Source organism: Scomber japonicus, chromosome 2, assembly GCF_027409825.1.
Source record: "Scomber japonicus isolate fScoJap1 chromosome 2, fScoJap1.pri, whole genome shotgun sequence".
In the NCBI taxonomy this organism is placed as follows: Eukaryota; Metazoa; Chordata; class Actinopteri; order Scombriformes; family Scombridae; genus Scomber; species Scomber japonicus.
Genome location: NC_070579.1, coordinates 27,036,689 through 27,095,254, shown reverse-complemented (window position 1 = coordinate 27,095,254; position 58,566 = coordinate 27,036,689). Strand labels below are relative to the sequence as shown.

General features: G+C 41.1%; 1 protein-coding gene across 2 annotated transcripts; it reads right to left on the bottom strand.

Annotated features, from left to right (window-relative positions):
* Positions 1 to 27,604: 27,604 nt before the first annotated feature.
* mxi1 (max interactor 1, dimerization protein) lies at positions 27,605 to 56,839 on the bottom strand. Of its 2 annotated transcripts, none has more exons than XM_053330752.1 (6): positions 56,439 to 56,839; positions 53,841 to 53,943; positions 49,183 to 49,212; positions 30,374 to 30,488; positions 28,594 to 28,792; positions 27,605 to 28,208 (listed from the first exon to the last, which is right to left on the bottom strand). In XM_053330752.1, the coding sequence occupies exons 1-6, from the start codon at positions 56,665 to 56,667 to the stop codon at positions 28,045 to 28,047; spliced, it is 840 nt and encodes a 279-aa protein (XP_053186727.1). In that variant the 5' UTR covers positions 56,668 to 56,839; the 3' UTR covers positions 27,605 to 28,044. The 2 variants fall into 2 exon arrangements, with proteins under 2 accessions (XP_053186727.1, XP_053186735.1); XM_053330760.1 differs by lacking the exon at positions 56,439 to 56,839 and adding an exon at positions 54,165 to 54,632.
* Positions 56,840 to 58,566: the final 1,727 nt, after the last annotated feature.

Below are 58,566 nucleotides of genomic sequence, written 5' to 3'. Positions count from 1 at the left end.
TATGTGGACATTTTGTTCCCATCAGTTGTTTTCTTGTTGGTGCATCTGTTTATGTATTCTTTTTATTTTTCCTGTTTGAGATGTCTCTAGGGATTTTTAGAAGTGTTATTTCACTGAACATACCACACACATCCAGTTCTCTCTTTGGGTTTTATGGAGTTTTTATGAAATGTTCTGGCCTGCTTTTGATTAACTCAAGTAAAGTCAGATGACCGTCAAGTCTTTTTATTCTGCATCACAAAATACATTTTAAAGGGGAACTCCAGCAATTTGATCATGATCCAGGATTGTCAAACTTGACGCAGAGGTAAAATCATTCTGACCATTTAACCCCAAAACACTGGATCATACATTTCCCATAATGCAACCCAACTGTGTCATTTAAAAAAAAAATCCTCCATTGTGATTTAGTAAGGATTTAGGGGTGGATTTAGTGATTTGGGGTCCCCAGGTAAATGCCATCTTGCTTTACTTTTCACTCTTTCTCTAACTGGGAATGTTGGCATTGGCAAAAGTTAAACTGTTAATACAGCACAGTTAAAGTTAAAGTCCTGCATTCAAGTTAAAGTAAAGTGAAGAGTGAAAGAGAGAAATTATTAGCAACTTTAAATTCCTTAAAAAGTATTTTAAATAATGCTGGATAGTTTAATGAATAATAATGCATCATATTTTGATTACTAGTTATACTTTGTGAGTAAAATTACCAATGAGTAATTAAGTAAGTAATTGAGTAATTAACATTTATCCAATGAGTAAATGTAATAGTACAATGTTTTCCTCTGAAGCAGAAGTATGCAGTTATATATTTTTGTAAGTGCTTTAGGGGCCTTTTGGAAATTATTACGGGGTACAATGAGTTTGAATAGTGACATGATTCAATTTTTTTCACTTCTATGCATCATACTAAAGCTAATTATAAATAAATATAGCTGTTGGGGGCCCTTTTAGTTGGGGGCCCCAGGCAGTTTCCTATCTTGCCTAATGGTAAAGTTGGCCCCTGGTCATGTCTTTGAAGTCTACACTCTCAATTTGTAACACAGGTTTTAAACCCCAATTGTAGATAATGCTTGACGACATCACTTTGACATAATCAGACAGCTGTTTCCCCTTTATTGTAGTTTAGAAATCACAACTGAATTATAATTGTATTGTGTATCATTTAAAGTACATACAACAGTATAGTTGTTACAATTAAACTGTGAAAGGACAAACTGCCTTCAAAGTATCTGGTTCAGAATCTTTAAAAAACCCAAACCAAAAGTGTTCAAACTTAAAACTAAATGCCTGTAACAATAAATTAATAAATAAACCCAATGAAAACACCAATGTATATTAATTATGTTTAAACCTTACCTTTAATTCATTAACATTACTTAGATAATTCCCACCATGACATGACGTAAAATTGACATTGCTCACTTTCTGTGTACTTAAACAATACAGTGCTTTCCTTGAATGGTAGTTCCTCTTTTTAGGGCGAATTCCCCTAAAGAGAAAAAAGATGCAACATGTATGTCACCTTTAAAAAACCTTTGACCTGAGAAAGATTTCTTAGAATTTCTGACTAGTGAATTATTGTAAATGACCTTCTGTGTGGCTTTTTTTAAAAGATACATAACACCTCACCTTGTTAGTATACTTGTAAAAAGCTGCAGCAGTGACAAAGCCCTGTAAAATTCCTGTGAAATAACAAAAGCGAAAACTGAAAAGACTCAGTGGAGGTTGCCTCTGGACATCTGTGACAAAAGGCTGAGCAGGTTGTAGTGTGGTCGTGCCTTTGTGGTCACAGATTGGCCGGAACATGTACCTCAAAGTTAAAAGCAACACATTAAATGCAAGCTGCAAAAATACACTTTTGGGAGAAAATAAAAAGATTTTGTTATGTCGGTTCATTTTTAAATTTTAGATCCCACCTTCCTGAGATACTCAGATACAACAGTGGTTGTAACAGTTTTGGAAAATACAAACAAATGATATCCTGATAATTACTGCTGATAGAAGTGCCTGATTAGAACATGGTCCTATGTATATAATGTATATAATCATAAAACATCCAGTCATCTGATAGTGGCTTCAGGATGACATTGTTATATGTGTTGTTTTAGATGGACAATGTATTTTTTAATTCAGTCATTCAAAAGTAATTTAATTTGAAGGAAATAAGCTTCCAAAGAAACATAGTTTACTTACTTCTTGGCATAAAGTGTGGATAAACCGTCCAGAAAGCTTAGAAACTTAGAAACTTGTTACATGATAATACAATTTTGTCTCTTATCTCTTTACACATTAGGTGGCTGTTTTCTTCAAGATTGTCTCCATACTAGCTTGAAACAGGATTGTTCCTAAAGTGTGTGAAACAAAACTGTAAATTCAGCACTAACGCCACTGATTAGAAAGGTCATCCAAACATTGCACTGGACAATGTTTGGCATGCCGAAGGAAACAGTTTCCTGTTGGCTCCTATGCTCTTCCTGTCCCCAGTTGGGCAAGTGACAAAGAATGAGCCATGTATTTCCTCTACAACAGGAAATGGACCCACTTTTGTCGGGACTTTAGAGGCTGGGTGGTGAACTTTGCAGATATGCAGCCAAATGCATGCATGACTGACATGTTGTAGAAAACATTCATTTATTTTAGGGAAAGTTTTGCTGTGTTTTTCAACTTCATATTACAAAAATACTCCCGCTGCAAAGAGCCTTCAGTTTCAACATGTGTAACTGGAGGTTAAAAGCTCAGTTGATGTTGAAGGATAACTCTTTAAATAGATCATCAGATGCACTTTATACATGAAAGTAGCTTAAAAGGAAAATCTGTATTCTTAAGTTAAGTCAAAGGTAAATAGTGTTTTGTTTTTTTTCAAGTAGGTTTTTTCTCAGAAATCAAGTCATACCAAGAGCAAGAAATACAGAAGCTGCTGCAAATGTGTTTGAGTGGATGTGGTCAGATGAATCTCACCACCACAGGGTGTATCTGAGTCATCATGTCAGGCTCAGAGACCTGTCAGACTGAATGGAGTTTCTAAAGGGGGAAACCTTTGTTCATAACACGACCGAAACTGAGTTTTTTTGTGGCAACAAAACTCAGTCCTGTCAAAAAGGGTGTGTTTGTGTGTGTGACAGAGGTTGGGGTGTGTACACAGGAAACTAGTCTGATTTGGTTGAGTGAGAAAGCCTATGCACATCACTGTATGTATTGCGTATATCAGTTTATTGCCTCATGTGTCCAGTACATGTGTCAATCTGTTCCTTTGTTGGTATTACACTCACGTTTACTTCTCTTCCGTGAAAGACAAACAGGTCATTGTCAATTTACAACCAGGAAGGACTGTAGTTTCCTGAGGCGCATCCTGTTTCATTGGAAGAAGTGTCCATAGGTGACACTTCTTCCAATGAACTGCACTCTTGCTCAGTCACAGTTAATGGTTAAAATCATTTTAATATGCAAATTCTAACAATGGAGAACCAGAAAGTCACGGGTAGTCTCACGGGTCTGAGTTTCTGAATGAGTGATGCAGCTTTGAGTTTTCCCCACAATTAAACCACCAGCATATGTAGTTTAGCGAAAGTTCAGTGCTTGGGGGAGTTTCAGTTGTCACCTGCTGATCAAATTTATCACAGTGACACACTTTCATTGTTAGCTTATCACCTGGTTACTGCCTTTATAAATATATCTCTCCCTCTCGGCTTTAGTCTGGCATGCAGCTGTTATAGCACCCAGTTCTCACAGCATCAGCAGTCCCATGTCTTCATCAGCTATAAGTCTCATTCGAAGTCATCAGCCACCACCACCACCACAAGTGTCTGGACTCCATGGGAGGGGGAGATATAGCTTGTGACTGCTCAGGGATGGCCCGGGTTAGGGTCCAAGCGCCACAGATTGTATGACATTAATTCCTATTCATATTATAAACATTATTCTTTTATTCATCCATATATATAAGTTATTATTAATATTCCAAACTCCAAATCATTATTTTCTGTTTCATGTTATGGTCTTGGTTGATGCTCTCTTAATGCATGTGCAGCAAAGTTAAAGCTTATCATATCATTATTGCCCAGCCCTAAACATTTCTAACGTGTGTAACCATGGAAACAAGCTGAAATTTCTTCTGCTTCATTTTTTCCCCCAAACTTGTGGAATTAACAGTAAGAAAAAAGCTTCACTGGTTCACCAGTCCATCAAATAATACATACCACACAGTAAATTGATTTGTATGGTGCTGGTCAATGTGGATGGTGGTTGTACAGAGCACAGGACAGGAGGCACAGGGGTTTGTGTCCCCTGACTTGCATGTGGTTAGGTTTTAGTTACAATAACACTTTAGCTGAGTTTGGACAGGATTGTGGTTTCAATTAAATAATAAAATTAAAAATGAAATCCTGCCTTCCTGTAGTATTAATTTAATAAAAGATAAACGTGTGAGGAAATTGCTGCCAAACTAACTACTGGCTCAATCTTATTCTATAGTTAAAACTTACTTTGCAGTTGTGTTACTGTAAAGTGTTCTGGAGAACAGTATCTGAAAAAAATAAAATAAAAGTTTGTCTGATTTCTTGCAGTTTCAGACTCGATTTACATTTCCCACCCTGTGGTGAACACTCCCTGTCAAACTGTCTGGATCCTGGAGGGAAGGAAACAGACGGGGTGGGGGGTATCTGGGCCTAACACTCTAGGCCCCTGATCCACCTTGTTTACCCAACAACATCCTGCACAAACAGCCCTGCCTCAGAGTTAGACAACAGTGAGTAATCTTGCCCAATCTGTTCCTCCACTTCTCTGGCTTCTGCTTCCTCCCAGCATGCCGCATCGCAGTGCCAAGAGCTCAACGCACGTCATGCAGAGCCGCCGAGCAGGAGGACGGTGATCTGTGTGTGCACGCAGCCAACCTGGCTGTTAGATCTGAGGTGTGATCTGAGAGGATGATGAGGATGATGATGATGATGATGATGATAATAATGATTAGTGTCAGTGAGGATGATGATGACGAGGCTGATTTACAGTAGCAAATGGGATCCCATCAGGGAAGAAATGCTGATTACAGTTAGAGCTGGCTGAATCTAAAGTGAAGCACCAGTTTTGCAGAGCAATTGTTTTTGCATTTGTGATTACAGTTGGAACATGAATGTGGACTGAAAAGTTGACAACAGAAACGGGATGTGGTTATTTTGCGGCAGAAAACAGGTGAAGGAGACAGTTTGAAGTCTGAAAAATGAAACAGTGAAGTGGAAAGCACCCTTCATTTCTTCATCTATTCTCTGCCAGTTTTTTGGGTTTGGTTAATTTACCATAACCACAAACTCTAACCCTAACCTTCTTTGTGTTTTCAATCTTTCTCACATTGTCATATTTGTATTTTTAGATTTCGTTTTCTTTCTGTGTGTAAATGAGCTGTTTTAAGTTGAATTAAAAAAAGAAATATAAACTATGTACATCCAAAAATTGTAAATGATTGTGTTATTTCACATTTTTTACGGATCATTTCATAAACAAAAAGGTGATTTCTTTTGGCATACAGTTCCACAAACATTCCGGCTAAATGAAGATTGATATGAGGCATTTACTTCCATATCCTGGAGACAGGAACGATGACACTTTCATTAATAACACAGGGAGTGCTGCTCAGAGGCAAGCCTGAGTTCTGACTCAGCCATGACAGCTCTGTGCTAACAGGACTCCCACTAATTACCTTGTTTCTACATGACTATCCCAGTGACCTTTTCATTTATTACTTATACATCAGTGACTTTTGGTTTCTATTTGTCATAGTTCTACCATTTACAGTAAATTATAATCCATGTTTCATAACATTCAGTCATTCATAGATGGATATTAGACAAAAAGATACACTCCCGATTTCTTTGTTTATGACTTTTCAGTCACAAGACTTCATCAAATCAAGTTTCACTACATGCACATGTAAAGGTGTTAAAGGTGTGTTTCTCTTTGATGGACACACCCCGTATTTGCATACTCACCTGAACACGTTCCTGGACTTGTATATGTGCATGCCTTCCTTGTGAATCACCTGTATCTGTGTTTTTTGTTGAACTAGATTTGTCATGTGAGCACAATACTTCCTGCACATGTTGTTATGCAAAAGATCATGAGACCCAGTGTCATCATTTAAGCCTCATTTGATGTTTTCAGGACTATGTGTGTGTTATTTGTGTTAGTGATTGTTAGTCACCTTCATCAGAAGAAGTGACTCAGTCAGAAATCTTACACCTTGTTTTGACTATCAACACACATATAGTATCATGTATGTTTTGTTATCATCAGGTTAACCTATGAATGCTATTTGTCATTGTCAGTCAGTGTTATAGTGAATTTATTTGTTGGGCAACAGCTCTGAATGTCCCAAATCTGGTTTAGATTGAGACAACTTTACACAAAAATCATGTGGGATGAATGAAAGGTAATTTGTTGAAGCATCCTACATAAACCCACGTCTATCATGTTTTTTGCTGCATGTTCCCTCTCTCTCTCTCTCTCTCTCTCTCTCTCACTCTCTCTCTCTCTCTCTCTCTCTCTCTCTCTCTCTCTCTCTCTCTCTCTCTCTCTCTCTCTCTCTCTCTCTCTTCTCTCTCTCCCTCTCTCTCTCTCTCTCTCTCTATCTCGCCTCATATTTTCTGTCTTTCCCTTGGCCATACACATATCAAAAAACCTCTTAAACATGGTGATCTATGGCATTTTCAAAACCTTTTACATAAATATTTCTTCTCTCTCATCTCTTCACAAAACCACATTAAACAAACATTTACCTACATCTGAGATGTCTAGAATAAATCATAATTATAACTGTGCTTAAACTAACAGAAAGCGCCTAGTAATTGTGTGTCAGATACACACCCTCAGATTCTGATGCAGTTCCTGTTCAGTGCCATCCTCGGCAACACTGACTTGTTGCCTTGACATCCTGAGGCACCAGTCTTCTCCCTCAGGCCTGTCGATGACTCAGACCCAGGAACCGTTGTCTCCAGCTGGGGACACAGTTTTGTTATGTTAGGCTCTCCTTGGAGCCGCTGGTTAAGGCCACAATCATTACCAGCACTGTTTGGGTGGTTGTTTGTGAGGGAAGCTACGTCACATTGTGGAAGATAAGGGCGTGGAGCTATTTTAAACTTCTTGCTTTGAGGTCTTTCTGCATTTAAGGCAGCTTTAAGTTGGCAGTGCTGTTTGGACAAAGAGAGCATAGAGAGGTTGTTTTCACACTCACATATGTATCGCTCTTTAGCACTGATGGCTAAGTCATGTACCATTACTCTCTGCCATATCTATGTTTAAGACTGCTACACATGGGGGTGTAGTGACAAGTGAATTCATGCCGAACCTGACAGAGAAAAATGTAGTTAAAAAAGTATGAAAGTAAAAGTAGTGACTGATATATTATTATGTATGACATCATTAGAATATTAATACTGAGGTATCATTTAATAAGAAGCATGTAACTGTTAGAACTACTTTATATACAGTTAGAGCATAAATCAGCTTAAAACAGCTATCAGCAGGTGTCCTGACTCCTTGCAGGAAACAGAAAGGTTGTTTTCCTTTTCCTCAGCTGTAACTGAAGTGTTTCAGTAACAGTTATAGCTAATGAGCTATTATTTGATGGGTTTTTGTTGTTGTTGTTGAGAAAAACAGAAAGACCAAAATGTTATTTTCAACCTTTCTATTTTTTCTACTTTACCAAAACTGTACCAAACCATGCCCCCTGAAACTAACGTACATGTAAAAACATCCCTATGCATATATGTGTGTGTATGTGTGAGGGAGAGAGTATGGGAGTGGGTGAGAGGATATGCCTGAATATGTGTGCAAGAAAATAGGTGTGAAGAAGATAGTGAGATGAGAGCAGGAGGGTGTGTGTTTCTGTGTGTCTGTGTGTGTGTGTGTGTGTGTGTGTGTGTGTGTTTCTGTGTGTGTGTGTGTGTGTGTGTGTGTGTGTGTGCGCGCACTCGTGTGCACATGTGGGTGTGATTCCTGCCTCTCTGTCAATACATGAACTGCGTGAGTCTTCAGAAGTTTCTTGGATGACGCACATCACAACAGGCACCTCTCGGTTCAGGAGGAGCCTCGGTTTCCTCTCCAGATATGGTAATTTACAAATAGTGAACCCAATACACTACATTATTTTCTTGTGCGTCATTTTTCTTTATAATTACGGAAGTTTTAAGAGCAAACACTGAAAAACTGCTTTATTTTGAGGTTGGACCTGACAAAAAGACAGAGATGAGAATTATAGCTGTTATTTAAAATGAGTTTATTGATTGCACAAGATATGTCTCACACACACACACACACACACACACAAACAACAACACACTGGTTGTGCAATTACATGCCATAGTAATTTTATTGGCTGGTAAAGTAATTTCATGGGAATGTGAAAGACAACAAAGAGAAATTAGTGTATCAAGATGTCTGGAAGGAAGTAAATATAAACATGCAATAACCAATCATAGCAACAATGATTATGTCAGTTTAAATGCTAAGAAACATTAACCTGTGCATCTGTGCTAATTACTTAGACACTTTTTGCCAACACTTTTCTGTTAGTTTTCATGCATGTAGCTGAGTATCTTAGCAGCTAACACGTTAAGTGGGTGCCAAAACATGAGAAACAGCTGTCAGTGAGCACAGCACCAGACCTGTTTGAACTGCCAAACAAGTTTGTGATGTGGGTAACAATTTAAAGGTCTTTAATTAGTTCCTCTAATTACTGTGATCCATTTCTAAAATGTGAAATAATCTCACTTCATTACCCGCAGATTTACAACTAGAATACTGGGCTATCAAACATTTTGTGAGATCCAGGACATTTACAGCGGACGGTGTGTCAGTAAAGCCTGCAGGATTATCAAAGACCCCAGATACCCCAACCACAGACTGTTCCAGCTGCTGCTGTCTGGCAAGCAGTACCATTGGACCACCAGGCTCCAGGACAGTTTTTCTCATCAAACAACCAGGCTTATGAATATAGACTCAAATGTCTTGTAGCTTGTCCATCTGTGGCACACACACACACACACACATGCACATGCACACAATTATATGCACTATATGCAGAACCTACACACACGGAGCATTTTACACACACCATACATAAAGACAGATATTCTATTCTATTTATTTTGAAGAGCTATTTCTATTTTCTTATATTATTTCTATTGTTGCTGCAATGTCCCAAAACCAAAGAATTTTATAGTTTCATTCTTGTATAGTGGGATGTAACAATAAAGGAATCCTGAATCTTCGTGGTACTTGGTATTTAAATCAAATGTTAAATGCTTGATGAAACTCAATGGTTGGATAACACAAACCACCAGCGGCTGAAGCCTCCCAGCCATTTATTGCCATCCAACCTCAGACAGCACAACCTCTCACTTTGTCTGCTTCACTTTGTCTGCCTGATGCAAAGTCACCAGTGACATCGCTGTAGGACACCTGCCCGCTGGCGTCACAGTATAACAAGTATAATGACAAGTCTAATAAGGCGGCAAAGCCCCGCCTCTTCATTTCACTCCAGAGGCATTTTGTCGGCAAATGGTCGCATCAAAATATGTCTTGGCTGATTATCGATGTCAGGCAGCATGATGATTGTGTGTGTGTGTGTGTGTGTGTGTGTGTGTGTGTGTGTGTGTGTGTGTGTGTGTGTGTGTGTGTGTGTTTGTGTATGTGTTTGGGTGTGTGTTGGAGGAAGGTGGACTGCAGAGCACACTGGAGACATACATTTTTCAACAGGTTATGACTCATAACTTATGAGTCAGGGATATAAATACATAAAAAAATAAAAATAAAAAGCAAATTTAAAGTTAAAATTAAAAAGAAACTGTTTCTGCCCAGAGCCAAATGAGTGCCATTCTAGAATAATACAATATACTAGTATTTTATCAGAATAAAGATTGTAAAACTTTATTACTACGTTTATGTCATGCCATTGTTGAAACAAGTCATTATGGGCTGTTCTCCATTCTCCATCTCACATTTGAGTCATGACACATGAAACATACATAAACCTGCACACACACGCACCCACACGCATGCAGAGAGAGAAAGAGACAGACAGGAGCCTATGGGCACAAAGAAGGAACAATACAAAGAACAAGAGAGTGACACAGAGGTAGAAAGAGACAGTCTGCAGGCACAAATGTAGAGCAAAGCAGGCAGAAGATGAGAGAGAAGTAGCACGCACTAAGAAGAAGCGTTAATATATAATCAAGTAATGACTCACACTCTAGCTTTATTTCCTCTGTGAAGCAGTTTGTGACGTCTCTGCTCTTGAAATGTGCTATGTAAATAAAGTTAGTTACTTACTTGTCAAAACACTCATATGCACACGTACACGGACTGAGATGGCACGGTGACCCACCACCCCAAATTGATTTGATGTAATATGATGTGATCCACTCAGCTAACCCTCCAAAATCACAACTTCCTTCCAAGCATCATCCACTGACCTACAAACAGCACTTCTCTTTTGCACGTCTTCTTTTCTCCTCTCAAAATGTAGTGTTTTTCTACTCGCCTCAAACAAAAGCTGGCCCCAAAGTCAGATTTCATCCTAGTCAGCGTGCCTGGGGAACAGAAAGTCACTGACTCCTAATGAGCTAATTTGGTCTGACTGATTTTCCTTAATTACTTGTAATGAGCAAAAGGTGTTAAAGGTTAAATCCTCATGAAAATTGTGAGTAGACTGAAATAATTGAAATACATCAATGATATAGGATAGGATATAGGATGATAAATAGTTTTGGTTTCAGTCTGATTCCTTCATGGATGTATTACTGTAAACAATAGATAAAAGCTAAATGCTCATTACTCAGTATCTAAAAAACTAAAGTCATTGTTTGCAGATGGAAAGCAGTGGAATACATGCAGACTGCTACCTATCTGTTGTGTTTTGCTGGTGTTAGCACAGTCTGGAGAACATAATATCTGATTTTAACTTCTGCATGTGGTTTTCTGTCTACGATGTATGTAAAGAGATAGAGTATACACAACTAGGGGTCATGAATGCCCACATATAATGAAAATACATTTAGATGAGAGAATTCTTGCTGTGAGGTGTTGTTGTCACTGCCAGATATACAGACAGAAACATATGGCCATTTCCAACCTTAGATCCTGTGCCAACTGGCTACAGACAATCTTTAAATCAATGCCCCCAAAAAACAAACAAACAAACAACAACAACAAAAAAAACAACCCTCTTTGTGTTTCCTCAAATGTTTTTTCCTGTTCAGCTGCCATGATCATAACAAAAAGACAGAATTTGGCTCTAGAAAGACAGTAACTCTGAAACATATTGACTTGATTTACTAATTTGGACAACTGGACCCCAATATTTGTTTGAAATAATCTTTTAAATACACTTTTGCATAGAATGAGGGCTGTGGTTTCTGCCCCCCATCACCTACATTGTAAGTGTGTTATGAAGGGATCTTCTTATGCCAGTATGAACAGAGGGAATGACTACAGTAAGAAAAACATGTGTCAGTGTTTATTTGGGTGTCTCAGCCTTAAAAAATCATGAACATATCATTTAATTAATGCCAATATGAATTCTTGTCTAGGCAGAATGATGGCGTACATCAAACTAATATAAAAAGATGAGATGCAAGTAAGACCAATAAGTCACTCCGCCAATCCACAGTGTTTAATATGCACTGGTGGAGACTTCGTAGAAAACACATCAAGTCTTGAGACAAAGCCTTTATTAAGACGTGTGGTGATGACACTGCAGTGTTCCCAGTGTGATTCACCCTTTCTCATTTCCTGTTGACCACATCCAGGGATTCACAAAGCGCTACACAGATCAGCGTGGACAGAGAGCAGACCACTGCAGATCAGAGGCAGATAGAGCAGGCAAAAAAACGTGACTCTTCATCATCATGTACACCGTCACTCCAGCAAGTTCTCATTAGTGGCTGTGCACGATATGATAAGGTGTGAATGACGCTGGGTGTGAGGCGTACCAGATCTTACGCTGTCACAATCTCACATCTAATTGGACTGGTGGCAGCTTTACTCATGTTGTTGTTGTTGAGGACAGCATGACTGGTTGGACAATGTGTACAGTCTTGTTCTCAAACACTCAAGCAAGCACAACCATAAAAACATATCCACTTTAAACTTGAGTCCTAGTTTTATTACATACACATGCACCAACACAAATATTGTACATATAAATGCAACATACTCACACTCTACACCTGCAGCACACAGAATTTGAATTCCAGTCACAGAGTTTATCATCCTCTACTGTAAGAGGGGAGGGGGATGGTGCTGATGGTGCTGATGGTGGTGTTGATGTAGTAATTATCACTCTCATGCTTCAGAATTGTAGCCAGGCACAGAAGAATAGGAGTTAGTCATTGTCCTAATATAAACGTAATCTCAATCAGCATACCAATTATCTGCTGTGGAGATACAATAATTGAGTGGTTGGAGCTGTGATAAAGCTGATAAAGACAGGTACCTTCACTGACACACAGACAGTCAGGTTTGGCTTTAGGACCCAAATGAAGACCACGAGAAGCAAACGTTAGTGCAAACCACAGATTTATTGCATGTGTGTGGGAGGGGGCAGAAAGGTGAGCAAAGGGCTGGCTTGGTGGCTTCAGTCTTGCAGAGGATGGGGTATGGGTGGCTAGAGGCTCAAATGTGCAGAGGGAATCCAGGAAAGCCGAGCTGGCTAGCAGGCATGGACTGGCAGGTTAACAGGTGGCAGGCAAACTGGCAACAGAGAGGGAACAGTCTTAAAGGCAGGCAGGCAACAGACAGTTTCAGCTACAAACATAACACCATTTCACAGCAGAGCGCGTGGCACAACAAACCCAGTATGGCACACGATGACAGACAGAGTGGAGTATATATGGGCTAGAGGTAATTGCAGAATGAGCCACAGCTGTGCAGGATCTGAATGGGATTGGAGAGGAGCTAACCATTAGAGAGAGAGAACACAGACACATCATCACAGGGGCGGGACTGTGACACACACACACACACACACACACACACACACACACACACACACACAAACACACACACGAAAAAAACATCCTGCTCCACTTTGCTGTTGCTTGCAGGTCAGTTCAGCACTGTGGTATATTTGCATTTATTTGCACTTTATCTCTGAACAGAACCCATTTATAAAAGTTCTGCACAAATTATAGCCTACCTCAAACTTCCCACCTCAGTCAGCATGTTACCAACTCCCCATGAGTTGTAACACATAACTGAAATACAAATAGCTCAGAGTCAACAAATACATTTTTAGTAATATGTGTCAGGAACATGAGCTGACCCAAAAACCTGGTTTGTTTGAATTTTAAAAAAATTATAAGCACTACATTAAAGGAACTTGTGTTTCAACCTAATCTTATTCAACCTATTGTCAGAAAAACAGCGGAGAGGAGTTTAATCTGGTCCTACTCCTATCAGAGACTATTGTTCATTTTATTGCATACATATATGTTCTAGCCATCCAAATCCATAACACACACACACACACACACACACACACACACACACACACACACACACACACACACACACACACACACACATAACAATGACATAATGTGCTGCTGACTTTCCATGATCCATCCCTGTCTCATCGCTGACATATTTGCTGTTGTAATCAGGCCACTGTGTGCACTCTCTTTGTATTGCAAACACAGAGCTACATTCATAAATCTGCTTTCATAAAAACAGACCAGGTGCACTGGTGAATCAGCCTCACCAGTTAACCAGGTGTGAGGAAGCTGCACTGTCACTGCCCCAGATTTGCATTTTCAAAAAGTCACTTTTTATTGAGTTAAACATGTGTGGGTCATTCAACAAATAAACCTCTCTGCTGAAGAAGAATTGGGTATTTAGTAGAAATTAATTCACACATGAGAACCATAACAGATTTAAAGTGAAACTTTATCAGCAATTTTATTTGTAATTTTATAAATGCCACTTTTTTTCTCACAACGGGAATAAAAGCAATGTGATGTGATATATTTGAGAGGTCGCTGTTCACTCTCCAAACAGGCTTGTACTCATCACCGGCCAAGCCCTGAAAGTCTGAGTCAACAATACGAATGTGGATGATTATCATGTGAGACATCTCCAGGGCAGCTGCTGCAACTAGCTCAGTCCGCTCTACCTGCTGACTCTCCTTTGCTTCAGCGATCCCACTCCTGTACACTAAAAAGTCCACATACACACAAGCAACACACATACAGAGAAAGACAGGAAGTTTGATTGGTATTATTGTAGAGAACTTGAACCATGTGTGAGAGGATATCCCTACATTGAAAGTTACACACAAAGGAGATGTGGACATATACAGACACTTTGGCATGTTAAACAGAAAATGATTCTTAGGAGACTTCATGGGTAAATAAAGGATAAATGAAAATGCACATATTGCATTAACAGACTCTACCTGGATGTAACTCCATCCTCCATTCTATGTGTTCATGTCTGTGGCATGAAGAACATTAGTAATACAAAACAGTTGGTGAGTACAAACATGATGAAATATGAGGTCATAGTGATTCAAGTCCCTGTGAAGTCAGCTCAGGTAAAACTAATGACATGAATGAGGCTTCAGTTTAATTTAAGTGTCCCAGTTCACTCTGTCAGTCAACCAGTATGCCACCTAAATAACCATAATTAATGTTATTAGTTGTATTTTTCCAAATCAAAACATGCTCTATGGGACATTCCTGATGTTTCTGTCACGCCTCTGCATCAAAAGACCTCTTAGCTTCAGTTCCAAGACTGGTGGAGCTCCCTCGATTTGTATGACACACAGATTCAGATCCAGACAAATGTATTCATCCCAGAGGGGCAATTCAGTTCCACAGCCTACCCTGTCCACATAAATAAAAACTCAATCTAGCAGCAGCATTCAAACATCAACAAGCCAGTGGCAACAGATCAACGTATGGGTAGAGAAAAAAAAAAACATGAGCAAATGATGGCGTGTTATCAAGCTTCACTTTCACAGACTCATTTTGTGTGAATGAAGAAGAGTGATGGAGCAATAATAGGAGAGGAGAGACATTCAAGGGTAAGTGAAACCACGAGGATGGATCCCTACAGCCTTCATGCAAAAGCTTTGCAGTCATCACCTCTCCAGAGGCTACGAACAGTGACAAGTCTCACTGCATGACACACAGATGGAGACAAGTGAAAGAGAAACAGAGTGAATAATTGTGTGAAGAGCGAAAAGAAAAGGAAGAGAAGGATGGTAGAGAAGGTGTTAAAAGAGAAAAGAGAAGAAAAACTGTAGCAACAGCTCGACAGAAGTACTCACAGCTAACCTTGAGTGTTGAACAAGGGCAGCCTGTCTGTGTGGCGAGTGACATCGTGACCGAGTCAGCGCAATGGAAGTGTGTGTGTATGTGTGTCATCTACATGTGTCAGTGGTCATTATCAACTGTACGTAGATGTGTAATTGTGTCTGTGTGTATGTGTGTGTGTGTGTATGTGTATGTGTGTGTGTGTGTAGAGGACAGTGGAAATGACATGTCACTCCATCAGCAAAGTGCTACTTCCCATTTTGCAGCAAACACATCTGAAGAGATGGTGCTCAGCAAAACAGGGAGGGTGGTGCGGAAGCAGACAAAGACGTTCCTGCTTTACCACATGGGAACAAGATTCGTCATGACTGTCCAACTGTCACGCTGTGAGGCAGACAGGAAGGTAGAGCGCGCTGGATATTAGTCATATATCAACCCCTTGTTCGTCTCCGCCTGTAACCTGAAAAAATTTGACACACCGTTGTCACCCATTTGCATTTCTTTGCATTAGTAAAGCCACACATATAATTCATGTAATACACAGACAGTGGTGCAGTAAGGTATAGTGCAACTGCAAGGCCCTTGTAATTTCTATATATATTGTGCTTTAGTGGTGCATATAACAGTATTACAGTACTAAACTAAACTAAACAATTTGTCTGATTAACACACACAGCACACCTCATGTAATTGAATGTTGAAAAGCCTCATGTTGTACCTTGAATTTTCTAGTTTTACACCATTCAAATAGTATCAAACAGACTAATTCATGCAAAGCAATAAAGTATGCTAAGCTAACTGTTGGATTGGCTAGATTTCTGTATGTGACACTTCTCCTGTCAGAGGCAGTAAACACAGAATAGTTTGGGGGAACCTCTGTGACCTAAAAGACTACGAAACTTACTGTATTATGTAATTTCGAAGTCTCAGGTTTGATTCAGGTGAGGTATCTTTGCTGCATGTCATCTTTATCACTCTCCCCCCATGTTTCCTTTCAATCTATGCTGTCATCTGTCAAACTGAAAAGCCAACAATGGTGAAAAAAGAATCCAGGGATGTAATTATTGTTGACATAATAACAATATCTTTACAAAGTTTGAATAAAGTGTAATCTTGTGTGTATTTTGTTTGCACAGTTGAAAACATGCAGTGCATCTAAGACATTCAAAATGCTCTTTCTGTACTGAAACCCTGTGGTGTTCATTATCACAGTCACTTACAAGGCTTGGTGTTGATAAAGACTACATGTCAGGAAGTGATATATGATCATTTCTGCTGGAGTATTAAATAGGTGAGTGATCAGCCACAATCCCGGTTGAAATGAGGTTCAGATGGGTTTTCAGTGATAACATGGAAGCAGCTGTCACTTCTACTTCTCGCAAGTAGAAGTGACAGCTGCTTCTTGTGAGTCCTGCCTGACTCCACAAGCTTCAGAGTGATAAGGTATTAACAGAGTTAACAGTCCTGTGCCTGGTGCTTCTGTGCTAATTAATGAGAATAGTGAATAAATGAAGGTTCAAATATGCTTGAGATGCACATAAACTTTTCCATGAAGCGTATAATCTGCTTCTAGCACTATATAACTAGTTATAAGCACTCATAAATATTCATAATGCTTTACTACAATAATCATAACAAATGATAAAGCATTTTATAATGACTTAAAAGGTCAAGTATCTACTTAAGTAAATACTTAATAATTGGTGGTCACGTGCTGGATCACAGTGTATTTTAATTCTTACTGTATACTAGTCTCATAGTCACTTAAATAATGCATTATAATCAATTCTCTAATTTTTTTAAGGAGTCACTTTTATCAAGCTAAAGTTTACATTGAGAAATTGTTTCAGTTATTATCTATAATTTTACTAATTTTAGTGTTTAAAGCACTCAGTGACCACTTAGTGTAATTTATAATCACATTATAATCCATTGTAACTGTGATTATAAAATAATATAAAATATGTGTTGCTATAATTATACAGTATGGTGCTGTAAGCAGAATAATGCAGTATAAGTAATGCATTACCAACATGGGCATCATGCTGTTACTGAATTTGCATCTAAATGACTGATGTGCTGTGTACTCTACAGCTTTCCTTCAAAGTAACACAACAGCTTGTTGTGCTAACAGTCCACCTGCCTCCAGTCTCCGTCTCCTCGGGCTTCTCCACCTGCTCAACAGGAAGTGTATTTATACAGGCACAAGTTGTTGTGTTACTGAGCTGCTCCACGCATCCCTAAACACTCTAACAGATTGTCATATTACAGAAATCACATTTATTCAAGGAATACAGGTAGCACTGTCGGCACAGGGTGCCCTTCCAAGCAGCAGAAGACAGAAAAAAACACACAAATTAAGTGTGGTGCACAAGAAAGACAGACTACTTCCTGCAGACTAAATAAAAAACAGCAGAAAAAATAAAGATAAGAAGTGACATGTCTGTGGTCTGCTGCACATTAGCATTAACATGTCAGTCACACTTTGAGCAAGAGGCCAAAATGGCTCACAGAATTAGTTTCTGGGCATAATAGTGAGTTGAAGGCTACAGCAACGGCAATTCCACGGATGGTTGGCCTTTTGTGACAACTGAGCTGTTTTGGAGAAATCTTTTCTCATTCGACTGGATTAACTACTTGAAACTGCAACTGGCAAACAAGCTGCTACCTGCTGAAACCTCCCGCTGATTTCTGTTTTTCAGAAATTTCCATTCAGGCTTTTCAAATTGTCCTCGCCAAGGACTGAAAAGACTAGGCTACGTGAGGTGAGGGAAGGACCTACGTGCCCGCAGGGTCTTCTCACTCTGACAGCACGACTAACCCCACAGCAGAGAGACAGAGAGAGACAGAGAGGGGGGGGGCTTGTTATGATTGGGTGCCCTGGAGCTTGGTCAGGGCATGACGTTGACCAGCCTCCAAACCAGCCCTTCTCCCTGCAACCACGATTACTCTCACTGTCCGTCACACTGATACACACTGACCCACTGCTGCACACACATACCTGCCTCCTCCTTTTAGTATTACAACACACCTCAGGTCTTGACAACATGCCGCCAGTCTCCTCAGAGATGTAATGCATAATTTGTTTTGCTGTGTGCCCACCCCCACTGGCCTCCCTCATTCATCAGGAATGAAGGACATTTGAGGAGGGAATTGCTCTCCTCCTCTGATAAGGTTGTGATGTCAGAAGCCCAGTCGCCATGGGTGCAATGACTCATCCCCATCACTGGAGGAAGCCCACCCCGCACACTCAAGCCCCACTGGCCTGCTTCATTTTACCTCCTCATATTCCCCCGTGGACTCCCACCATCGGACTATCAGTGCAGTAATTGGCTGCATGGGTTTGTATCTCTGCAAGTGGAGCGGAGGGGGTTGAAAAACAACAACAACTACAATGTGGAGATGAGATTCAGAGGATGAGTCATGAAGGCAGAGCTCCTCTTGTGACATTCCTCTCAAGTGGCAGAGCCAGCCAACAGTCATTCTCTCTTATTTCAATTCAGGAAACCAAACGCATGCCAGAAACGTTATAATTAAGCAGCATAGCCTACTTGCCCTGTATGAACACATAAGCAGCTAGTCAGTTGTCCATAAACAGCAGTGACCGGGTGAGATTTACACACACGCACTTGACCCTCGGGACCTCGACCACCTTCATCTGTCACTGGCTCTATGGGAGCTTAAATTAAAACTAAGCTAAACCGGGGCATTTTGTGCAACAGGCAGGTCAGTCTTTTTTTAGAAGTCTGTCCAAACTGGCCAAAAATGACTCAAATTCTGGTTTTACTCTTACGAAGGAGACACAGATGACCTTGACTGAAGTGCAACCCACACTGTCCCCTAAAAACATTTTAGGGGTTTCTATTTTTAGTCACAAAAACATGCTACAGACAATTCAGCATATCTGTGTTGTGTATATTTGCTGCATGTTTACATATCAATAAACCAGAATCTGAGGCCAATTTCTGATCAAAGCAGCTCTTGTTTCTTGTCCTCTCTTACACTATCAGTAATAGCAGATCATTGCTTTCACCTGCTGTCTCAGCCAGATGTAATGATTTCCCCTCTGGATGGCTGGTTTCCACCACAATGTTGCTCTAGAATACCTGTGTGCGTCAGAGGATGGATGCTGTGAAATCTGATGCAGCTGTAGATGTACGTTTTTTTTCTACATGGCTGAGAGTCCAGTGTAAAAAGTAAAAAAAAATCAATTGTTTTTGCTACTGCAGTTCAGTTTAGTAAAAAAAAGAAGTTATTACTGACATTTCTAAGAGCTGGTGGTAACATCACAGACACAATTAGCAATTAGATTTTGAGTTTCCTGTAGCTTTTATCTTAGTGTGTTTATTGCCAGCCTACAGGGGTGTTTTCTGAAAGGTTTTCGTTGCCTACGTCGATTTGCTGAGAACCAGTGAACATAAAGTATTAATAGACGTGGGCTCTCTTTCCAGGTGTCACCTACAGTATTTTCCAGGGGAACAAGCATCCTGTGACAGTAATGATTAGTATCTTCTTGGGAAAGTTTGCGTGGGTTTTTCTTCTTCCGACGAATGATGAAATTCCGACAGGGCTCACTGGTAGTCGTTTGATATTCAGAGGAAGGGTAGGTGAATTGCATAACATAAAATGCAGATCTTTCCTTCTTATTGAAATGATGAAAGCTGCATTCACACTTCATCTTATTTCATAGCTTAGTACTTATAGTTTTACGCTGAAGAGAATTCCTAGTGTCTAGGGTCTGATTTTCAAAGAAACACAGGGATAGGAAAATACATCACAGTCCTGCTCATCATTGAAAATATGTGAAGCCTTGCTGTTTTTGGCATGCAGTAATCTTTCTCACACAGGCTCTGTGACGTAAGGAATCACAGTTTACTCTGGATATTTAGACCTGCAGTGCTTTTGTGCAGCCTAGTGGTGCAATAAAATATACACCAAGATGACTACTCACAGTGTTCAGTCAGTCAGATGGTCAGAAGGATCCTAATGTAGCTATAGACTCTACTTCACACCAACCTTCATTAATAAGGTTGAAGACTCTGCTTTTTGTTGTTTCAGTGTCAGACCACAATGATTAAGTCGTTAAGTCATTTTCATATAACATGTACATATTGTAAAATGATCAAACAAAGCAATTTAGTTTGGATTCTCATTATGTTGAACATTGCAGCTACATTCTGCTACAGGATCTTCAGTCCAATCGTCTCTTGCTTATGCTTGTGCTCTTCAGACTTTTTTAAATGTTAAGATTGAAGTGACACAGTGACAAAAATCACCAAAGCCACCAAAATGAAATTCATCCAAGTCAGAATTTATCATCTAAAATTAAATGTCTTACACTGTCTGTTTTACACTGCCTTCTAAAAAAACTCAATGAGTCACATATGAAGGAAAAAATACATTTTGGCTGCTATGTGCAGTGTGAACATAGTTTTCAATTCTCAGCAGGATAACAAACACTGTATTATAACATCTAATTTAATTTGCATTTATTAACATTTACTCAGATTTGACTAAGTGTAACTATTTTGGGGCCATCTGTTAAGCCTGGAGGAAATTCAGTGAACAGAAAAAAATCATTGTTATGGTGGTTTAATACAGCATCATTATAGCATACAGACATGGTTCAGCAGATTTCTAACAGCATCCTGATACAAGACAAACATGGTGATAAACCAGACAGTGGAGGCAGTAAGCAGTTGATAGAGATCATTTTCAAGCTTCTTGTGCCTCCTAGTGGTTTGTGCTGTGTTGTGTCACAGTAGCGTGGTTTGGAGGTGGTGATGTCACCCCAGAGAGGTTTTCAGTATTTGTTTGACATGCTGGGTTTATGGATTTTTTTTTATTTGAACACATTAAAACATTATTCAAAGTTTAGCCTTTTTAACATTTGCTAAGATGCAGAAGAAGACATTTGAACATGAGAATAATTGTAGTCTAATATTAGGCATCCCGGTATGACAGTCAGTGCAGAATAACCATTCTGTGATGAGTTTAGTTATCAGGTCAACTGTTACTGTTTTTGTCCTCTAGATGGCAGCATTTCACTGTAAACGATGCTCAGTGATAAACCAGCATGGAGCATGGTGTCTGACTGTCTCCCACAGCTGATGCACAGTCAACAAAATGGCCTTATAATTATGTTCCCTCTGATAATACAAGTCCAACAGCTTTGGAGAATAAAGAGGAAAGGGCACTCTGCCTCTCAATAACAGGAACAGGAACATGAGCTTGATACATGTCCTTTGTCATTATATTTGAAGTTATATTCTAAATGATGTGTATAATGTAAATCATTAAACCAAAGACACAAAATAGACTGTATTTTATAAATTTGCCTTTTGATTTTTAACAAACACTCTTAAACCATTTTGTGGCCATTTCCACACGTTTCTACTTGGGCTGTGACTATTTAGCTTAACTCTTTGTATGTTATTTATCTTTGCAGTGTACTCTAAAGCCTAAAGTTATATCATGTGAAGTTATAGTGAGTTCTTTATGACACTGAAGGAGCATCATGTGGTGTAACATAGTAGTTTTTTTTTTTTTACAACTTGGGAGGTCGAGCCTCTAAATAATTCTTCAAGAGCTGTGAAGAATATTACATGTGGTGTGGCCATAAAGCTGTTTTGATCACACAGATGTCATGTGCTCTACAACAGATTTATGGCGTGTGTAGACTGTAGGACAGACTTGGACATGCTGTATACACAGTTCTGACAGATGAATGATAAAATTATTGCTGACATGACGCATGTATTAGTGAGTTAACCATCCAAATACAATGATTTATTTTTCAAATAAAAAATGATATTAACAAGATTAAAGTTTTTGCATTATAAACTAAACTAAATGAAGAGTATTCAGTGTTTCGCAGAAAAATGTGTCCTTGTTTGAGTGAAAAAATGAAACAGGATTTTGATCTTTTGACATTTACACTCTTACACGCTTCTTCCAGAGCTTTCAGCTGTGTCTTATAGTCTGTGCCCATCCATCAGTGGATGGAGTTTGCTCAGTTTTCAATTGAATCAATCAATCAATCAATCAATCTTTATTTGTATAAAGATTTGGTTGATGTTTTCTTCTTAAATGATCAATTTGGTAATTATGGAGACTGTGACATGCTTGAAAGTTCAGGAAGAAGCTAGTAAGTGAACCTTGAGTCAGTACTTTTTTTTTTCTTTAGTCAAACTACTTTTTTCAAGATCAAGAATGAAGTTTAGTCCTAAAGATTTAGATCATGATGATAGCATTTTCCAGGTGAACTCAAACTTAAAAAAACAAATAAAAAACAAATAAAAAAAATCAATTACTTCCACTGAGTGATACATGTTGAAACATTTGTTTGGCTTGAGACCCTTTAAATACAGCCTTACTTACTTGTGACCCCTCATCACAGTTTGCATGCTGTACATGTTGGAGCTCACTCAGACATTATTGCTTCTCATGTCATTTAAACCTTTCTAGTATTTCATTAAAGACAAAGCATTCATTAGAGAAACCTGGAAAAAGCTGCTCATCATCCTTTGATCCATTGAAGGGGTCCTGATCCCCAGGTTTGGACCCACTGCTCTATGATATATTCATTTTTAAAAGGAAAAATAAACATATTTCATTGTTAGTTTGACCTTTTTTTATAACTTACCATTTAGATAACATGACAGCAAGTATTAAAGCTTGACCTCATTGATAACCTTCATGTCTTTGTCTGTTTGAATCATTCAGCGCTGAGACACGGCATGGTATGAAAAAAAAACAGTTTAGTCATTCAGGTTTGAAAATCTTGGTGTTTTTATTGTAAGTATTGCCTCTTCAACTTACATGGCTAGAGTCTTCATCAGAGTGCATGTTTTACAAAGGATGGCCACAGGTTCAGAACAACAGGAGGACTCCCTACATGGGACTGCTCGATTTGTTGGTTTAACTTAACCTCATGGACCTGTTTCCTCAAATCAACCTCCTGGAGAGACTGATACCAGACCAGAGTGTGGTTTACAAAAACACTGCAACTTACACTTTCCTGCAGGCTGGTACACTTCTGGCCAAGCTGCAAAACCGGAACTCAACAAGAAAGTTAACCACACACACTCGAGATTGTATGTCTAAACCTTAAACACCGAGGTAAATGCCAGCTTATGAAGATATGATAATGTTTTTGAATTTGCAGCATAGCCAGAAACTCCCAACTAACCTGGGCTGATCCAAGTCCGGACTGCACTGAGCCCAGTTGTGGTTAAACAGGCTGCGTTCAGCACAGGTAACTTTTAGTGACTTTTTATGACAAAATACTCTCCAGATTTATCAAGTAAATGAGCAAATGGGAAACTGAGATCAGTGCAGACTAGTCATGGACCAGGAGAATTTCTAAAGCTCAGGCTTAGTGCGAACATGGAGCGCACACACACACACACACACGCACACACGCATACACACACCGTACACACACTCACACGGGAAAACAACAGACCTGGCTTCAGTAAAATCAGTTCTTATAGTTTGTTTTATCCCTCCTTGGAATACAAGATCAGAGACAATACAATTTGTGCCAGAGAATTTCTCAGAAAGGAAAGTCAGTGATTCACACTTTAAAACTTGACACGAGGCATCAACGTCAAAGTATTTTGTACTCCTGAGCAGGTTACAAGTGTCTGACCCAGGTTTGAACAAGGAGTGAAATCTATTTGTCGTCAAACACGGGACCTTTTTCTTGTCGGCAATGCAGGTTCATAAAACCAACATATGAAGAAGAAAATAGAAACAAAGAGAGGATGAAGGTTAATAACTTAAACGGGGGCAGAATAAATGTAAACTGTCCCTCAGAGAGAGAGAGAGCGAGAGCAAGAGAGAGAGAGAGAGAGAGAGGACACTGAGGTGTTCTGAGGTGGTTTTGGCATTTCTGTTTTTGTGATCGAGCACCACTATGGTGACTTTCTGATTCAGTGCCAAGTCCAAGAACCTCAACAGGGCTCTGTAAAGAGCTAACACGTCAAAACTCTACACCTTAATGATGTCCTTCATAGAAACCAAAGGATTTGTTCTTTTTTTTTCTTTTTCTTTGAATCCTCAGTCGGAGGCCTTGCAAATGTAAGACACATTTTGTCAACTAAAACACAAGTCTAATAGAGACTACAATCCTCCTAATAGAGAAAAGTGGAGTGTTAGACCCCTTTTTTTGTGTAGTAGCCGGCTCAATATTTGCCATTAAAGTCTTGGCTATCGATGAGCCTTGTGCAGAGATAGACCCCCCCTGGCCCCCTCCTCACCCCCCTCACCTCCCTCAACACCGACGTAAAAACAACTGGAATGTTGCAAGTGTTTCAGCTTGTATTAGCAGGCTGGGCGTGGAGGGAAGTGATGGTTCAGCCATTTTGTTTGCCAGCCTATCCAGTTGTTTAGAATTTGTATTTATCATCACAGGACTGTGGGAGCGGGCCCAGGGAGGGGAGGGGAGGGGGGGGGGGGGTTAGCTCTGGACAAGGCTGGTGACTCTAAACAGGCGAGGCTCAGCACTAGGAGCAGCTTAGGGGCCAATTACATTTCAAGTGTCCATTGAATAAAACATCAGAATAAATCAAAACAAAAATGGCTACATTTTCTTATCCCCCACCCCCCCTCAAAAAAAACAAACAAACAAAACAATAATCCATAAAATATACAATTCTTAAAATAAGGAATGAGGAATAAGCATCAAAAAGAGAAGTAAAATAAGACAGAACCAAAATAAGTTAATAACTTTCCCCCGCCTCTGCTTGTGTTGTTAGAGGGATTGGGAAATAAATATTTAAAAGGGCAATGCTGAGAGCTGAAAATGACAGAGGAAAGGAAAATAAAATAAAATAAAATAAAGAGAACTGTGGTTGAAGTGCAATTCTTAATGCCAGTGGAGTTGGGATGGCTAACATTGACATCATACAACCCGTTTCTTTTCCCCCACACTTCTAACTTGTCCTCCAGAGATCACCTGACCACTAGTGGAATGTGTAATAAATAAAAAGAGTGCCACACAAACTCCATAATCTCCAACAGAAGTCCTACTGCGTCACTTCTCCGCAGCCAAGTGGGATGTTGGTCTATCTTCTTCTTTTTTTTTTTTTTTTTTTGGTTCACATTAAAGAGTAACTTTTCTTTTGCTTCTCAGGGCAGCAACAGAAATGAATAACTTTTGAATTTTCAACCAGCAAACTGAACAAAGTAACAGTGTCCATGCCACATCCACTGCTGCTGTAAAGAGGATAAAAGCTTCCCAAAAATTGAATTTAAAATACACAATAAACACAGGTCAAACAGCAACAGATGCAATAGATATATCCATGAGCTCTACGTTTTTTTTTTCTCTTAAAGGGGACATATTATGTTTTTCCTTTTCCTTAAAATGTTACAATATTGGATGTTTAAATTCAACATATCAAATAATGAGGTACATGTATGTATAAGTAATCTCTGTGAGCAAAAAGAACTGGCTTCAGACTGCCCTGAACATTTGACTTCCACAGTTTTTTCTACTTCCAGCCCAAGCCGACATCAGCCTGTGACAGATTGCCTTATATGGTCCTCTCCACTAAGGTTATATAATTTCTTCATTATGGGGGTAGTTGTGCCAAGCCATGAGCTGGCATGCTTTGAGTGTTTTTATATTACACAGGAAGGCAAAGTACATTAAGGTGTGCTGGTCAACAGCAGCCCTTCATCAATCATCATCATCATCACTGTGGCTATTTCCGCTTGTACTATTCCTCCCTGCATCTCTAACTGATCTGCTCAATAAAGAGCTCCAACTGTTGTGTTGACTGGTTTTTAGCACATCTTACAAAGTTCTGCTAATCTGGTGAGCAACATGTTTAATTTCATGTAAATTCCTTAAACTCTTGCCCATCATCTGAGATAACTTAACACAACTCTGATCCAGCTGCCCCGTGGCAGGCTTTCTGAAAGCTAGTCAATCAGAACAAAGAGGGCCCATTGGCAGGGGGACCTTAAAAAGACAGGACCTAAGACTGCCTGTTAGAGACAGAGGCTGAACTGAGAGGCTGCATAAAGGGCCAGTATAACATAAATAAGGCATTTTTTGAACTGTGAACCATGCAGACTCCACTACAGTAGTGGAGTGCTAGAACAAATATGTAGAGCTGAAAATAAACATAATAAGTCCCCTTTAAACTCTTTTTAACTTAAATTTATTAAGCTATTTGTATGTACAAAAAAAAAAAAAACTAAGAAAAGTTAAATTTTGCTTTTTTGGACGGTCACACACACGTGTGTTTAGGGAGAACTGACGAGACAAAAATTACTACAAGAGTTATTGCTTGTTACTGCTGGAAAGAGGATGGACATCTATTCCAAAGTTTGTTGTTCGTGGACGTTTTCGTAGTTGCTGTTGTAGTTTTTTTTTAATGTCTTGGTTTGTGCTGTTTCTATGGACAGCTCTAAAGTAGGCAAGTGCAGGATAGCTTGTTGTAGCTGCTTGTTTACGGGAAAGAAAACAAAGCACACACATTACAAATTCCACTCTTAAAATGCACTCAGCACCCACATTCGACAGGATTATTTTCCCCTCTCCATTTCTGTGGTTGTTTTTTTCCTCTGTGCTTGGTTGGAAACAATCACGGCAGACACACTTTGTTTTAAAAGCGTTGTAGTGGTGGTTCTGATCTGCTTCCCCGTTGGTTTGTTTCACAATAGCACCAGTGTCCAAGCTTCTGCAGTATCGAGCAGAGGTAATGAAAAAACAATAAGATAAGATTAAATTTGGGGCAGAGGGGACTTTTATCAGGGCCGAGCTTAGTTGATATGGCAAAAGTTCACCCAAAGAGTTCATTGTTGTCCAGATTAGATGTGCTCCCATTTATCCATGCCCGACACCAGAACACCAAAACTGAGAACACAGGATCGGCTTAAGACCCTCTCACACACAAACACAGACACACAGAAGAGAGAACCAAACAGAAACTCTAAATTAGTTCAATATTATATGAATTTGAGTGCATTTTGGGTCAATTTAGGGGTTGTATATCTTTAAAAATTCAGATATTTGACAGTTCAGGAAAATAAAATAAAATAAAATCAATCATTCATTTCAATTGTATGGGTTTATAAGGATGGGAGAGAGGAGGGATGCACACCAGTGCTGGAGAGGTGTTGATCACCATGAAAGTACAAGTGCAAAGAAAGGTGGTCGCACAGTTGTTAGTTACAGCCACAATGCAAGACTCATTTATTAAGTCACCAATGTTTCCACACCACAGTCTAAACCTGAAGAAAACTGTCATGTCACAACTTTTGTGACTTAATAAATTGTTCTTGCATCGTGGCTACGACGGTGTGACTGCCTTGTTTCACAATTGTGTGGGATTAAAAATCAAGATGATGTATATTTTTCATATCAACATATCAATCAAGTCTCTAATCTTCCTTTAAAAAGAAGATTAAAACCAATTGGCAGTCTGACATCACTGTGTTCAAGTCCCTGCTGTCCGTGTTGGTTGGTCGGGGCGGCTCAAAGTTCTACACAGAGGTGAGTGAGACCTCTCACTGGAGCTCCTCCAACAGCAACCTGGAGGAGAGGAGGGGAAGGAGGCGATGCCCAGAGGCAAGAGCGACGGGAACGCCATTAGCTGGGTGCGTGGCCGTCGTTAGAGGTGAATGGATGTATGTCTGTAGGCATGGCTGTGTGGAGAAACAGATAAACAGACAGGAGGGCAGGTGGGTTTGGCAGGGAGGTCGTGGTGGTGTTGATGGTGCGGGGGCTCTAGGAGGAGAAGGCAAGTTTGACACTGCAGGAGGAGTAGCCCTCGTCGCTGGCCATGCTCTGCAGGCTGCTGTGGTCATCCAGGTCGCTGGTGCTGGCCGTGCTTACACTGTCCAGCTCTCCATGGGAGAACTCTGTGCTTTCCACGTCCACTTCAATCTCCTCTGCAGCCGAGCACATAGAGATGGACGAAGAGAGAGGGTGAAAGGAAAGAGAAGAAAGGAAAATTAAACATCTTTCTCTCACATGAATCCCTTTTATTGTGACTACTAAGCAACAGATTATGTTAAGTACATTTGTGTCATATATTTGGTCTTAGTTACTTCAAGTAACCAAAGATTATGTTAAAGGAAACATTTTCATTTAAATCTTCTATCCAGCAAATCCGTGATGATCATTTTTCCCACAGCTAATTTCACATACAGTCCCAGAGGGAGCCTGACCAGTCCAACCTCAATGTTGTAAAATCACCTAGACAACAGCTGTAGGGTTTGATCACCATGTAGTCCCTAAATAAAAAATCTGGTTAAAGACTGCCGCCTAACTCACCTTGGTCAGAGTCGGAGCGGTCGGAGCAGAGGGTGGAACCTACGCTGTCCATACGTATCCTCTCCCCCTCCCCTGGGCTGGTCTGGGCTACAGCACTGCTGCCACCCCTCAGTAGCTCCAGTTGGCGCTGGAGGTGCCTCTGCTCACGCTCCAGAGACTCCAGCTGGTACTGGCTCTTCCTGTCCGTATCTTCAAGTTTCTGGTCAAGGGAAAGCAAAAGAGACTATGTGAGAAAGAAGTTAACTATGTCCACATCTTAGATGAGATAGAACTAGAATTGATAGATAAGAGAGCAAAGAGACACATAAATAAGGTTGTGAAAAGAGGTCAGTCAGATAAAAAGCATCGGGTGGTTGCAGATATAGAGGTAGAGATTGAAGCGAATACAGAAGAGCTCAGACAGAGAGAGATGGAAACTGGAAGAACAACAATGCTGACATACTGAAGAGATAGATGATAGTCTGTGAGGAAATTCCTCTCATATCAAAAATCTGACAGAATAAAAACACTCCAGCCGTAGCTTTCAGACATTAAACTTATCAAGTCTCTTGTATTTTCAGCTCTGAAACATCTAAGTAATAATATTTCCTCACCTGCCTTGTTTACACCGTGTCAACAACTTTACTTGTTTACTTTGTTTACGCTCTGTGCCATTAGAATATAAGTGAGGGCCGTGGCAGGGACCGATACAGCCGTGTTTGTGCTCTAACCTTGTAGCCTCATGTCACGGTCGCCGACAGTGACGAGCGTGACTCCCGGCGACGGACCAAAACAATAGGCCATCAATAAGCGACGGAGAGACTCAAGTTGACAGCAGCAGAAGTGCAGAGTGGTGGTGGTAGTAGAAGGGAGGGAGGGCTGAGGGGGGGGGCAACAACAATATCGGCTTTATGCTCCCCCCTCTCTGTTATGTGAATGCACGCCACAGCAGGCTTTTCACATGCAGACTGCTCAATCTCAGGCAGTCACATGCCTGTTTTTAAAGTGGACGGGAAAGCGTGAAGCAGGATGTCTTAACGTTTTATACGCTTCTCAAACCTCGCTAATCAGTGACCAGCTGAATGCTCCTTCATTCTGACTGAAGTTTATTTTATATAAGCGTTTAAAAAAAAAGTTTTTGTCAGATATTTAGATTGATTTATGAATGGATATTGCTTTTTTTTTTTTTTTTTTTTTATTTACATAAATGACTGGAACTGATGTGTATTTTAGAGCCTATTAGACCAAAATACTGACCTGATTTGTTTTGCTGTCCAATGGAAGTTTAATCATAAGTTTAATCATTTCAAATAAGAAAGCCTAAGCTAAATCCCTCCTCCACAGATGCACTATATTGCATGTGTTGGATTTATTCTCTTTCACGACTTACACGTTCATCAACTCACAGGATTCTTACTAGTGTTGTGATAAAAACAGCGAGTCAATCAAAGTAGCTGTGAAAATGGACAGCGCAGTCAATGACCACACGCAATCTGTTCCAGCTCTACACGTTTGTTCCCTGCCTCTGCAGCCGCACAAATGAATTACATATTAAGAGTCAATCTGGCATCAAAGGTCAAAACGGGGAAGGGATTTATTTTTCTGAATGCTTCTGCAACATATGTTAACCCCTTTACTTTAATTTAAGCCCTGATTGTTGTTTGCTTTTCTCTTTGAAGAGTTTTGTTTTGAAGGTATTGAATTTGTCATGCCAAACCCTGGTCTACTTAAATTCTTTTTCCCTGCCTTGTGGTTGGTTATTAGTGTCAAAGTAAAGATGTATTGGGCTGGTTATCCTCACCTTTATGTGTGCTTTGGCTTTGTTGAGCAGGCCTAGGGTGGTGTGGCGGTTGCAGTCGGGTCCCAGGGGTATGAGGGTCTTCAACCGCTCCAGACACAGCCGCAGGTGAGCTCGTCTGCAAAGGGAGGAGAGAAACAGGATGATTAGTCAGTGTGCAATAGGGTAAGGCTCAGGCCTGGGCAACAATATGTGAAATACATTGCAAGCTCGTATTTAAGTGATTTACTCAATAGCATCTGGGAAGTTGCACAGGCACATCAGAGGTTACACATTCACTTCTCCTGACTAGACTTGTCCAGCTACTGTGGTGATATGAACCAGTAGAATGGTCGCAAACCAGTATCTCTAATTTGTAGACCATTTTATATCACTTATAGACTTCACACTTCATCCATTGAAACATCAACTCATTTACAACTGTTCTCTGTGAGCTATGATCATTTCTAACATGCTAAAAGCAGCACTGTGTCATGGGTTGCATGCTCAGTAAGACACACCCATTTTCTTATTCTGTGAGAATCCACCAGCAACAGACCGAGCTCATGTATTGTAATTCCCCTGCTTATAGTTCGACAAAATACCACAACAGGTTACATACGGTTCACATCTCATGTAAGCCCCGAGACGATACGTAATCCTCTCCTGGTATTTCTTGCACCCAGCTTTAGTTACCTCTCTTGACTAATTTACAAACAACAACTCTCAGCTGATAAGCGCACACGGGAGGGTAGGGGGTGTAATGGCATTTCCTAGACCCTGATCGGCTCATACGTTCCATCATCCTGACAGTCCCTAATTCTGTGACTGGAGACAGGCCCCAGGTACTATCTATCCTGCTAATGGCCCCGAGTTGAGAGGTAAAGAGAGATAATTATGGCTATAACACAATCAGCGCTCCATTAGCAGAAGCTGCCCTTTCAGCTAGCCTGAAGGGATCAGTAGAGAGACATTAAGAGCCAGCGTACTCGGTGGAGCGACCCAGACTCGGGAACTATCTCTAGGGGGGAGCCCAGAGGACGAGCCCAAGGGACCAGAGTGGGAATTGACTGCAACAACTTCACTGGGCAAGACTGTGCTCTGCTATGCTCTGCTGGAGACGTGTGAATGCCGGCTAGAGTATATCTGCATATCTGTCTGTCTGTCTGTGTCTGTGTGTGTCTGTGTAGTAGGGAGGTTAAGTTATGCATGGACAGTGCTGATAAGAACACGAGAGCAAGCCATTACACCCGTGTAGTATGTGTGAGTGTGTGCTTAAACTAAGGCGAGTGCTCATTGAGTGAACAAGGAGGCGCCCTGATTCAGTCTGTTGTGCTGAAAGTTTGCATACACACACAAACACACACACACACACACACACACTCTTTCAGTCTTGGGGTTAGCATGATGACTATCAGTCTGGCTCAGGCAGGTCGTCTGTCTATGTAATGAGTTCTATTCAGAGGGATGAGCTGAACCCACCTTTGCTCTTTATCTGTGCAATGTCAATCTGTACCTGTCTGATGTGAACCTCAACATCACACACACACACACACACACACACACACACACACACACACACACACACACACACACACACACACACACACACACACACACACACACACACACACACACACACAAGCAGATATCAGATGGCAATTAATCTCAATGTACTCTTTCGCAGTAGTCTGTTGAGACACATGCAGCTCTGCCTAGGAAGTGTTTAGGACATGCTACACAGTGGATTGCAGCATATTTCACTCAATGCTTCTACCTGTGAACATGTTGTGCCAATCATAATTACAACTCCATTATGTGGAAACAAGAGATTCCATGTGCTTTGCGGCAACCTGCCACGTTTAAACATTGCTGATATGCTAAAAAAATAAAGACTAATTGTGTAGCTGCAGTAGAGACATATATAATTTCACATTACTTTTCTAATGAATGCTCCATGAACACTCTTAAAACTCAGACTGTAAACTACTCGTAGGTGCAGTCTTGCGCAAGCACATACTTTACTTTAAATACACGCGCAGACACTATTTCTACACATGAACTGCTTGATGACGGCGGCTGCGAGGGCAGAGCAGGACCCACTGATCATGTATGGACATGTCTGGCCTGTCGGGCGTCGAGTGAACAAACTCCAGACACCAAGGTCTTCTCTCCTCCGCTCCCATCCAGATTGAAACAGCTATCTCAGCATACACACAGATAACCCTCACTTACAACCACTCCTCTGCTTCTTCCACGCTCCCCCCCTCCTCTCTGACCCACTGACATGACGGATCCAGGAGGAAGAAGTGGAGGGGGTACGCTAACCGCACACACCAAAATACTCCATTATGGTTCTTAACGCTAAGACTTCTATTAGTGAGTGGTGTGAGGCGTCGCTTGTCGGGCTGCTGAATCACCACTTTTTTGCCAAGTCAGTGTGAAACCATAAACACCTTTCCACACCCATATGATGGTGAGGTGGAGGAGTAGGAGTAGGAGTAGCAGGAGGAGGAGGAGGAGGAGAAGGAGTCTGGTCCTGTCACCTCTTTCAGAGTCCTGGTTCACAGCTACCTTGTGTACGGTGTGATCTCTTCTTATAGCAACACGAGCTGCTGGCTGGCAGCATGTTTAAACACCCTCACTGTGCCTCGTATTGATAGGCAGGCATGTGAGACGTACGTGTGTGTGTGTGTGTGTGTGTGTGTGTGTGTGTGTGTGAGTGTGAGTGTGTGGCGTTTGTCTCTAATCTCTGGGTGCATGCTGTGCTCTTCTGTGGAACATGACGATAACTACGGTCGGTCAAAAAAGCTCGGCACAAAGCGTCAGAGGGAGGGACGGAGGAACAGTGTGTGACTGTGAGAGGGAGGGAGGAAGAAGAGAGTGTGTGTTAGTGCGATTGATGACCATCGCATTGGACGAGTTAAAGTGGATGTCTTGTTCTCAGCAGACAAGCATTTAAAAAAAAAATACACAGAGAGACAAAATTACATCCTCAGAGCCAGAGGAAACTAAAAATAAGGCAGAGACGGGTTTATCATGTTAGTTTCTGCCACCAGAACTACCTCTAAATGTCAACTTTTGGGTTAAAGGTCATGAGCTCCTGGCTGTCAGTGATGCCCCTTAGATAGGTCCCTAATCCCTGAAAAGGCTTGTTTATCATGTAGACCCACGGCCAAAGCGCTTAAGCCATTCCCAGCTTACAATATGAGTGGCGGCTTGTGACCATAAATACCTGAGTGTTGCAGCCAGAATCTCTCTTTGCTGTGTTACGTGGCTACGAGAGGGCGGAGGCAACCTGCAACGGGGGCCTAATGCCCCCCCCCCCCCCCCCCCGCCCGCCCCGAGTTCTTGGAAAAGACTGGCACTAGTTACATAAATAGCTATGGATTTACTCCGCAGCACATAACTGTTTGTCCTCAGCTGCTACGGCTAAGTCAACTGGTTAAGACAAAGGCCACCAGCTCACTGGCAGTGTCACTAGGTTACTGTTAAAGGGGCTGATGCTATCTATTTCATCAGGGGGTTAAACTGCTCACCTGAGAGGAGATATCACCAGCCTTTCAGCCCCATTTATAGTTCATTTAGAGATGATCAGTTATAAAATTGATTAGCGTTACCATAAAACATCAGATTTCAGAATGTATAAATGAATGGCATGGATAGCTGTAGGTTGCCAGAATGGGGAACTCTCCATCTGTAGCGGATTACATAACACGTGGCCAGTTGCTACCAGGACCTGTGCTTCAAACTGTCACGCACAGCAGGGACATCAAATCCCTCACTGACAAGAAGAACACAGGCTGAAAAAAAAAAAAAAAAAAAAGCCTTTATTATTACTTGTACTCAGTGAAGGGAGATTCCTGGGAATGTAAGCAAATATAATAGTATGTTTCATTTCTGTTGTTGTTTGCTGTCATGTGGGTATACCTTGGCAAACAGCTGCTTTTGAAATCCCACGCTCTCTCTGGTAGTGAGGCTTCTGTGGACTCCAGTCTTAATATAGTTCGATTTATAATGTAAGTGGATATTCAAAAAGGAACCACATCTAAAAGCTGATGCTGTTCTCTCATGTGTTCACGGGGAGTTACCTGGATCCTGAAGAACCGACGTGTGCAGCTTATAACTATAATAACTATATTTAAAATAAACTGTATGAACTGGAGCTTTTAGTTTCAGTCTCCTACACACCCGAATTCACAATTAATGGTGGCTCGGGTCAGAAATGATGAGTTTATTTAGGAATTTAAAGCAAGACTATATGTTTTGTGGATACTAGGCACAGGTGCATTACTGAGCACAGATACATGTATAGCAATGGTTGGCTCCATCATACTTTGCATCATTTGTTTGTATATTGTCATTTTTTCACTACTGCTGAAAATGAGCTGTCCACCTTTTTGCAGTTCATCATGATTATTGTCCCTTGTGGGCATCTGTAGGTGACTGATGGGAGTAAATATGGCGCCTTCTGAGCATTTGTCCATCATAAACTTTGTTTGTACTGTCCACCTCTAATTTTAACTACACATACACTCATTTATTATTAAAGACCAGTGTGCAGGATTTAGTGGCAGCTTAGCTTTAAATGATAAATTTGGCCACAATGTGCCCCATATTAATATCCTCCATCTCACTCATACAGGCACTCTCATGTTGTATCCCAAACGGGCGACTTGCAGGCTCGCCACGGACACAGCCGGCCTTCCCTTTCCTCCTGAGACAACGGGGCGCTTCCATTCTACAGTGTGTGTGTGTGTGTGTGTGTGTGTGTGTGTGTGTGTGTGTGTGTGTGTGTGTGTGTGTGTGTGTGTGTGTGTGTGTGTGTCTTCATGCTTGTGTGCGTGTCCCCGTGGTTTATGTTCCTGATGGGCCCCAGATGGGTCCGCAGGCAGGCAGCTCTGCCTTTTGGCTTTGACATGTGAGCGAGCAGCCAGCCGGTCCCGGGTCACTGCACTACACCTTTTCTCCTCATCCTGACTCCCTATGAATCATGTGAGCACCCTGCCTTTTTTCTCCCAAATCTCACAACATGCAGTCTTTATTTGCTAGCTTCAACACAAAGCTACGACTCATCTCTAGGGCCAAATAACACTTCAAATGTGATGACAATACTGTGCGTAATTATATCTGAAGTAGAGGAAATGATTAACCAAGTAAAATCATGACTGGTAGTCGATGAGCCTTCACATTATAAACAGAATTCGTCGTCACTTCTGCACCGCTCTCTCCCTCCCACTGTAGCTGCCTTACTTGGTCTTGAAATGCGTCAAAACTGCCTCCAACGTGATTGAAGCAGAGTCCTTTTTAAAGAAGCACTTTGAAGCTCTCCCTGTTGGTATGGCAGAGCTGCCCACCACAGCTCTCACAGAGCCTACGCACATGATATGTACATCTCTTTTGTCAGTACAGCGAATAGCAGCTCTGCACTCACCTCCCTCGTCCTTGTATCATCCACATCCACACACACACACACACACAAACACAAACACACAAATGCAGAGTGCATATGCCTTTGGGTGGGCTGAGGGAGAAGGGCATACACACCGCAGTGTATACACACACATATTCAGATATCCGATATCTCCATCTAGTCAAAAACTAGCATCAGACTCACACTAACGGACAAATACTTCTTAAAATGTTCCTTTGTGTGACGTGAGACAAGTGCAATGCCAACCACAAGCTGTAATTCCCACACCATCAGGATGACAAGAGCAATCAGCGCTCTGGTGGTATGAAAATATTCCAGTGACTCTAGAGGGATAATGTGAGAAAGAAATGTGAGGATACTGTGAACAGGAGTATGAAAGTAAAGCCCGGCTGTGTACAGACATGAACACGTCCTCATTAGATTGCTTTTGTCTATTAAGATGATAAACTACGTATTAGTCCTTTTAATATGCAGAAACTTCACATTTAAATGGCAGCTATGCAGTGGGAGCAAAAAAACAAAGCTGAAACTTCTTACATTTTGAATCCGTTATCGGTTATTTGCCACATTTTTTTTGTGTGTGGCTGCACAGAAATATATACGCTACAACTCCCAGAACTGCTGAAACCATTTTGGTCTCAATTGATGGTTTTACATGCCCAGGTGCATTCTGTTCCTTTGAGTACCTGGCATTATGGCTAAGCAGATAATCTGGCAGTCATTCAGAAAGTTTCATGCAGGCGGTGAGTATTGAGAGGGATTGGGAGTTAGTAGAAAAAAGGAAAAATGCATATTCATGAAAGTGTCCTTTGTCTGTGAATGAAATAAATGGCTATAAAAGAACACCTGGGCCCGAGGAGGGACACGGACAGAACTGTGGGTATTTTTTCCCCCCTTTTCTTCTTTCTTCTTTACAGAAAACAAGAGCAGCTGCGAAACAGCACCGACAAAGCAACCAGAGTTTCTGCTTATTTTTTATTCAAAGTCCTCTGGAACCAACACCGTTAGTCGAGGCTCAAGCGAGAGAAAAAAAATGGCTGCCCTAGATTCCAAACTTGTGAACACATAAATAATGGATAACTTCTCAGGCCATCCAAGATGTCTGACATAATTACTGGACGTGCTTTTAAAGGGAAGGGTCAGATTTCCAGCCCAGATACCAGTCAATACACTTCTCTCTGGCAAATCCCCCACTCTCTCAAACCCATTTAACACACACACACACACACACACACACACACACACACACACACACACACACACACACACACACACACACACACACACACACACACACACACACACACACGATTTGACCTACTTCTAATACATGCGGAGAGAGAGGAAATCTGACCCTTCACCCAGTTATTACACTAATTACACTTCACCAATGACTGTCTAAGTGGTAAATCTCCTAAATTGACATGCGAAAGGAAATTAAGACATCATTACACAGGCTCTCTTACAGAGAAAGAAGGAGAGAGGAAAAAATAAGAACTTGACTTTGCGAGGGAGCTCTATTGTTCCTCTTCTGCCTTACTACTTCTCCTGTGTCGAGGCTCATTTAAAGCAGTCGCAGATCATGATTCACAGTGATGTCAAAGATTATAGGAATGATTAGAGTATTTTGTAATGCAAAGCCTCATTTAAAGCAGACTAAGCCAAGTCCACTGAGCACTACATCAAATCATCAGCAAATTATCTCACTGTGGGAAGGAAGGCAATTAAATCAAACACAGAAAATGTGGGAACAGATGTTTTTTTTTTCTTTTTTTTTCTTTTCTTTTGTTTCTGTGCTTTGAGAGCATTATTTTCCAAAACATTCCAAACCCATTATTTCACAGTTAAAAATAGCAAAGAGTTAGATTGCTGGTTGTTCAAATGGTCCGGACCAGTCGCCTCAGCAAATCACATGGGAAGCTCTTTCTCCCAGATCATACATAGTGGAGGAGCATATGAACATGTGGCACACTGGTCCATACTCTGCAGATGGGGACATACAATATAGATGGGGAGGGGTAGCTACAGCTGATTTCATTTCACTGGCTGTGAAACACAATTAAATGAAGTAGTTACTTTTAGATTAATTTTGAATGAAGGATGTAAATAAACCAAACATTTGCGTGGACAACAAGCCTGTACACATAAGCGTTTATAATGTTACACACACACACACACACACACACACACACACACGATTACATGACAACACAGCGTTCTCTGTGTTTGCTCACCACCTTTGTTTACTGGCTAGCTGAGTTAACACAAAGAGCAGGGTTGTTTTTTTATGATAAAGATGCCTCTTCTAGGATGCTCTGCTTTTTCTTTTTTTTTACACCCCCTCTGTCTTTTGCCTATTCTCTCTTTCATGGAGTGAGGTGGGTGGAGAGTGGGGGGAGAGGGGGGTGTCATTCTCTCCCTCCTGCTCTCACATGACTACTGTTGGGTTGCACCCATGGTCACATGTTTACCCATACAGACAGTGGCACCTGACTGAATGGGTTTTTTTAATAGAGGGAAACTACCACTCACTAGGTTGACTGCTGGAACAGTCATCAAAGAGCCAACTGCCTGGCTGTTAAACCGGAGCACGCCATGTGTGCTTTAGCCAACTACAGCTTTATTATCTGAGCTATAAATGGCGAGTTCAGGAAATGACAAATGCAGACGGAGACAAGCTTCTGTGTTGAATAGGTCTGGATTTGGATGGCATAATCATTATTCTAGGTTTTCCCCTCCTGTGGAAAAGTTTGTGTGATTTGTAATTTGACAGATGGTTCTAGCATCAGCCCGTGGTCAGCAAGTGATGTGTTACCCACAGTATCAGTGATACAAGCAGGACAATGCACCGGACCACGCCGCTAACTCTTCAAACCTATTGGACTTTAATTTAAAATGATGTCATTGTTAGCGGAGATGGAGAGCTGTACGTTGAGGCTAGTGTGGCAAAAAGTTATATTCTGTCTGCTGCTGATGCGTCAGTTTGTCCGTCACGTTTTCTATTTGCACACGCAAACACAAGATTAGAGCCGTCTTTGCCCTACAGCGACTGTGGGCTCTCTTTTTCTGACTAACTGATGCTTCCCTCATCTCCTTTATGAAATATGGACAGATGGGATAGATGCAGGGAGAGTCGGGAGTGAGATAGAGAGGGTGAGAGATATAGAGAGAGTGGGGGAGGAAGGGGAGGGAAGGGGAGAGAGAGGGGGAGAGAGAGGGGGGGTGGGGTGTTCTGCCTGTGTAATCTGCCCAGAAACTAGCCACCGGCACAAATGAGAGCCGGTCTGTCAGGACTTCCACTGCAACTGCAAACAACTCAAATCCAGTCTGTTTGTTTCAAGTTCAATGTTGACGGAAACACAAAAAAAAACCATGCTTGTTGGGTGTTAAGTGAATCCATCTGAAGAGCCGTGAGTGCATATATTTTATGCATGTGTGACACTAGTGGAAATTTAACCCCATGATCATGAAGCTGCAAAGGAGAGAAGACTAACTGAACTCGGGTTGCTCAGGTGATCTCAAGGTCTTCATCTTCATCGTCACCAGCTCTTCAGACAGAGAAAACTCTCTCCGTCATCAGTGTCTTTCTGCATGACGGTCAACGACCTGAACAGTTCAATCGTCCACTAAAGGTTTCACTGCACTGTCCAAACTGACAACCAATTGTTAAAACTGACAAACATTGCTGAGGAACAGGGGTGGGGGGGTGTTCTCCTCTCTCTCCAACACGCAGCTACCTCTTCGGAGGAATTAAACAAATATTAACAAGTCTTGGTATTCCATGGGAACTGTGCCGGATGATGACCTATATTCTGGTTAGATGGCAGGGAACAAAAAAGAAATGCAGAGGGGTGGAAATTCATTGCTGCATGTTGGTGGGTGGGTGGGAATAGGACTTTGATATTTCTGAACATGCAGGCAGTTGTGACCTCAATCCTCGAAAAGGAGATTCAACGTGTGGAAGAGTATCTTTCTGATGAACAGTAAAGCTCACTGTAAAAAACTAAACAAAAACAAAAACATATATGGATTCAGGGTAGCGCTGAACAATTAATAGAATTTTAATCACGATCTGGACTTACGCTTCCCACAATCAAATTAACGTGATCGAGCGATATAGAAAATGCGTCCTCTGTCCATAAAGTTTCTTGGATGAAAGAAAGAAGTCTGAAAGAGTAACGTGTGAAAAATAGACCAGTGGAGGGTGAGGAGCTTGTCCCTCAAAGCAGATCTCATCATCTGTTGTTTGGAGATGTTTCTGTTTTAAGGCGAGTGATGTTAAGCAAGAACAGATCATATACAAAGAGTGCTCTAAGGGTTGTGTCAGCGCCACAAAGCAACACAACTAACTTCTTCAACCACCTGAAAACACATCATACACTGCCATGTGATGAATTCATGGAGGCCAAACGTTACTACAGCTGCTAACGTGATTCATCCAACATCAACTCAGACGTCCATAGTAGTGATTCTGTTCAGAGCATCACTGTATCCATCCAGCTCACAAAGACTCATAACCCTAGCCCTAACCCAATCACATTTCATTTGACCACAGATATGTGTCACACTGAGGATACTGAAGGCTTCAGGAAAATGGTAAAAACACTGAACCAAAGATATGTTATCCCCTCACGCAATTATTTTATCTGTAAATTCATATTTATAATTTTTAATGATTTGTTTTTCTTTAAAGAGATGCAGAAAATATTGGTGAATAGAAGCACCAATTTATTTTTAAAGATTTGCACATTAAGGAGCAAAATGGATGTGAAAGCAGAACATGTATATGTCAAATATATTTTTGTCATTAAAATCAATGAATATTTGTGATATTAATCTTGATCTAAATATTGATCAAAATAATTGTGAAATAATCATTTTGATTATAATCGTGCAGCCCTAATTCAAGGCTGAAACCACTCTGGAAACAGGGGGCAATAAAATGCAAATGGAACTTTAAAAAAAATCAATCCCACCCTGCCCCTGCTCGACCAATCTGTAAGCCACGAGCAGTAAATAAAGTGAAACGTAGGCGGACCAATGCTGTTGTCACGCTAACCAGCTGAAGCTACACCAAACCACAAACATCATCAGTTGTGACGCATAGCAACAGCGCAGTGGAGGGATGGAGGACAGTTTGGCAAAAGTGGAAACAGAGGAGACAGACGTGAAGGAAAAGATTGAACAAATGCAGAGAAAAGAGATAAAAGAGTAGCAATGCAGCAATTTCCCCTCTTAGAGCAAGATGTAAACACGTGCTTGTACACATGTACACATACACACACGTGCAAAGTTCACTGGAGTAGAGAGAGAGGGAGGCAAGGGAGAGGAGGAGGGGGGTGGAGGTGGAGGGGGAGGGTAGAGGGGGGGTGCTAGCTGCGTGGCAGGGCCAAGAGACTCTGGGGCTGAAACCCATCACTAACACACGGATTAGCTCACACGTGCACACTGCCTTTTAATCTGCTCCACTGACAAAGGTTGGGAGAGAAAAAGAAAGAGGGTGGGAGAGAAAGAGATGGAGTTATTGAAAGGGACGGTCATGGATACAGAGCCAGAGACGGGGCAGGGAAGCAACGAGATGGAGTTAGTGGAAGGGACATGCCTTTAGATGAACTCTACAAAAATCAGCTGAATGAGAAACAGGCATATTATCAATACATTTATCTTTAGAAACCCCCCCCCCCAGAGCCCTTTAATACAGCCCATGTGACTAAATACCCACATCTGCATCAAACAGTACACCCGTCCTTACTGTCCTCTTCCACAATCCCACCCGAGCTCACAGTCCCACCCACAACCCGCAGTTTTCCTTTGAGTTTTGTGCGACTCGGGGGAAACAGTGGTGGTGGGGTGGAGGGGGGTGGGGGGGGGGGGGTTGCACTATAAGCCCACATTTACAGCTGTGGATGTGTTTTAATACACAATAGTAGGTGGGGGCGAGCGTGTAATCCAAATATTGTAGCTTTAATGTGCAAACACACAGATGTACACAGCTGCTTTGCTTACTCACTTACGTGGGTTAAATTCACATACTTATCTTGCTAAGTCACTTAACCCAGTTGGCACGTGTGCCGCTCCTCTGGGGTTAGACTTAATTTTTTCCAACGTGGCAATAATGACGACTCAGTCTACATTCTGATGATGTGTAAGGATGTGAAGTGCCTATGATGGGAGTAAAGGGTGGCAACCTCTCTCTCGGCTTCCTCATCTCGCTGCTCTCATTGGTGAAACGCTAACCTCTATGATTGGTCAGAAAGCAGTGGTGTTTTCCCCCTTTTCCCCCAGCTGTACGGCTAAAAATAGAAGCCATAGTCAGATTTAGCCTAATTGAGTCTGTCTTGTGTCTTCAACAGGCATCCTGTTTTCCCCACTTTCCATCTTCATCTCTCTCTGTCTCCTTAAGGTACGGATTAAGTTTGCTCGGCATCTCACATGACAAACAGCTGCAGGAAGGAGGAAGGAAAACAGGAATATTTCTTCCTGGAACAGCATGCAACAGCAGCTTCATCCATTTGGCACACAGTGGGCTTATTAACAAGCCTGACACAATGCTGTTAATGGCACAGGTTGAACAACATGCTGTGTGGGAGGATCTGAACACTTTGCTGAATGTTACAGTACAGCCTGAACATACAGTTCCCATCTCAAGTTCATTGATTTAAACACCTACAAACAGGGCTGCTCTATTATGGCAAAAATCTTAATTACAATCATTCTGGTCAATACTGAGATGACAATTATTGAATATGATTTCTTATTGACTTTGGAAATATTATGAATTTCCTGAACTTTTTTTCTGAAACTGTACTCAGACATAATTCAGCTGAAAAACAAATAAAATGAACGTAAAAAAATATATAGAAAAATAAAAATACACACACACACACACACACAAAATAATAAATTAAAAATAAATCCAACTAATCTGTTTTATTGCACTGCCACAGCCTACTTAAATATATATTATATATATTAAAAAAATTAAGTTAGAGCAACATAATTGAGGTCATATTAGGTCTATCATATTGTATAGTAGTGATATGGAATTATTGAAACCTGGTTTCCACTGGTAGATATTACTCTCTGGAGAACAGCTTTACATACAAACAAACTGATTTCACCGAAAAAAAGCCAATTTAAAATATATATATATATATATTAAAACAAGCTGTGACTCAGATGTCCTGGGCTTTCACTTGCTGACTAAGCCCGTATGCTGTCCGGCCTTGTTCCATTTGGTTACGCTGTCCCTCCACAGAATGCTGTGCGGATGCACTTTTACAGGATAAGGGCACAACAAGAAGGCGCAGAGATAAGACGAGTCAAGGGTCAGAAGAGCGAGACGGGAAGAGAGTGATGGGTGAGCCTTCAAGTGCCTACAACCAATCCCCCTGTGTGGGGTTTTCTTTACACCTGTCTACAGAGCATCAGTGTGGAGTTGGATTCAGAAGATGTGAGGCAAAACAGTGGTGACCTATGATTTTACACCATATTCTACCATCTGACAGAAAGCCAGTGGGAATGCAAAGATACGTCCACAGAATCTCTATATTCTCAAGGAGCTGACATCAATCTCAAATTCAGCATATTCCACTGAAATAACAGCAAATATAAATAAACACATTAGTTGATCATAGATAATAAATGAGAGAGGCAGTGATGCTACGTCATATAATGTGCGGATTCATAAAAAAACAGAGCTCAGTTTCTCCTTATTAAGAAGCTTTTACTGCAAGAGGTAGCTACAGGAAGTTTTGAGTTTATATTAACAAGATGCTAACACTACAAAAGGTCTGCTAATTGTTCCTTTCTTCCATTCTTAAACATGCTTATTCGAAAAATGAAAAAAAGAATCATATACTTGATATTCATGGTTTCTGCTCAGGCCTATTGATATAGGCGAGTGCCTCTATTAAAAAGGAAAGTGACCGGCTTGCTCAGGGTGCCAAACCACCAAAACTATCTACTATCACACCTGGCAACCCAGCAGGCAGGTAAATTAATTAAGGGTAATTCACTCCTACGCCTCTAATGAAAACACAACACACCCACATGACAAAAAACAAAAGTCCACGTGTCCTGTCTTATGGTGCCAAAGTACACAGCCTAAATAAGATACAGCATGTTATGGGCCAACACATTAAAAAAGTATGACTTCCTCATTACAGCTGGGCTCCTGCCACACTAGTTAGTGGAAGAGGTAAACTGTTAGCCACAGCAACAATTTGTCACCATTTGACTGGTCGCTGGAGCATACCCCACCCCGATGCTGGGTCATGCCTCACTGTGTTAATTACAGGGCAGGACCACTCACTGTGCACACACTGACACAGTGGGAGGAGAGATCAGGTTTTGCGTGCTGCTTCACTTACTCAGGTGTGTTTGACCTATCTCTCTGCTCATCCTATCAGCCTGTCAATTACTTCCTTGTCCTCTGACACTGTTGTTAGCTAAGCCAGAGCCAAGCTAGGCAAGACTAGCACCCAGTAGTCTGTGAGAGTAAGGCGCGGGGGGTGGGGGGGGGGTTGCCCCAGCACGTGTGCATGCTCTAGCTGGGCTCACCAGACCAAAGATCAAGTCCCTTAAGCTGCTTTTCGGAGCCAAGAAAAGCTTACAAGTCGTCACGTTGGTCAGAACAAATGGTCCCAGTTTTAGGCCCTGCAGCAAAGCCTGAGAATAGGCTGCACTCACTGGGCAGGCAACAGAGAGACTGGTGGAGCAGTTTGGCTTTCTTCAAGGAGCATCAGCACAGCCAGAGAAAATGCAGTCCAGGCTTATTCATGTTTGACTGCTCATCCAACCCCAAGGCCTCCAACAACAGTACTGAGCTCATAGCCCACTGGTTAGAAAGAATAGAAATACTTGAAGGTGGATGAAATGTACCATTTGAAAAATGTGACACCTACAATTGTGGTGATATTCAGCAGTGAGTTGTAGTGCTTTGCCTGGAGAACATTTCATAGAAACTACTGCTATCACAAGGCTTGTGGCAGTAACAGATACACTCAATCAATGTTGACAGTAACTCATTACTTCGTAACACATCACAGTTGTATTATTACTTTTTTCACTAACAAATAGTGTAAGAGATTACAATTTGAAATTCAGTAAATACACTATAATTACTAATCCCAGTAATGCTCCATCACTTTTACACTTGTGAGTCGGTGTGTTCAGCTGTCAGGCTGCTCCAGAGGAGGAGAAATATGACTTGTGGGAAAAACAAAGTTGTGTTGCTACTATTGCTGGCTTGTTAATGTTAGCCATGGGTATCCTTACATTCAGGAGTCAACTGACGCTAATTTAGTTCAGAGTTGAGAGGGTGTGTGAATCGTGCAGCTCTGAGGTCACAAAGTGAGCTGCAGTCAGCATCCTGTTGCTCATGCTCACAATCCATCAATGCGAGCTAGCAGCGGCGCCTAACATTAGCCAGCTAAAACCATAATATCACAATATTCACAGGCTTTTTCTGTTAGCTTGTTTGTCCAATAGAAAGAAACCCAACTAGGGGCAGATGTGGGCAGACTCTAAGCTAACAGTGGTTAGTGTAGCACCTAGTTGGTGCTGTAGGGGGGCTGGAGGGAGACAAGGTACTTGGGAGCATGCATACATGTCACATACTTCTTTTCATACGTCTTTTCCACAGAAGTCAGTCCACAGGCTGTTCTTACATAATTCTTACATAGTGAATCTTTTAAAGGCAACTTTGACAGAGCTGACAGCTCAAAATAAAAGTAACTAACATAACAAGTTACTTTTAATGCTGAATAATGAATATTATTGTAATTAGTAATTAATCATTTTTTTTAATTAAAGTGACTAAACTTAAACTTGACCAACACTGCACTCAAGATGAGGAATGCACCCTATAATCAGACAACATGTTCTCACATGCTCTTACACATGAGAAATAAACCGTCTCACACAAATAAAAACACTGACAGTGGAGAACACCCACACTGATCCAAAGTTGATTGCAAATGAGGCGTGACTATCCTCATTTACCATTTCACATACCAGTGAGCCAAAACAAATCCAGAGAGGGCAGACCTCATGGATGCTCCTTACATGCCACCCAAGGACAACAGGCTCCTGACTCTTGAGTGAGCCTCTTTAATATTCCACAGGCACACACCGAAAGGTGTTTAAAACACACTGTTTGCCCAACTCCCCTCGTAAAGAATCAAGTGGAAAAGCTAATATTGCTTCCACTGCCTGGGCAGTGAGGGAAATATGATTTGCTGTGTGTGTTATAAGCCTGTCCTCGATAAACAATGTTAAAATGAACAGGTTGAGATGAAGGAGGAGGGTAAATGATAAGCGACCATTCTTGCTGTATTGATTATCTATAAACAGAGACATCATCAAAAAGGGAAAAAAAACTAGTTAAATTAAAGTGTGAGTCATGGTATATTTCAGGTGTGTACTATAAAACACATCCTCTACCTTACAATCAACCAACAACTAAGCTCAGCTATGGAATTCATTATTAAGATGTTTAAAAGAAAAAAGACTAATAGGCGGAAGGCTGTGAGATCAAAGCGGCGGTACTGCGACGTGCACGCATACAAGCCTTTTACTGTTAAACCCCACTAAGGCAGTATAATTTAGTCGTGGCATGTGGAAGTGAAATAGGGCTGTTAGGAGGTACATGATCAAAGCGGCAGAGCCACCGTGTTATCAGGCATCTGGAATGCAGGGTTTTTTTTTTTCTTTTTCGGTGCCTTTTTATCCGCGCCCTGTGGTCTCTGCTGTCCCGACGAGTCTACTTGTCATATGGGGTTATCAAGACCTGCGGTATCCATGCAAGGCAAAGCGCCTTGGCGGGCAGCAGATATGAGTTAGGAAAAAAAAGTCCCAGTCAGTCTGGACTTTAAAAGAGCTCCAATTTACAGGACTTGGAAGTCCGCTGAGATGGAACAAAAGCTGCTGCTGTTGTAGAGTCATGGTATAAGCCTGCTACACTTGGGTGAACAACTATGCTTGATACATATAGCTTACAGTGGGGCATGTGCTTAAAGGGAATTGGATTAAGTGCTGGCAAAAAATGGAGGGATTATAAACGATTCTGACTTTAAGTGTGCTTCTAAAAAGATGGATTACCATTTCAATTTTTACCCTCTTTCTTTGCTAATGGAAATATGAATTTGTCTTGTACTGTTCAACTACAAAGCAACAACACCAAAGCTCAGTGTGTCGAGCCCAAAACAAGAAGGGGGGGTGGGGTGTAAAAAAAGATATCAGCGTATCTGGATTTTGGTATGGTACAGGACGTTCCCGGCCCGCTCTGCTGCAGCTCTCTCTGAGTTTGCACGAACCAGTAAAGTGGAGCCAGGAAAAGGAGGAGGCACAGAATAAAAGTTTCAATGTGTGTTGTACTCATGAAAAGAATGAAAACACACTGATGCAAAACTAATGCTATCAAATTCACAAATGAGTGGTTAAATCTCCTTGGTAATCTCTTTTTATATTTGGCAGCATGAGTTTTATTTAAGTCTGCCCCCCAATAGTTGACCAAACGTTATGAAAAAAAGACTCCTAGGTGGCAAGCAGGACACTGGAACTTGGCTTGGATCTTGAGGAGTTATAGCAGTAATTCACTGACACATAGCCTAAACTGTACACACACTGCACTGATATGTTCACAGCTATACTGCTAACTTTATACTCACTGTCACACACCCTATCTCTCTCCTTGTCTCTCTCCCTTTCTCTCTGTCTCTCTCCCTCTCTCTCCCTAAACTGCACACTCACTACGCACAACCTACCTACATTGAGTTATCCCTTAAGAGGACCTACGCTACTTGTATATCACATTTTATATAGAAAACTCCCCGATGGTTAGGCCCAGCAAGCTTCCAGGCTCCCAATACACTGATGGAAACACTGCAATGTAAGCCTAATGTTAGGCACTTAGCATGACTGCTCTACCATTAGATAGCCTAGATATATAATACATATTGTTATTAAACTTGTGACCACTAGTCAACTAATGACTTGAATGAACGACTATTAGTCAAGTAGGAAAATCCTCCGCAGCCCCAGTTTTATTATGCATGGAATTTCATTTCACTGCTTGATTAAATTATCTATCTAAAGGTTCATAACTGGAGGAGTCATAATTCAGAGCCTGACCATCACAGAGTCTTTCTATGCAGCCATATACAGGCTTTAAGGTAGTCCACTGTGATTGGCAGAGAAGAGTATAAGCTGTAAAAACAGGCGATACTACAAAGCACGGTGACGAGAATGAGCAATGAGTGACCAAAACAGCCTTCACACTGTGGTTTAGGAACAAACAACTGAGCTGGCACCTCTTTTAAAAAAAAATGTATTTGTGTAGGTGGAATACTTAAAAAATGCAATCCCGCACGGGTGCTGCAATCTGCTGGGGCCAGTCAGCCGACCAGCTGGCCTTGTGTGGCATCACATATGAGCACCGAGATGACACATCAACTCTTGTCTATATTTAACTCACTGGACGCCACTCCTTCCAATGTTCCCATCCTTTTAGAAGAGGCTGCCAGGGAGAATGGTGAGAAAAACAGGCCGAGGTGATATGTAATTACACTGAATGGATCTAGCCTCCCACATCATTTCATTGTACCCGCACCCTCAGAGATAATGAAATGGAAGGCAAGTTTTTTTTTTTTTTTTTTCTATTTACCATAAATCCTACAAGTCTAGCCGCTCTTATTTATGGTGTCGAAGAAAAACCCTTTAGAGCTTGACTCTTGAAGCCTGCAAAGTCACGGAGCATAAACACCAGCAAGCACCCTATGTGGGTGGTGGACTCAATCTGATAAGGGCTTCTAAGAAACCAGAGTTCGCTCTCTTCAGAAGACTGTGTGGTTAACCACCACAACCTAAGGTGTCCCTGAATACCCCACATTTTTTCCACTGTCGATACTATCTTGAACACAGAGATATAACTCAGTATATAATCATGCTCAGGCTAGAAAGCCACTCGAAGGACATTTTGTTCAGTTATAGGGCAGACTTTGTTGCCGGTACTATGCACCAAACAAAAACCAATCTCTGCATCAAAACAAGCACTGAACTTTTGACTTGGATTCCAGCTCTGCGTGCATGCACCCTTGCCTGCCCGTGTAACTCCAAGCCCTCAGCAGCCAAACTGTTGCATAACTCTAAAAGGGTGCAAAGTGTGTTTAAAAGAGGGGGGGGGGTGGAATAGAGAGGAAGGAATGTCCTTAAATGAACACAACTGGGTCACCCTTTACTTTTGTTTTTAAAGGACCTGTTGAAGAGGAAATGCTAAGCTGAGGAAGTGAAATGACAGACTTCTTCACATTTCAGGGCAGGGTGTGTGCATTTGCCTGCAGGCTGTGCTCAATGATTTAAAGGTGAAATGTTTTGATAAACTTTAATGCCAACTCACCTATTCTTCTCCAGCTCATTATGTGTGGACCTGAAAGGACAGAAAGCAGAAGTTGTTATATAGAGAGCAAATTTAGACACACATACAGTATCGTGTTCCTGAAAAGGTAATGCACTCAGTACAAGGAGATAAGGTGAAATATTAAGAGAGTGAGTATATGACATGGACAAACAGAACCTGCAATAGGCACAGTGAATTGGCTTGTCAAATTTGATTTATGGATTTATTAATTAATCCCAAACGAGACCTACTCTTGGGCTCGACCCGACGCACTGGAGCCTTTCTACCAACAAACGTCAAAGTGACAGCCAGGCATGTACTATCATCTCTTCCTCAATAATGCACAACACAGCTCTGTGAGGATGTGTGTGTGTGTGTGTGTGACACTGCAGCCACAGGCTCACTAAAGTTCACACTGTGCATGTGTGTGTATGTGCGCTGCTAGGCAAGTGTGAGCACGCAAACACACACACACACACACACACACACACACACACACACACACACACACACACACACACACACACACACACACACACACCCTCTTCATGCAGCGACCAGGGTTCAGCGCTCTGTTAATAATGTAAAGTGAATCAGCTGGTCCCTAAGAGTGTCTTTGTGTTGCAACACACTGAAGGGAGATGAGCCCTCCTCCTGATGCTTAAATGGCCGAGTTCCCATCCCCACAAGCTGCACTCCACCTCTCTTCAGGAAGGCCCAGGTTTTTATGGGAGGATGATGGACATAGCCTCTCCTGAGTCATGTACACGACATCGCTCTATATTATAGGCTATCAATACTGCAATATGTCTTCTTCTCTCTATTCACATTTAATACTGAGAGATCTGCAATCATCTTAATAAGGGGAGTATAAAATATGGCCTAACTGGGATAGAGGATTGGGGAGGGGATTTAGACAGCGGGACCACCAGTTCTCCAAGGCCGCTTTCATGTCTGTAAAAATGGTCCCTGCTGAGGAGGAAATTATTTCTTTAAGATGAATTATTTACACCTATAAAAACACCATATGTCACGATTAGAATACATTACTGTTCATGTAGTTGAGTATGCAAGACTGGGTGTTAAGTCAACTGTGGCAGTAGATTTGATTTAACATGACATGGTCAATGGCCAAGTTGAGTAGCAGCTATCAAAACAAACAGATTACGGGCATTCACAGATCATCAGACTTCTATTTCTTGTGGGCAAAAACAAATATGTTTCAGCCAAAAAAAAAAAAAAACTCCCAAAAAACAAAACGCTATCATCAGCGTCAATAGCTGCTGTCACAGCAAAACACAGGGCTCATATGTAAGTTGGCCAAGGCCATTTCCTGAAAATCTGCAAGACCTTAAGTGCTAACACGCTCATGCTCTTAAGAGGTTTCAACTTTCATATTCTACGGCTCTGTAGTAGTCATGCATGGCTGTGCTCTGCATCAGCCATGTGCATAAAAAATTTAAAAACTGATTAATCTAAAGCAGCTATATTTGTACAGCATCCCCCTCCTCTGCCGTTCAGCTACTATCACCCTTATAAATGTCATTAAAAAAACAGACATGCAGAAATCTGAAAATGGTCAGTGGCAAAATGAATAGTCACAGTCTTATGTTCACTGCAGGCTTTTACACACACACACACACACACACACACACACACACACACACACACACACACACACACACACACACACACACACACACACAATGTAATTACTCTTTAATAGCAGTGGATCTGCTGTTTTCTGTAACTGTGTCAGGACAATAGTTTTTTTGCCAACAGAAGATGAGCACTTTGGAGAGCACAATTTGCGTCATCAGCTGTCACCATGCTTGTCCTCTGTCAACGCTTCTTAGAAACCCTCATCCGAGTCAGTTCAGTCAACTGTTGGCTGATTATTAAAAAATGATGAAATATGTATTATGAGGGGCTATCACAATGGTGGTTGTTTCAAGTGTTCTGCAAAATGATTGCTTCCACTTTAAAATGATTGCCGAAAAATCAAAGGACCAAGTGTTATTATGAGTGATTGTAGAAACATCTAGGTTTAGGGTTAGCCACTGATACAGACACTAATGGAAGAAATGTGAAACATCTCGACTATTTTTCTCTCAAAGAATCAACTTTGGAGCTGGAAGTCCATTTTTGGGCAACGTAGATGTGACTTACACTGTCTGTTACTATATATAAATGAGACGTCCAATCTGAAGTCCAGGCCCCAATCATTGAGCAAAACACACAATCTACACCTTTGCATGGCCTCTCATTTAGAGAGATCAATCTATGTCAGCTTGTTTTCCTGTAGGCTCACAAACTCCTCACCTGCCTCCTGAATCATATATCTGTGCATCTGGAGCTCAACGACAATAGCATACAGATTATGAACTGGCTCAAGGCCACACACAACATCTGTAGACATGCATGTATATGTGTGTATGTGTGTGTCTGTGTGTGTGTGTGTGTCTGTCTACACACACACACACACACACACACAGAATGGGTCAATGAGATAAAGCAACCCTGCTATAAAGGGTAGGCAATCGAGGACAGAGTAAGATAAGCCCATCACTTTAAGCCTCAACAAGCTACAGAAAAGGTAGCTGGAAGCAGCCGATGCCAGATAGCAAACTGTGTTTAATGTTGTACTCTGGATTATTCTAAGTGAGCAAGAAGATCTAAATGAGTGAGCAGGTGAGGTACGAAGCAATCATTTGGACACCTCCAATAGTCAATAATGAGCTCCTCAGCTTGTCTCTTTTCATCATTCAGGAGGAACACATGAAATCTAATTCAGCTTTAAATTTAGAAGTTGTGGATGTTATGGTCGGATCATTTGCTCAGACCTCAGCAGCTGATGCGTGATGCCTTTCCTTCTGATATAGGGGGTGAAAATTACTCAGAACTTGGACTAATTACCAAAATGTCTCACCTATGCCCACTAGCCATAAAGAGGACTGTTAAATAAAAGTATATCGCTGATGACATGGACGTGTGCCCCGTCAGTGACCTTGGCAGCAGTGGAGGTATCAGAATAATGCTGTTTGGTTGGTTTAGACGTGTAATGGGAATCAAATAAAGTGCATCACAATGTGAGGCTGAGAAATCGTGTTAAATGCTAAATGGTGTTACCTCATTAAGTTGTGAACATGTTTCTTTACAGAGCGAGATCAACACTAAACATCATCCCTGCAGTTTAATCTGTAGTGTTTATTTCTGTTAACGAGCTTTTGGTGAATATCTCCTTCCTCTGCTTCTCTTGATGCCATTTTCTTTCCTGCATATAAACACATCACCAAAATTCTCCTATCTATTATTTTACTTCAACTTTTGTTGACTTGAGCTGACATTGATGTTTGTTGAGAATCTTTCAGATGTATATTTAATAGCATCTTCTTCCACAAACATTATAAGTACGCTTGTAGATTTTGCGTGTTAGCACAAACTCATGGTAAGCGTTATCATTACAGTGTCAGACCTATATCTTATCATGACTGTTGCCATGCAGAACTAAGCAGCGTTTGGCGCTCATGATGAGTAATGCGCAGTTCCTGTTTGTGGCCCGCTCTCACATTAATATTAAAAGGCTCAGAGAGAGAGAGAGAGAGAGAGAGAGAGAGAGAGAGAGAGAGAGAGAGAGAGAGAGAGAGTAGAGAGAGAGAGAGAGAGAGAGAGAGAGAGGCTTTCGTTTGATGTATGGCTGTCAATGGACAGATTAATGTAAGCAGCCTAGCACTAAGAGAGAGCACAATGCCAATGCGTCTTAATTTGGGAGATTCTTGTTTTCTTCTCCAACGTAAGTTTCTGTCATCTGTGTATGCACTGAGCTTGATGGGGATTAATGGGGACATTAATCTTTGTAGTATGATGAGATAGTCTTACACCACAATACAGAAAATAATACATTATTAAACCTCACACATCAACAGCTCAGATACATACGATAACAAGTAAAATGTGAGTGGTGCACATAATGTTTTTATACATTATGGTGAAACATATAACTGATCATTCTAAACATCATAAAAAAGGCTCCACATATTCACCTTTGCATGTCTGCAAACAACACCAACCATAAACCATTTTCTCCTTCAGGACAGAGGGAAACTATCTTCTCTTCCACAGTGTAGGAAACATAAAACGTAATGTGCTCTCTTTAAATATAAAAAACGGACTGTAAAATAAACCAAACCGTTATTAGTTAGGGCTACTCAACATTACAGAGGAGCTTTTTCGTTTTGAAGCCGTCACTTTCTCCATGATCCCTAACCTCAGCCACTGCAGTGTGTTTGACAATCAGCTGATGAAAAGCGAGCAGAGCCGTTGGTGCTTCCCCCTCCCCCCAAGCCAGTAAAACAGCAGTTAAACGTGCACCTATGTATTTAAAACGTTGCTCCACATTTACACATTTATATTTAAAAAGACATCAATGCAAACTTCTTTTTTTAAAACATCATGTGTGTGTGTTTACTGTGCCGTGTAAATGCTGCTTCACCCTTTGGTGACAGCTCGCTGTTTACCAAATAGAAAGCATTGGCAGCGAGTGTATAATAATCACATGCTGCCTGCAACACGTCCTCCCTCCCAGCACAGTGCAAGTAAAAGAAGAAGCACCACAACTGACCTGAGGGACTTGAACATGAAAGAGTGCAGTTTCTTACCTATTGTGGTTACTGCTGAATTTCTTATTTCGGAATTTTCTTTGCCTCTGGTAGTTTGTGTTCTGGTTTGATGGAAATGTCGAAGCATATCCGTGTTCACACTCTGTTGAAAGAAAAATGTGGTTAACGCTTAACCATTGGCGAGTTTGGATACTTCTTCTCAACCACATGTCACAATCCTGTAGGTTAGAGCAAACATGTAGGGTTGTAATCCTCTCCACAACACGGATGAAATGTCGTTTTTTTTCCCCCTAACCCATTTTAAACGCAGACAACAAGGAATATTCTATTCACTAAGACTTCCCCACACATTTCAACAATTACCTCTGTCTCTCCTTTCTAGATATTCCGCTGCTTCCAATAACCTTTGGATATTGATCAGCTGAACAGCCGTCATTCTTCCCGAGGCTGGCTGCCGTTCACGTTAGCTATGCTCTCTTCAGCGTTTATCGTAGAAACGACCGACCGCTTTAAAACACGGGGAAGACAGTGCATCGGCTATTACTACGCTGAATTATATATTTTTAAAAAACGTCGTATTATCGATCTTTCTCGGGGTCTTCGCTGGCTCATTAACAGCCTTGTCGATAGGAGAGAGGGGGAAAATCCAGTGTTTTCCCAAGCTAGCAAGCCACAGCCAATCCTTGCCAGGTTTCGTTGTTATAAAATCTCAAAACCAGTGTATGAAAGTAATAAAAGTTTCTAGGAAACACGATATTAAATTTTTACAAAAATGGATATAAACAATAGAAAAATATCCCCGAGGGAGCCCAGAGCCAGCAAAGTGCCTGCTGCTGCTCGTTTCCTCTGCTCTCCTGTTTGTTTACCTAGCTGCACAGCTGAGAGGCGGGCACACAGTGGAGGAGAGGCCGGTCTCAGCGCGGTGGACTCTGGGAAACTGAGTCCTTTGGTGCATTTATAAAAACACTGTCATACATGCATATTAATTGTCATTCTCAAAATTCAACCTCGCCTTTCATTGTATTTGATCAAGTTACACATACTCTGTGGCAACTTTATGGTATAACTGTAATAATGGCAAATTGGTGAATATCAATAAAAGCACATCTGATGAATTCACATGTGGGACAGTGCAAGTCTGAGGGTCTATACAAAATATTAATAAATGACAGTTGCTGACACTGATGACAATGAAGAAAAAATGTTGAAATAAGTAATACTGTTGAAATATTGAACATTATTTTTTAGATTAGAAGCCTGTAATACTGTATATGAATAAGACATCTTTTACAAAAAACAAAAAAGGCAATCTTGACTAATATGGGTCAGCAATGAAATTAATCTATTATGTTTATGATATGTTGATGATTAAACAATAATAGTGTGTCATAAATCCCTCCTATGGTCACTCTTCCCACTACAGTCTCATCTATCTGTGAAATACACCCTACAAGTCCCATGATTCACCAGGACCGTGGGTATGTACCTGCCGGCTGAAGCCAGGCCCAGCAACACGTGACGTAGCTACCTAGCCGCATCCTGATTAGTAGATGCCTTTGACAGGCGTCGAGGGTTGAGCTCGCTTCTAGCCAATCACAGGCGGACTCTGCGCCATGTGGAAACCTCTGTGGCACGCCCACAAATAGCAGGAAGCAAACAATCGAGAGAAAGAGCATCTGCGATCCGCTGCTGCAAAATTACCACTATTTCTTACATCATTATATTACTCGAAGGACTTTTACGACACGCATGACTCTGTGTAATGTACTCTCACAACTCAGCCCTGCTTCGACAGCTGAATATGAACGTCGAGGGAAAACAGGCTGTTTTTCACGTCGCTTTCAATCATGAGTTGACAAAATGAAGAGGTCATCAAGAATAATAACAAAATCGGCTTTAATGTTTCTTAAAAAAAACAAAACAACCTTCAAGTAAATAAGATTAAGGCCAGGTTCTACTTTGCAATTTGATATCTACCTACTTCAATCAACCCATGTCCAGTTGCCTGATTCCCTCAAGCTAAACATGCTAAAAAATAATATATAAAAACACACAGTGCAGACATTCCTCTCATTTATAAATGTTCGAATCTCCATTCAGGTATGTCCTCTGTTTTATCTATAAAGTTTTAGGTTTTTTCGATTGAGTATGCGGGGGCACAATGACATCATCCTAAACTGAGTTGGAGGGCGCTGCAATGGTCAGATTTATCCTATCTGAGTGGTAGCCAGCATGCACACCCACACACGCACACACGATCACTAGCCTATATCACATTGCTACATCTATCGCCTATCTATAGCCTACTGAAGGGAAACAGCACATTCAAGGGGCTGAGAGTTGTGCAGGCGCAAAGCGATGCACGGTGCCCCACTTGCAGATAATGCAGATGAAAATGATCCACAGTATAATGAAAGCGTGTATGTTTGCACTCTCCTATAAATGCACTGACTATACCACTCTTTAGTCTGGTACCCAGGCATAGGCTGTACTTATAGTAGGCAGTGGTGCTTAGTTGAATGAACTCAGTCCTTTGTTGTCTGAGTCTGTTGACAATGAAGTGTTGTTTTCCTAAAAATTCAGAGGCAAATGAAAAAAAAAAAAAAGAAGGATCAAACGCAGCACAAATAAACTCACTTCCGTCCTTCCTGTCGGCGCTCTCAAGAAACCTAGCAGCCTCCAGCAAAACTTGTACATTTTTCAGAAAAGTGTTGATCTGCTCCATGTGGGAGTCTTTGGAGTTGAAGACGTCATTGAAAGGGCAATCAGACATCTCGAAATCTTGCTGATCCAAGAGAGACGCCTCGGAATCAAAAAAGAAGTCCTCACTCTTCAAACTTCTTCTTTGCCTCTCACTTTTGGCCATTTTTTCCTGTCAGTTTTGTCTTGTTTCTGGAGAAGAGCTGAGCGCAGGGAGCAGAGAGCAGTGAACTACCAGTGGGCGCTGCTCTTGTCGGATGGTTCCTCTTTTCTTTCTTTCTTTCTTTCTTTCTTTTTTTTTTATGAATGCGGGGTGTTTAATGTGGAGCAGTGGCCAATGTCAGTAGATGGTTGTGCGAAAACGAAAGCCCGCCCCCCACCCCCCCCCTCTCTGTGTGAGGAGGTCCGCATGGTCCCTGTGCCCGTCCTGCTTCATCTACTGTGATTTATTACATTGTAATCACAGGATGTAATATCTTATTTAATACATTGTCTTGATTGAGTTTGATATTTATAAGTAAGTAATAAGTAAGTAATTTATAAGTAAGTAATAATGGATCATATGGCATTACAAGTAAGAATCATAAGAGTCAGAAGTAAGCAATAATGTATACTTGAAGTAGCAATAACATAGCAGTATTAGCAGGTTTGGGAAGGTTCCTTTGGTTCCTTACAGATTACCCTATTTAAAATATAATAAGTAATGTAAATATTTCAATTACTTAATCAAACTAATATAACTTATTACATTTGATTACTTTTTGATTACTTTTCTAAAATTCTAACAATTGTTTTCAGCCATTAGGACAAGTGTACCCATTAAGCCCACCGAAATCTAAGTTAAGGTTTTTTCATAGATACTGACATGATTTATAAGAGAGATCATTTCTTATAAAGCAAGATTTATCACTCATTTTAAAATGTATTCAGTAGTTCATGTAGATTTTGTAGATTTTTTATGAAAAAAGTCAAACATCTGGCTTAGCTACTTGGAACTGTGACACAATTTCAGCCTATGCATGTTCCAGAAAAGCCCATGTCATGATTTATTTAAAAAATAGAAAAAAATATATTGTTTTCAAAGAATTAAAAACAGCAATAGCTACATGTTTTTAGTAACATGATTAATGTTAAAAATGAGGGGGAAAACCCTCCTGAGCATTTTACATACTTTCTATTTTAAATGTCTTTCTTTCTCTTTGATATAATTTAGGAATGTTTAATTGTGTATATATATTTGACTGTTATGAACAACAAAATTAAGTGAAGCCACCAGTAATGTTCATGACTAATAAATTCACTGTAAATACTTTTCACAGCTGTCCTGTTTTCAGTGGATATGATACTTTCACAAAAAATCAGTAGAAGACATAAAAAGCTATAAGAAACTATAATCCACCTCTATGCTTGGCATCATTAGCATTAGTATTGGTGTGGTAGCTGTAGTATAGCAGCAGCAATAGAAGAGGCAGTATAAGTGGTTGAAGTAGCAGCATTAGTTCTCATAGTTGCGCGTGTGTTTATTTACATTTGAGGCCTTTATGATCTGAAACCCAAAATGTTTTTCTATGGAACTATTCTGACAGAGAGGCAGGAGGACAGAGAGGAACTTACAGGACAGAACTGTATGTAGTAAAACACAATAGTGCATCTATAGATTGTCCTGTATGTGTCAGGAATGCTAACTGAGAGATAAGTCCTTAGCCTTGATCTTGTGCCATTCTCTGTAGACCTTTAACTGAGTTGTTTTTATACTGCAGCTGAGTCCATTTTCAACCGGAACATGTCGAGGCATAGGCCTCTACTCTGCTCTGATACCCCCCCCCCTCTGCCACTTCAAAGAGCCAGCAGCAGCCCATGATCGTTTGATGTAAAGTTCACAGAGACAGAAACTTTCAAGTCTGACACACAGGGGAATCTCTGAAGGTCTCTGCCGCCCCTGCCCCACCTCTCCACCCTCAGTAAGGGGTGGCTGTAGAGGAAGGAAACCCATTTCAGAGTGGTCCTGTTTGGAGTTTGAAAGGTGCCACTGCCAGCACATTGACAAAATAAGTGTATTGAAAAA

Excerpts from the sequence above, each read along its gene's own strand:
- mxi1 (XM_053330752.1), bottom strand. The coding sequence starts at position 56,667 with ATGGCCAAAAGTGAGAGGCAAAGAAGAAGTTTGAAGAGTGAGGACTTC. Across the intron at positions 49,213-53,840 it reads TTCAGCAGTAACCACAATAG|GTCCACACATAATGAGCTGG; the intron begins GTAAGAAACTGC and ends CTGTCCTTTCAG. Across the intron at positions 30,489-49,182 it reads AATGAGCTGGAGAAGAATAG|ACGAGCTCACCTGCGGCTGT; the intron begins GTGAGTTGGCAT and ends CTCCCTTTGCAG.